Genomic DNA, 72,089 nt, shown 5'->3' with positions numbered 1-72,089 from the left:
ACCTGGTCCATCCAGATCAATCTGGCTTTATCCCGCATCGCAACACTGCTTTGAATCTACGTCGCCTTCACGGCGTGATAGCGAGGGCGGGGCTGTTGACGGAACCGGCCATTTTGGCGTCTTTGGATGCCTCTATGGCCTTCGATACTGTGGAGTGGCCCTATTTATGGGCGACTCTTGAGAAATTCGGATTCGGGTGCGAGTTTATTAGCTGGATTAAATTGTTGTACGCGGAACCTCTGGCGCAAGTTGTGGTGAATGGTAGGGTGTCGGCTCCCTTCTCCTTGGGCAGGGGCACCCGCCAGGGTTGCCCCTTATCTCCGCTGCTGTTTGCACTCGCTCTTGAACCATTGGCGGCCTGGCTTCGGTGGGAACCGTCCCTTAAAGGGATTCATTGGGCCCCGGACTTTGAAGACCGTGTCTCGCTTTATGCGGACGATATCCTCTTGTATCTTACCTCCCCTCGTAAGTCTTTATCCGTTTTATTTGACGTTCTCGCGTCCTTTGGTGCTAACTCGGGCCTTGTAATTAACTGGACCAAGTCCTGTGTATATGTTTTATCTGGTGTCTTGCCTCCGTTGCCGAGTAGACTTCCCATTCAGGTGGCCCAGGATGGCTTCAAATACTTGGGGATTTTTGTTACTTTGGACTCGTCCCTTCGCTTTGATCGTAATCTCCTTCCCCCGTTGCTTAGACTACGTTTGGACGTTGCCCGCTGGCGTAAACTTCCCTTATCTCCTCTGGGTCGGGCGGCCCTGTTTAAAATGATGTCATTGCCGCGATTTCTCTACGCTCTCCAGAACTTTTATGATCCTATCCCTAAGACCTATTTTCGGGAGATTGAGAGTCTTCAGAGACAGCTTATTTGGGATGGGCGTCCGCGCATTGCTCTCGCGAAACTTTCCATCCCGTGGTATGACGGGGGCATGGCGCTCCCCGACATTAAGAGATATTATTGGGCCTCCCACCTGTCTGCTATCAATCACGTTATGTTTTCGCCGGGTCGTAATCCGGCGTTCGAGATGGATAAACTTCAGCTTCCGGGAGGTGATTTCAACAGAGTGCTTTATTCTCGCTCCGCTGGGCGCCATCTTGTGGGACCTACATTGACTGCTTTGACTGTGTGGCGCGCTGCGAATGTGAGCTTGGGCTGGGAAGATCGCTTGACGTTGGCGACACCGCTTTATGCTTCGGAACGTCTGGGCGGTCTCTGGTCTACCAAGGGTTTCGACCGTTGGGATGTGATTGGGATTTGTAAGGTGGGGGATGTGTACTCTAAGGGTTCTGTGCGGTCGTTTCAGGCCCTCCAGGCTGACTATGGCCTGAATGGTCGGGAGTTCTTTCGTTATCTACAGGTCAGACACGCCCTTGCTTCGGTATTTGCTCCTGGTGAGATTCCGCCTGATTCTTCCCCCCTTGAAGACCGTATCCTTGACGGGCATCTTCCTGATAGCACTATCTCCCTGATCTATAAAAAGTTGATTAATAATCGGGCCGACCTACTGGTCCGACTTCGGGAAGCGTGGGTGGGCGATGGGTTGGAACTTGATGATGAGGACTGGCAATCGGCCCTCTCCTCCCCGAAGGAGGTGGCTATTCCGGCTCGTCTCCGTCTGGTTCAACTTAAGATCCTTCATCGGGTGTACGTTACGGGACCGCGTCTGGTGGTGATGGGCTTTTCCTCCGACGGGTTATGCAAGCGTGGCTGTGGTTTGAGTGCAACTTTTTTGCATATTCTTTGGGAGTGCCCGATGGTGGCTGCTTATTGGACGGCTGTGCTTGATGTGATGGCTGTGGTGACAGGTGTGTCCTTGCGTCCGGAACCTCGTCGCTGTCTTTTGAATGTTTGGGAACCCACCGACTATTCGGTGGCCCAGACCAGATGGGCCACCCTGGGTTATATGGTTGCGAAGCGGGATATCGCGCAACTCTGGGGGGCCTCTAGGCCCCCTGACGTCTCGAAATGGGAGGATAATATGGACTGGTCCATGTTGCGTGAGAAGACTGTCTATGTGGCCAGGGGCAGACCCAGGGCGTGGACGAAGGTTTGGGGTCAATGGAATGACTACCGTGGCGACATTTGTACTCCTCCCCTTGTAGGCACTGTTGAGATTACCCTGTCTCCCTAGGCGAGCGTTCCTGGAATCCTTTATATAGGGGTTGTGCTGGTGCTTCCGGTTCTCCCCTCTGATCTCCTCGCCCCTCCCCCCCCCTCACCCCCCGATCTCCTTGGAGCTTGGAGCTCCGTTTATGTTCTCCTGCTGCTATACCCCCTTTACCTCCTTTGGGCTGACTGACAGTACTATACTTTCGCCTTGTTGTGTGCTTGTTCTTTCATATAAAATAAAATCTGTTTTGTCCTGTATTTCGTGGGGAGTATTGCATTGTTGGTCGATTGTTGCCTCTGCGGGCAGGTATCTTGTATTTCGACTCCTCTTTAGCGGCCAGCCCGTGTGGTTGTAGGCCCATCCTTGTATTCTCTTGCTTACTCCAATAAAGGTTTTTTAAAAAAAAAAAGAAAAAAAAAAAAGAAAAGGCTTTGACACTGAATGTAATTTGAAAATGCAGGTTAAATAGGATAGAATTAAACTAAAGTCCAGTCGAGAACAAAGGGACTTAGGTTGCAGTCTAGTTAGCCGTAAGTAAAGTTTAGAACAGTGTTCAGTGGTGAAAAGGAGACGGTTTTGGCATACTTCTTAAGTGACACTTTTTTGGATGATGTCACCCTTCCTGAACTCATCTCCACCCTCCAACCAAGCAAAATGACTCCCATAGACTTTAATGGGATCACTTCCCTTAAAACCTTCTGTTGAAAAGTAGAAGTCAAAGATGACCAGAGGTAGCCAGGAGGTATAACACAATCAACAAGGTTTATTGGTTGGTTCAATAGAAGTATGTTACAAGTTTCATAGACGTCCCACCAGGAGCAGCAAGGTTGCTGCTCAGCCCACTCTCTCCGACTGTCACTCTCTCCACACAAGCAGGCACACAAACATTCCACTCTCTCTCTCTCATCATGCATTCCAACAGTCCATGCAGTCATCACATGCATTCTGACTGAGCAGTTAAGAAGAGGATGCACTTGAGGGAATTAAGGTACAACATATCCCCTTCCCTTGGCAACTATAAACAACAATAATTGCGACATTGCAGAATAAAAATAAGAATGAACATGCATGTAACATCTCGCACAATAAATATGGAGTAAGGATGAAAATACAGTGAGAGAGAAGTAAGAGGTGAGGAAATAGCAAAAAGCAACTGGAAAAAAAATCAACTTGAATGAAGGAAGTGAAAGTTAGCAAAGATTCACATGTGAAAGTTAGCAAAGATTCGAGTTCGAAAAGATACAAGATAGCCCTTCCCATTCCCTTGGGAAAAACAATAGAAAAGGTTAGAACATTGCATGTAAAACAGCGTGTAAAAGCATTCAAGTAAAGTATGATAAAAGTAAAGAGAGAGAAAAAATAGAATATAAGGGGATAATAAGAGAGGGTAGAGAAATCAGAACAATGAAAGTAAGTAAAAGGTGCAAGGCGGCAGCGTAAATGAAAGCTGGGGAAAAGGGAGACCAAAAGGTCTAACACCCCAACTACGTTTCTACACACGCACAATAGAGGAGATAGTGCAGGACTGGGAGAGTGAAGAACTCCGGGAAGATGTAAATACCTATGCACTCATCCTCTTTTGCACGCCTCATATACTAATATACTAATGTACCATTGCGCATAACAAACCGCAGAGTGGATACACTGCTCATTGTGCATTTCAACTTAAAAGTGGGTGCACAGCCCAATTAAAGTATGAGTACACTGCCCATTGCGCATTACCAATAAAGATGGGTACACTGCACATTGCGTATTTTAACTAAAGATGGGTACACCGCCCATTTCATATTTCTACCTACGGACTATTGCGCATTCCAACTAAAGATGGGTACACTGCCCATTCCGCATTTCTAACTAAAGTATGGGTACCCTGCCCACTGCGCATTTTAACTAAATATGGGCACACTGCCCATTGTGCATTTTAACTAAAGATGGGTACACTGCCCATTTCATATTTCTACATAAGGTACCATTGTGCATTCCAAATAAAGATGGGTACACTGTCCATTACGCATTTAAAAGTAAAGTATGGGTATACTGCCCATTGAGCATTTTAACTAAAGATGGGTACACTGCCCATTGCCAAGTAACCACTGCTAGATAACAATCTAAAGGGTAATGCAAGTGTAGCACTACTGCTAGGCACAAAAGATGTGTAGGGTAAAATCAGTGTAAAGGGTGTGCGCATTACCCTCACTGAAGAATGAAAACAAGTGTAAGAAGACCAGCTCCTAAACAACAAATACCCTAAAGAAAGTGCCTGATACCCTGAAAGTATCTAAGTCGGGAAAACCCAATAAGATATACTCCCAATGGCGCAAAAATGAGATTAAAAAAATTGACCCTTAAACACACCAAATAACAATAAGGCGAAGCATAACTCTCTATGAGGTGTCACAGGAAACCATAATGTAAGTATTAAGAAGAGTGAACAGCTCACCGCTGTGAGATGTCACTAACATTGTAGTATAACTAATAAAGCATACATTACAGACAAAGAAAGCATGTAAACATAGGAAGTAACCACAGTGCAAAACACATGTCAAGAAACACTGTCCATTGTAACACAATAAACGGAAACAACTAAAGTTTTATTTTTTAACTTTAGTTTTGGAAGTTTTGGAATAAAACACAGTCGTACAAGTCATCTAGCGCGAGATTGAATTACAGCAATTGGATCAATAACCAGCGGTGTATAATTATTACATAGGTGATGCCCACAAACATACGTAACTTAGTTAGATACACAGCCTGTTATGCAATGTAGACAGGAGGTACACCATCCCTCAACAATACCATAGCCAACATAAGTTCCTTATAGCAGTATGTATCATGTAGGTGTTACCCCGTTTCCGAGGTAGGGCCGTAGCCTCTTAGCAGTACAGTTTTGTCTACCCATGGTATCCCTAGCAGGCAGTATTGCACTCAGTAACCTCTTCCGGCCCTCGGGATTCAGGGGTGTGTACCTCATCTGGCGTTGTCTCCTGTTGTAGCAGGTAGGTCTGCAATGGCCCCCAGATATCTTTGGGTCTAGAGGTCATGGGTTGAGTCTCTGCATGGATCCTACTCTGGTCTTGGCAATATACCATATCCTGAACCCATTCCTTAAATTTAGGGGCGCGGCAACTCCCCCATCTACAGGCAAGACGTCTTTTGGCCAACAATAATGACACATCCACAAATTTCCTGCTGCTTTTCGGTATCTGTGCCGTGTAGCCTAATAACAATATCAGTGGGTCTTTGGGAATACTAGTCTCAAGCATCAGCTCTAGTGCGTCGTGCACCTGTTCCCAGTACTGCCCCACTTGAGGGCATTCCCAAGCCAGGTGCAAGAAGCCGGCCCCGGGTCGCCTACAGCATTCACAACAGTCTGTGTCAGCTAGGTGAAACCTGTATTTACGCGCAGGGGTGTAATATATTCTATGTAGAAATTCATAGTGAATTATTTTGAAACAACAGCTGGATGTTATGTGCCCCGTAACTCCACAGCAATATTCCCATTGCTCATCAGTTATCTCCCTGTCAAGATCTTCATTCCAGTGTCCCCTAGCCGTGCCTGTCACTTCCTGGGTATGGGTGCGAAGACTATCGTATATGCGTGAGACCATGTGTGCGCCATCAATAATACAGCAACGCAGATAGGCTCCTTCGTGTACTCTGGGAGTAGAGTCCTCATACTTTCCCTCAGTTGTATATAATAAAAAACCTTCAGGGGGTTAGGGGCATGTTCGCCAAAGAAACATTCTCAAGAGCGGAATTCACCTCCAATAAATAAGTCTCCCCATGAAGCTATGTTAAGTGTACGGCACATTTTCTGAAATCCTACTTCTTGTAGCAGTTCTACCCGAGGATGATATGTAAGAGGCATTTGTGGCGCATAAAGCTGGGGCACCTGCACTCTACGTGAAATTCTCTGCCAGGCATCCATCGTGCATGATACCGTGGTCAGAGGAGTGTCCAGTGCACTAATGGGCCCATAAACAATGCCATTTAGGGGTTTGGGGTGAGCAATCCAGTCTTCAACAGCAATCTAGGGCATATATCGAGCGGGTTTAAAACAGTGATACAAATAATGGGCCTGCGCACCAAGGTAGTATGCCTCAAAATCTGGTATATCAAAGCCCCCCTTGTTATATGATTGTGCCATTATAGCCCATTTAAGTCTCGGTTGTCGCCGCCCCCATACTAATCTAATCAGTTCTGATTTCAAAGTCTTAAAGAAAAAAGCACCTGGGTAGTAAGGGATGTTAAGAAAGTAATATAGGAAGCATTTTATTAAGGGAAACTCTGCCAGCCATTGATAAAGGAAGAGCAATCCATCGCATGATAGTGTCAGTCAATTTCGTAATGGCCATTCCATAATTTAGCCGCAAAGTCTCTTCCCTGTCTCTGGAAATCTGAATCCCTAAATAGCGCAAATCAGAGTGGCACCACTCCAGGGGGAAGTCCAATGGAAATTCCATCACCGCTGGAGTTAACGGGAAGAACTGCGATTTTCCCCAATTAATGGCAACTCCGGATAATCTACCAAGTACTACAAATTCACGCAATAAAGCATTCAATTTATTTTGAGGGTCCGTGATATAGAGGGTGACATCATCAGGGTACATTGAGATGGATATCTGATGCTGGAAGCATCGGAAAGCGCTGTCCTGATGCAGCTGTCGTACACGACACGCTAATGGTTCAATCGCGATAGCGAATAGTAAGGGGGATAGTGGGCACCCCTGACGGGTGCCCCTAGTGATCGTTAGGGACGCCGATAGGTGTCCATTTGCAAGTACTTTCGCCGTAGGCTCAGTGTACAGCAACAGCACCCATTCCAGAAAAACTGAGGGAAAGCCCATTTTGCATAAAACTGTAGAAAGATAGCGCCACTCCACGGAATCAAACGCCTTAGAGGCATCTAAAAACACTGCGGCGAGCGGGAACTCGGAGGCAACTGTTTGTATGAGTGAAAAGAGAGTTCGTAGATTATGAGATGTCGCTCTTGTCGGAACAAAACCTGATCGATCTGGAAGTATTATTCTAGTCATGAGGAGTGACAGCCGTGTGGCCAATACTTTGGCTAGAATTTTTGCGTCACAGTTTATCAATGACAATGGCCTGTAGGAGTCACATTGCGTAGGGTTTTTGCCCGGCTTCATTAGGGATATGATCACCACTTCGCGCATAGACCAGGGCAGTAGTCCCACCTCCAGGGAGTCTTCAAACACCTCTTTCAGTACTGGCACCATAATGTCAATATAACATTTATAGAATTCAGAGGTAATCCCGTCTAAACCTGGTGCCTTTCCATTTCCCAGAGACATTATGGCTTCCCTAATTTCATCCAGTTCTCACGGGGCACTTAAAATGTTCTGTGCACGTCACTCGGCCAGCACAATGCCACCTCTCCTAAAAAGCCATCTAGATCTATCTCCCCCGTGGATTGTGTAGTATATAGGAGCGCATAGTGTGTTTGAAGGGCATTCAAAATTCGGTCGTTGTCCCTGCAGGCCTCTCCTCCCCGATCGATAATTTCTAATATCTTGTTAGTGCCCCTGGCAGTCCGTACCACCTCAGACAATGCTCGCCCTGGCCGTTCCCCCTCACTATATTTGCGGGCAACCCAGTATTTACTCCTAAATTTCGTTTCGCGAAGCACCTCCTCCTCATATTCTGACAATTTAGTTCGAAACTGTTAATGTGCAATCCCTCCATCCCGTTCCGCCATCTGTCTCTCGAGTGCCTTCAGCTCTCCCTCTAGTTTATGCAGTGTGCGGTGAACATCTCGGAGTACCCCAAAGCTTTTGGCAATACACCACCCCCGGACTGTGACCTTAAAGGCCTCCCCCACCATCTCAACACTGTCTACCGTGCCTTTATTACGAGTAAAAAAGTCCTTTCTGTCTTCCCCCAATTCCTCGCGAAAAACAGCATCCAGGAGGGCAGTTGGTTGAAGCCGCCAGGTGCGCCTAGGACGGTCATATCCGGGTATAGCCATTGTGACCAATACAGGACAATGATCAGACTGAGTTCTGGTCAGATGTCTGGCCTCGGTAACGCCAAGAGCTAGGTCTCTGGATAAAAAGCAGTAATCGAGTCACGCCCATGTACCTGTGTAAGAGGTGAAGTGTGTACCCTCCTGAAGCGTGGGATGCAAGTATCTCCAACTGTCTACTAGGCCGCCCTCCTCCACAATGCCCTGTAATGTCTCTCTCATACTGGGATGATATTGTGCGTGGCCATCCGCTCTGTCTAACGTGGGTGTCACCGGCACATTGAAGTCGCCTCACCAAATGATGTGCCGAGAGCCGACATCCAATACCTTCCCCCATAGTAGTGTGAAAAACTCTGGAGTGTCTGTATTTGGAGCATAACAGTTGACAATGGTGACTGTATCCCCTCTCAATCTCCCCCACAATATCGCATAGCGTCCAGCCTTGTCCACTTGTTGCCCCAGTAGTGTGAAGGGAACCATACGATGTATCAGTATGGCAGTGCCCCTGGCGTATGAAGAATAATTAGAAAAAACTCTGACCCCCGCCCATTTGCCAGCAAAAGAGGGATTAGTCAGAGGGGGCATATGCGTCTCCTGCAAGAACACCATGTTTACCTTATGTCTATCTAAGAAGGCCAATACCTGTCTACACTTTCGAGCGTCCATAAGTCCTCTTATATTCCAGGATAATACCGTATATGTGTTTGTAGGGGGTTCACTCATCAGGATGACACATTATGTGTGCGACATACAACCACAATATCCGGAATGGTACCACCATCCACCAGAATCCACCACTGACCAATAGTTTTCCTCGTGCATCCAAAAACAACAGGTCAACTTGATACAGTACCCTCTGTCCCCCTCCCGCTCTGAGGCTCCCCCAACTTGCCAACAGTTCCCTCCCCCGCCCAATACAACAACATTCCATTTTCCCCTCTGCCGCCCATCCCCCTCCAACTGAAGCAACTCCAATTTGCCATAATATTCTACCCGTCCCCCTCCCATTCCCCCCCCCCCCCCACGAAAACACCATCGCTATCCCGATGATATAGTTCAACCTAGGGTAATACCCACAGGGGAACAGCATTAGACAGTCACACAGCGCTTAGATACCTCTGGGTGATATAGCACTCTACAAACTTATAATAACATAACATAACATAACAGCCACCGTCCCTCCCAAGCCCTGGAACCTGTACGACCACCGGGCTCTATCTGAGGTGGGGCGGTGGGGCCTGGAATACGTTACCTCTGGAACAACTGTAAGCGTCTTTGGCCTGTTAATTATGAAGTGTCCCCAGCCACTCTGCTACCTTGTGTTGCACCAGCGCCATATGTGCTGGCCATGGGTTAGGGTGCCAACAGTTCAAGCATCCTCATCTTCTTCTTGCATGTTGTCACGCTGCGCCGGGTCTCGCCTAGTCACTCCCCATTGCGTCCGCTTCAATTGTCGTAGATAGTCCTCCACTTCCTGCGGGTTTGTAAAAAAATGCTGTTTGCCTCGGTGTGTCACGCGGAGTCTTGTAGGATAAAGTAATGCATAATCGATATGTGCTGCTCGCAGTTTCTTTTTCACATCTAGAAACTTGCGTCGCTCTTCTTGCACTAATGGAGTGAAGTCCGGGAAAATCGAGAATGAAACACCTTCATACAACAAATATTGCTTCGTTCGCGCACAGCGCGCAGGGCCACGTCGCGGTCGCAATCATTTAGCAATCGCGCAATTTTGGGTCTTGATGGCTGTCCAGGTTTCGGTTGTAGGCCTAGAGACCTGTGTGCACGCTCAACGATGAATTGCGTGGAGAAAGCCTCAGCTCCAATGGTGGTCAGGAGAAGTTTTTCGATATAGTCCTCTATACGGCCAGTGTTGGTGTACTCCGGAATGTTGGTCACGCGGATATTATTGCGCCTACTACGGGCTTCTAAATCCTCATTTTTTGCCGCAACATCAGGCATTTAAACAGTGTTCCCGAGCTTTCTGGACCCCCATGCGCCTGTAATAGGGCCTTCCACGCCCTTGGTGTACACGAACAGCAGGGGGTACCATCCACGCCAGCACACTATTGGATTACTGAGTAGCAAAAAGTTGTGGCCACAGCAATAGCCGTCCCCGTCTTCCCGCGGCCTCTGCCCTGATCCTTAATCTGATAGTTACCGCGTCGCGGTGCTTTTTAACCCTCACCTCGCGTCTTGCAGCATAAGCCGCCAGCCAATGCAACACCATGTACGGGGGATAATACGAATAGTCCAGCTTTGCCACTGTTGATTGTCCGCAATACGTCCACAATTCCATCCGGTGTGACCACAGTGATAAAGCCCAGCTCTGTCGTGGACCACTCAGCGCTACGTTCGAGGGCCTCAGCTCACCCCTGCAGCGATCCAATGCTAGGTCTTCCTGACTTATTGGCGCCGCAGTGTTCTCACCGATATGTCCCCACAAATGCGTCTTCGGCACCCGTCGCTTCAGCTGCCAAGTGCTCCAGGTGCTGTCCGCTGCCTTAGGGGCCACAATATCGCACTCCGCTCGGATGTGGAGCTCGCTCGTGTGGTCCGCTGTCAGTGCGTCCCCGTAGGCTGCTCTTGTCTTCGTAGGCCCGCCGGGTTCCGTCACTCCGATGTCCGCCTCCAGCTGGCCGGACCTACCTCCCTCGTGGCAAGCCGCGGGCTCTCCTGCCGCAGAGCGCCGCTCGCTACACTCCCCGCTGCTCCAGCGCTGCACCCGGGGGAAACTACCACTCAGCAGTGTTCAGGCTAGAAGCATCGAATCGGTCCCAAATCACCACCGAGGCTGGGGATCAGGTTCATGAACATGTATGCCTCGTTACGTCCAGATGGCAAACCATTTAAGGAGGATAAGTGAAGGATATATGGTCCAGGCAGCGGGAGCCTCACCAAACGGCGGCCATTCCGCTTGTGCGCCCTCTAGCGCCCCAACTGAAACAACTAAAGTTGTCACCGTAGTTCCATTTTCAAGGATACTTCTCTGCAACTGTTGCAAGTTAGTCCCAAAGGTTTTTTGCTCCAGTGCAACATGTCTGTTTATTACTTGATTTCCACAGAGCATCTGAGCAGGCATGCACTTGAAGAATTAGCAGGATACGATGTCCTGATGTTGTTCGGAAAAACTTTATTGTCCCCCTAAAGAAAAACAAACGTGGTTGGCAGAAGCAGCAGCAAGGAGGGAACACCGGAAGACAGCGTGGCTTAGGTGCATGACTCTGGTGGTGGAAACACAATATGGCGGCCCGCTTCGTGACTGCACGCCGGGTGGCTCACAGTGCTTCTGTGCACACAGGCGTCCAGGTGCAGCTCTGACAGGCATGAAAGCAGAGTCACCTCGCGAGGAAATGCAGGTGTGCAGATGCACTTGAGAGAATTAAGGTACAACAATATTGAAAAGTAGAATTCAAAGATGACCAGAGGTATCCAGGAGGTATAATACAAGTAGAGGGTTTATTGGTTGGTTCAGTAGAAGTATGTTACAAGTTTCATAGAGGTCCCACCAGGAGCAGCAAGATTGCTGCTCAGCCCACTATCTTCAACTGCCACTCTCTCCACACAAGCAGGCACACAAACATTCCACTCTCTCTTTCTTCAGGCATTCCAACATTCCACACAGTCATCACATTCATTTTGGCTGAGCAGCTAAGAAGAGGATGCACTTGAGGGAATTAAGATACAACACCTTCCTCATCCTCCCAAAAGTATTTAATCCTATTGATTTAATGGGCGCACCATCTAGAAACTATGGGGCAGATTGACAAGCCCCTTGCTCCACTTTTGCTTCACTTTTCCCATGTTAAAAGTGACGCAAAAGTGGCGCAAGGGGCTTGTAAATCTACCCCTATCAATCTTACCCTCCATGGAGTCTATAAGATTGAGAGGGGTTGTGCAGGGGTCTTAAATGACTACTTCGGAGAAAACAGACCATAATCCGAGTATTGGGAGAGTCAAATTTATTCTGAACCTTAAGAAGTTCAATACGAGTCTCAAGGAGAAAGCTAAGGAGTTCCAGAGGGACTAATTTTTGTATACAAAGGGTATTTACACCACAGTCTTTTTAGTTTGTATGGGAATACTAACAATAGACATAGGCCAATCGTAGGTTTTCTGAGTGGTGAAATAAATTGACGAGGTTCTAGACATTTTCATGTACTACACAAAAGGTCTTGAATTGTGATGGCTCCTTTAACTGAAGCTTGTCCAGGCACATCAATGCATTCTAGATCTGCCCTCAAACCTTTTTACTTCTAAATGTCTATAATGTAGCTGAAAAAACGTGTCACCTTTGTGTCCAAAGATCAAACTGTTTCATTTGACTAGGTATTCATTTTTGTGTGTTTAAGGGTAGCTTCCATTTCTGCTGCCTTCATATATTTCTTTTGCATACTCGAGGATAGCGTTTGTTTTTGCTTCCTCTGTTCCATCTGTTTTTGTATGAGGGTGGGCTTCAAAGCCAATACTTTGTCAATGTTGTGTATATGAGGGAAGCTTGAACAATTGCTGTCTGCTTGACCCATTATGTGTGTGAAAAGTTTTGATTACTTACAGGGCTGTATCCTTTAGGTGTGAGGGAGTGATATCTAGGATGCTTTTTCCTGACTTATGTGTGAGTGAAATCTGCACAACTCCATAGAGAGAGAGAGAGAGAGAGAGACAGACAGAGAGAGAGAGATAGAGAGTGTGTGTGTGTGTGTGTCTCTCTCTAAAGGAAGTCTGCTTCCAATTCCCATACCTATTTTGAGTGTGAAACAACTTTGCATTACTGTCAAGTGTGCTTTACATGTTGTTTGTTTTGAGAAGTTTCCATTTCTGCTCATCGCGCTGCTGCTATCTGGGTAAAGAAAGCTTGCAGTGCCAGTGCTGTATACGTTTTATGACAGAGTAAAGCTTTCACGGCTCTCCAAGGGAATCTAACATTACTGCTACCCTGTTTCACCTGTTTGCCGTGGGAAGATATTTTCCATACCAATATCGTGTGTGCAGGTCTTTAAAGTGAGGCATGGCAGCATGGGGTGCTGCTACGTATACCGGTCCGCTCGTAGTAACACGCGGACACGTTAGGGTTTGTTTAAAGTTGTATTTATTGAGCGCCGGGAATGCAACTTGCTCTTGGGTGTGCTTCACGCCATCTCCCGGTGGCCGCCGCACATTCCCAGCATTCCCTGGCGCACGCTCTGAGACACTAGAGCGCGTCGCCACATTTCTCCCCCCTTTAACATCACACCCAACAAATGTGCGAACAATATGAATGACGTCATAAAAGTCCAGGGACTACCTTAGTAGTCGATGGAGTAAGTACATTACAGTCTTACTTGATCTCCATGTTATAGTCCTCAAACCTCTTGGGTGCTCTGATCAGTCTTCCCAGCCTGGTGTGTGTCTTCGTCGGGCTGCTCCCAACTCGCTGGTCACTGTCAGATGGGCCGCCACTCACCATCATCTTCCTCCTCTGCCCACCTTCCTTTCCCTTAGCATCTGGGCTGCGAGGCGTGCTTTGATAGGCTGATCTCTCACCCCCACTCTCCGCTGGCACGTACAGCTCTTCTCCGCTCCTCTTTGTGCTAATGGTTTCCTGCATGGTCCCTTCCGACGCTTGTGCCCTTTCATGTTCTGGGCTTCCTTCAGGGGTGGGGGAGCACCAAACTTCCGGGTCTTCCCACTTCTCAACTCTGTTGCACCGTGCCATTCTATCCTGTGACCATACCTTGCCATCGCTTAGCAAGGCCGACCTGGCGTAAGGCTCCACAACTTGTAGTGGAGGGCTGAACTTGCTGTCACCTTTCTTCTTCATCACAGCCTGCTTCACTCTCACACACTCACCCTTCTCCAGGGTCACTTCCTTGACATAACGACGTTTGTTGTAATATTCAGTGTACACCTCCTGTGCCCTGTCCATATTGCGACTTACTACCGCCCGGGACCATTTGCGCTGTACTACCAGTTGCTTCCATGCTAGATTATCTTTCGTGAAGGGGTCTCTCCCTCTGAGTACTTTGAATCTGCTATATCCTGTGTTGGCTGGGATGATGCGATATGCCCATAAAATTCTTTGTGGTTCCTTCTCCCAGTCCTTACCCACACTTACTGCTGCTTGAACGGAGCCCATTATCACTCTGTTGAATCTCTCCGCTAGTCCGTTTCCTGCAGGATGGTACACAGGAGTGTGCTTGACTTCTATTCCGTTGCGGTCCATGAACGCGTTCCATTTTGCAGAAATGAACTGTGGCCCGTTGTCACACGTAATTACCTTGAGAATCCCTTCTCTCAAGAATGTGGCAGTGAGGAAGGTAAGTACTGCATCGGTGTCCGCCTCCTCGTGTACCTATCTACCATGACGATTGCATATTTGGGTATGCCATTGGTGTACAATATGGGGCCCAAAATGTCTACAGAAAGCATTTCCCATGGGCTTGAGGGGCAAACGAACTTCCCCAATAGTGGGCGGAGTAGGAATTGAGCTTTGTCTGCTAAGCTGCAACTTTCGCACATCCTGATGTGTTTTTCTATTTGATTGTCCATTGCTGGCCACCAATAGGCCTGCTTAGCACTGGCCTTAGTCTCTATTATTCCTAGATATCCTTCTTGTAGAATTGCTAATAGGTGATCTATTAACGACTGCGGGGGCACCACTTTGTCCGCTCTGAGCAGGAACGCCGGATTGACTCTAATGGATAACTCTTCTATGACTTCCCAGAATTTCCTCAACTGGCTGTCCAGGTGCTTCTTGTCAGGCCATCCTTGCGTCACGTAGCTCTTCACTGTCTTCAGCATTTCATCACGGGAGTACGCTTCTTACTATTCCTGACTGCTGATCACTCCTTCATGGTCTTGCGTGAGCGCCACCATGTAATCCTCCCACTCTGAGTGCTCTTGTTCTGCAGCAGGTTCCATTGCAGCTGCTCGACTCAAGAAATCGGCTAACTTGTTTCTTGTCCCGGGGATATACTCCACTTCGTAGACCTAATCTAGTAGCCTCAAAGTCATTTTTTCTATTCTCTGCGTCGCGTGTGCATGCCCACTCGAGGTCAGAACTCTCACCTGTGACTTGTGATCTGTGTGGAGTATGAACTTCGAACCCCACAAGAATTGCCTGAACCGTTCAATGGCCCACACTGCCGCCAACATTTCCTTTTCTATAAAGCTAAACTTTTCTTCATTTGGAGCCAAAGATCTGGAGGCAAAGCTGATGGTGGTGACTTCTCCTTCCTGGGAAGCTTGCATCAGCACCGCTCCCAACCCTTTGTCGCTGGAATCGGTGGTCAGTCTGGATAGGGCTGCTTGGTCAAATCCTTTGAGCGGGATGGCTGCACAGATGTCTTGCTTGAGTAGATCAAACTCTGTCTGTTCCTCGCTTGTCCACCTGAAGCTATTCCTTTAGGAGTTGTCTTAAATGGTGCATTTTGGACACAAAGTGGGGAACAAACTTGCTATAAAACTCTGCCGTGCCTAGGAATGAGCAGACATCTTCCTTCCTTTTTGGCGTTGGTGCTACTTTAATGGCATTCACATTGGCACGTTTCGGTACGATCCCCCTTTCGCTGATCTCGTGGCCTAAGTATGTTACTGATCCCACTCCAAATTTGCATTTGCCCCATTCCGTAGTGAGGCCGTTTTGTGCTAGTATGGTCAGGACTGCATGTAATTTGGCATCATGATCATCATTATTTGATTTGCCCATGACGAGGATGTCGTCCTGGAAGTACTGCAGCCTTACACTTATTTAAACAATCTGTGCATCAGCTTTTGGAACACTGCGGCAGCAGATGCAAGCCCGAACGGCATCCATAGGAATTTGTAACATCCGAAAGGTGTAATGAACGATGTAAGGTGATTGCACGAAGGATGCAGGGCGATTTGATGGTACGTGGATGTGAGGTCCACTGTGGAGAACCACTTTACTCCTTTAGTTTTTGCTAACATCTCGTTTATCCGGGGCAGCTGGAACTTGTCCACTATAATGTTCTTATTGAGTTCCCTCAAATCCACACACAGACGTACCTTCCCATTGGGTTTCTGTGCTCCCACCAACGGTGCGAGCCATTCAGCACTTTCTATGGCTTCTATGACTCTGTTTTTTTCCAATCTTTGGAGCTCTTCCTGTACTGCTTCTCTGCTCCTGAAGGGAATATTGCGCACCTTGTGGCTCACTGGTTGCACTCCTGCCTTCAAGCATATTCTATGTGTGAATTTCGTCATCCGGCCGATCGTTCCCTTGAAGACTTCTGGGTACTCTTTTTTCCACGCCTCTTCTTCATATGCCTGTGCTGTGTCTGTCATCATCACTTGGTGGTTCCTCCCGGGTTGAGCTGGATCCCCAGAGCTCCTTGGTGTATCCATCCTAGGACTGAAGGTCCCTTCTCAGCAACATAGAGCTTCCCTTCAGCTGCTCTTCCTCTGAACTCGAACTTGAGGGTGCAGTAACCCACCATTGGTATGGGTTCTCCGGTATACGTGACAGGGTGTATGTCTGTTGGAAGTAAGTTCCTGCGCGTCGGTGGTTCAAAGTCTCTGTCCCACACTGTTCGCTGTACAATGGTATATGGGGAGCCTGAATCTGCCACTATGTTGATCGGCACACCTCCTATTTCCATTTGTAACACCAGTTTTCTTGATCTTGTGTAGTTTACTCTCAGAACTTGGTCATCTACACACGAGACTTCATCCTCTTCCTCTTCTCCTTCCGGTGCCTCTTCCTCTCTGTCTGTCTCTTGGGCTACATACTTGTAGTGTCCCGCTCCTTCGTTGCCAATTTTATACCGGACCGCTTGTAATAACACGCGGACACGTTAGGGTTTGTTTAAAGTTCACGGCATCTCCCGGTGGCCGCCGCACGTTCCCAGCATTCCCTGGCGCACGCTCTGAGACACTAGAGCGCGTCGCCGCACTACGCATGCTACAATACCTGTTAACTTCATCCAGAGAAATGCATTCCCATTCCTGACACAAACATTCCAGAGTTATAGGGCAAGTAGGAAGTCCGTATCCAATATAAATGTACCATGGGAACGTAGGTACGTACACTCAAAATGCTTCCACCATGTCCAATACAAATAAGCATTTGCAATGCAATAGGTCTCGTATTTACGCGAGTTTAAGCGATTGGCATTGTAAATGACAATGCGTTTTATTTATGTTTCAAAAACAAGTAAAAGGAATTGTCATTTACAATGCCAATTGCTCAAACTCCCGTAAATGCGAAGCCGGTTGCATTGCAAATGCTTGTTGTTGTTGTATTAGAACCCCGAGAGTTTTGTCTAGACTCATAGACGTGCAGGGGTGTGTTTCTTGTCTTGACGTCTGTGCTGTGGGCGGGATTAGGGGAAAGGGAGGAACGATTCGCTGGTCGCCGAAAGTGACGTTATCAGAGTGCGCAGGGCACGTGTGTTTACTGGGGCAAACGGAGATGCCGAAGGAAGGCCGTAGCCGGGGTCGAGGAGGCTCGCGGGCCGGCGCCGCCGTGCGCGGCCCAGGCCTAGACCTCGCCCAGCAGATACTGCAGGCCGAGGCTCCGCGTGAACCGCGCGCCGGCCGTTGGGCCCAGCCCTCTGGTCCCGAGGAGAGCTACGTGGATGACAAACTGAGTGGACGCATCCTGCGCCAGGCTAGGGCGCAGCAGAGAGAGCTAGAGGAGGAACATGGCCCGGGAACAGGCACCCCAGCGAGAAGAAGCACAGTGCTGGGTATGTTATTTTAATATGGGAGCTACTTCTTAGGCAGAACAAGTGTCGGGTAAAAAGGAATGAGGAGATAATAGGGCTTATAGAGGTATGGCAGAGCTGAACATGTGTTGCAGATTTAAGTTCTACCTTGAAGCCAGACCAGAGGAGGATCAGGGGCCAGAGGGCTGAATATGTGATAAGGAGATAACTCGTCCACTGTCGTCAATTGAGCGTCCCCATTCTTCAAGGATTCTTACAGTGCATGACATGTTTCATTGTAGGAGTGTAGTTGTGCATTATTGCTGTAGTACGTAAGTTGCTTAGCAAGGGCTTTAATTCGGAAGAGAATGTGGCGTTACCGCCAGAGCTGCCAGCTTTCTGGAGAACGAGGTTCGACTCTCGGAGCCGGGCCAGTACCCTGTGATTCTGGGCAAATCACTTACTTAATCTACAAGCTGAGGAGCGCAAAGTTTAGAAAATATAAAGAAACTTTTTCGAATTCTCAAAGTTTCTATATTATTTATAATGGAACATATGACAGCAAAAACGTCTACAGATTTTTTTCAGATTGTTTTTCCATCGTCTTTATTCACAAAGTCTTCAAGTGTTTAGATAAAACTGGATGCCATACACATGTCTGTCCAAAACAATCAGGCTATTTGTTTTGGGCATGCCATCCTGTTTTATCTAAACACTTGTTCCATTATAAATAATATATCATCTTTGATAGTTAGAAAAAATCTCTTTAGATTTTCTAAACTTTGTGCTCCTCAACTTGTGGAGTTGTATGTATTGATTTTATTTGGTTTTTTTCTTCGGTTGACCTAAAGAGTGAGCCCAACTCAGACATTTGGGACAGACAGTGTACAGGCGAAGTTTAAACCATAACTGTTTTGCTGCTGTGATATAAATCGCCTAATCTCCCTGTGATTAATAAACTAATGTGACCTTGTGTAATATAACTAGTGCTCATGTAACTAGTGCTCATGTAAAGTGCACACGTATCTTAGGTTGAGTTTGTGCTGTGAACTAAGAGAAGAAAGGGTGGGTATCCTAAGAGATGTGGTCAAGAAGCTAGGAATCCTGTTGGAGAGGGCGTCATTTAAATCATGTTAACTAAAGTCCTTTGGCTCGGTCAAGTTGTATCCTGACCACTCTTTGGGCACCTCTCTGAGTTTTGTTATTGCGTTCAAATATATAACCAAAAAAATAACCATGCTTCTAAAAAAAACCAAAAACAATTCTATTGGTTTTGCTAAGGCTTGTTCCTAGCAAATAAATGCATAAACCATGTTTTTTTTTTTAATTAGAAGTGAAAATCTTTCAGTTCGGGAAATATGAAACTGAATTAAAAATGTCTCTGCATTGGACTAGTGAGCTTTGAAGTTCCTCACAACTTCAATCTCTTGCTCTGTTTCACAGCTGTCATCATTGTCTTTTCACTGTAGACTTCTTCATGTTTTTTGTCTCGGCTAGACAGCGTATGCGCTGTCTCAAAGAGACACGTGTTATATATGTAGTCTGCCCATTTCCTACCATTGGTAAACTTCAGTGTCGCTCTTTTATTTGAAGCAATTCTTCATTCAGGCGTCATGTCCTCTTCTTGTGTTTGGCACTCTCATAGTGCATGGACCAAATACATGTCTCCTTACACTATTTTGACAGCACATGTTTTTCTCATTGTTGCTTGCCCATCTCCCCATACTTGCCTGCTTGACCTGTCCTCCCACTACCTCCCTTGTTGCTGTTTTCTTTTGTGGACAATCCAATGGTATTTATCTTTCCTCCCATATTGCCATAGTGCTAACACCAGCCAACGGCATTGGAGAGATTTCAGTGCTCATCAGTTACATTACACTGACATTCGTTTTTGTGGGCGTGGGGAGCACAAGTGATTTCCACAGAATCAAATTGTTCAACCAACCCCGAGATTCGAACCTGGTTCCCTTATCGGTAGCTCTGGCTGTTACGCCAAATCCTCGATTCACTTCAAAGTCCCTCAACTGTTTCTCACCATCACTTCCACATTTGTCCAGCAAGACCCTGTCAACACTGAACAAACAGATCTTGGCAATGCCTGAGTAATTGGCCTTGTTAATGTGAATTTCTTTTAGGCATGTTGTGTGGCAGAATACCTGCTACTCAGCATGGCTGATAGTCACTGAAAAAAGTTTTATGATGCTGCCAGCGCAGGCCATGTCGTAGCGCTTTGTTCTGTTAGAAGGGGCGAGACAATCAACTCAACATGGGGGACGAATGGACTTGGCGTCGGCTCAACATCTTTTGATTATGGGCTTTCAATAACTTTCAGACATGTTGAACAGCAGATGTGCTGCTAGACAACCTGGCTAAAAGACAGTCACATGACCGAGACCTGTTGGCATTCCATTGTTGTATTGTTACCTCCACTTAATTACCCCAGATCTAAAACCTACACATTCACCTGCAAACATTGCATTATCTTTTCCTTCTTCACTGTCCATATTTCAGCAGCAGTGTAGCTCCATACGCTTTCGATTCCTATCACTTGGTGCGCTCTGCAGAGAGGCTACGGATTGGATTTGCATGAAATCGGAACTCTTTTATGACCCACTAGCAAGCACTGTGAGAAACTCACAATGCCTTCATCCTCAACTCGAGTCTGTCCTTGATAAACACCCACCTACTTGAACTCGCCCAGACATCTAGTTGTGGTTCGGTTCACAGTAAGCACTTTACAAGAGTTGCATATTGTATGGAAAAGCCAAAGAGATGCATCTGGAAAAACAAATACTTTTTAGGGAATGCAAGATGAAGTATAACTTGAAATCTAAATGGGGGCTGCATATCTAACCTGGGCAACAAGGTGTTTAGTCACTTTTGAAAAATTGATCAGTATTTTGCGTGTTCAGTTAAGGGTATGAACATAGGGGCCTTTTAAGGGCCAGTTTAAAAAGAATTGGATCTGGTGTTAACCCAGACCTATTTGTTGATTTTACTAAAAGTAGACCTGAGAAGACACACTGCTTTAAAGCCCTCTGTTTAGCTACACCAGAGTTGAGTGGTGTTGCGGCATAAGGATGCATTGTCAAAGCGATTTGTGAGACAATTTGAAAATCTGTTTCAGTAGAATGCTTAACTGTCTCTCAAAGAATTGAATAACTATTATTAAAACTGTTTAGATCCTTTTTTCCAAACTTTGTCCCTCAAGGAAATTTGGTGAGAGTCTGCGCCCTGGAAAAGATATGCAAGCTCTTTTATTGAGATTGAAAGTTGTGGCCTCCAGCAGGCACATTCATTTACAACTCCCCAAGCTGCCCTACATGGATTGTAGAATGTTGCTGGCAGGATAACAGATCTTTCAGGAAGCAACTGTAGCTACCTTACTGTAAAGCGGTCAATGAGTTGCATTTGTATATTTATTAGCTAAGCTCTCTATCTACAGCAGGTACATCAACCGGAGTAGGAATCCTATTGCCATTGTAAAGTGCATCCTGCAAGTTACTAGCTTATTTCTGCTACGAGAGCATTAACCCACCTGGCCATATTATACTAGTGTTAGATATTGTGATCTTCAAATTACACACAGCTTTGGCAGAAGTGCTCAGAACCCTATGTTACCATATTGTGCTGCAGCTTGAAACCTGCAACTTACACAGTTCTGAACAAAAATAATCTTAACTGACAGAGTTCAAATGTATCCTAGGCTTCTTACATACAGCAGTCAGTTGTCTCAGTGCTTGGTCTTCTTCCTTTGCTTGCATTACGTGTTTCTTCCCCTTATCCTTCCTTTACTGAGTCTCCCTCTCACAATCACAACCTACTTTTCCTTTCTCTTCTTATTCCATTGCTTACTTCCTATTTTCCCATTTCTCATCAGTGCACATCCACCCTTCTCTATCCCTTCCCCTCCTCATTCTTCACCCCTGCGAAAGAAGTGAATAGACCGCGCATGAACGGGAGGTGAGACTTGGGATAAGGGAGGGCAGGAGAAAGGAAGATCAGTCTTCCATTCTCCTGCCCTCCCTTATCCCATATCTCACCTCCCTTTCATGCGCTGCCTTTACTTTTCCCTCCATTTACAATGTCCTCGTCGGCTCCCTTGCTTATAGTATACCCTTTTTCTGTCGCTATCAATACTTGCATCAATCCCCTCTACCATTCACACACTTCCTCTTCTGTCCCTTCTTACCTTATTTCTCTCCCGTTCACACCCAGAACTTGCTTTACCCATCCCACTCATAGCCCCATTCCCCTCGTCATGTGTCCTACCCCATCCTCTAATCATCTATCATGTGCCACATTCTTTACCTTTGTGCAGTTGCCAGTGCCCTATCCTTCAATCCACCATTGTAATCTGCAGACCCATGGTGCATGTTACCATCTGTCTCCTACCCAAGCTGTGGCTTGGAAAAGTAGATGTGGAGCAGTGACTGGTGGACTGGGGAAAGGGAAGTAGTTGGTTATTTACCTCGTACATCATGACCAACCTAATTTCAACATTTCATGTCTGAGCTAGACTTCTCTATGGGGTCCCGATGCACAGTTTGCTTTATAATTCCTGGTCTGGAAATGTCTCGTCTTCCTATTTTATTTACATTTTGAGCGACGGGGCCACCCTCTTCTCGCATGCATGTCCTAGACAAATGTAGTGGGTGTTGCTTGAAAAAAGAATCCTGGAATAACAACTGCTGTACTTTTCTGCTGTATGTGCCCCTTTTCCCAGCATCAGCCCTAGGCTCCTTACTGTACATGGACCGGCCTTTGGGCTGACTTTAAGCTGGCTGAAGACTGGCGAGATGAATGCAGAGTTTGTAATCTCAGTGGCTCAAGAACCCCCACCCCCCCTGATATTTAGTGACCACAATGTAGGACCCGCATTAGATATCAATCCAACACCGTCTGCACCTTCCTATAGCACCATGATTTATAATCCCTGACCTTGATATATTAATCCATGGCTCCTGTTTCAGGTACTGGGGCGAAAGAAGATTCTGACTCAGATGATGAGTGGCCTTCGCTGGATAAAGCAGCAAATATGGATCAGGGGGATTACTGCGAGGACCTGCAGGTAAACCCCGAAGATGAGGCTGCCATTGAGATGTTCATGAACAAGAATCCACCTATCAGGTAAAGAGTAAAATATTTATTTTATGTGTGGTTCTCCATATTAAGCTAATACACTTCCAGATTCTGCCCATTGTCTTCTAAAGAGGATCATTGTAAATAAACCTGGGATTTCTGCCTCAGAACCAAATAATTCTTGAATGACCTTCGACACAGTGTTGCCAACAGGACATGGGCGCCTTAACTTCATTAGACCTGTCAGCAGCGTTCAATACTTCTGACAATGCCATCCTGCTCTCCAGATTACAAAAAACACCTGTGCTGTGACTGGTTGTCAGTATGCTGGTTTGAGCCATTTCTGACATGCTGCACACAAACCATTTTCCTTCCACATTTTAAGCTTGAGTCCAAGTCATCATCTTTAAGGTTCCCGCAGGGATCAGTATTGTCTGTTACTTTTTAACATCTATTTGATCCTCTATCTGGTCCATAGACATGAGCCCCTATCATACATATAGACAATTGTGTGGGTCAGCAAAGTCTCACTGGAACTCGGCAGACAACTGTGAGGGTGAGATACTCGGCCATTGTTGGCTGGTGAAAAAATAAAATAGACCATGAGGTGTAAAACAGAAAATGACTAACAAAGAGTTTAAATTAAAATACTAAAGTATGCAAAACGTCTAAAGGAGTTTTTGCTAGTTTTGGAGGAAGGAAAGGGGTTCAGCACATAAGGTGGCAACTGGATGCTTGAATTTCCTTTCATGTTGAAATCATTTTTTACTAAAGAGCACTGTAAACCAGTGGTCGAAGTGGGGGAAAAAAAAGTAGGGGAACTGTGGGTGGAGAATCAGGGGGCGGGAATAACCGAAGATTGAATCAGTGGGCGGAGTCAGGGGTGTGGCTAGAAATAACAAACCATACCAATTTTTAGTACGTTTAACATTTCACTGACCAGTTACAGCTTATAACGTTATTTAATTAAAACAATGGATAAACATGTTTATTTGAGGTTTAATTCAGGAAAAAGCAAACACTCGTAGGGAATACAGGTGTATGTAAAGCATGTGAAATATAAGCAGGAACAACATGTTACCTTAATGCTTTTACTCTCCTTGTTCAGAAATCCATGATTAATTTTTGTCTCAAACATTGAGGTCATGAATACAGGGCTCCTCCTGTACACGTGTGTTAAGCAGGGCTCAGAAGAGAAAGGGACTCTTCAGGAGAATCTAAACTCACGGAAACCCACAAAGGCTCCTTCATATTCATGTCAGCCAGCTAGCTGCTCAATCATAATATAGCAAAAAGAACAAAAGGTGGACAGAATGCAGACCAATATCATATATTCACCCCAGTACAGAGATCAGGGCCTAAATCCATTGTTTCTTTGCTCATCATGCCATTCCAGTTTGGACCCAGCCATATGCAAATCAGTCTTGATCCTGCGCCCAATGGGAACAGTCCAGCCCGAACTGCCAGGCTATATGTATTCAAGTGTCCTTTCATTCGGGAAGTGAACACAAAGCAGTACCCACTGAACTATGCACATAACATATTGCTCGTTGATATGCCTGGTACATGTTCTTTGCAGCAGGCATATTACCCCTCTGCGCTACCTTAGATGAGTAAAAAAGCCACTAGACAAAACATGCTCCCATCTCTCTCCAGCAGGTACATTGATCACCAACGTTATCTTGGCACTTGTATTGTTGACCGAAACCTGCTGAATATACAAAGAACTTTGCAGTGTTTTTAAAACTCCTGCACTTGTACAAAACCGGTCCCCCCCAAACTACACTGGCCCCCTACCCTTCCAGTCGCCCTGGGAAACGCCTCCTCCTGCCCTTTCACTGCTCCTGTTCAGTGAGTACTCCTGCTCATGCTCATGCTCGATCAACTCTCCTGCTTCATCAATTCCCCTGCCCCGTCACTTCTCCTGGCCCGTTCACTGCTCCTGCCCCGTTCACTGCTCCTGCCCCGTTTGCCGCTCCTGCCCGGTTACCACTCCTGCTCATGCCTAATCACCAATCCTGCCCCGTCGCCTCTCCTGCCCCGTCGCCTCTCCTGCCCCGTCGCCTCTCCTGCCCCGTCGCCTCTCCTGCCCATCACATCCCCTGCCTGTCATGTCATCTGCCTGTCATGTCCCCTGCCCTGTCGCCTCTCCTGCCCCATCACTTCTCCTGCCCCGTCACTGCTCTTGCATGCAAATCCTACATTGACAATTCTTGGTAAGTTGCACTACTACTGCTGAAAAGGCCAATGGAGGTACCAAAGGGTGAGGTGGACTGGCCTCAAGGGTCTTGTGACCTCAATGGGACCTCAATGTCATTGTCGCTCTAGGGATTGCTTCTTCGTATACCTGCCCGCAAGACTTGAGGTGAACTTCAGTATGGATCGTGGTGGACAGGCCTTCAAGGTTAAGCATACTTGCCACCGCAAGGGTCCACCTGCTGGTGCTAAGACACTGAGGGTTTCTAAGGTTTATCGGGCCTTCTAAGGTGTATCATGGGAATGTGCTCTTTCAAGAGTGTGGGCTGGTGGACTGGTCATGAAGGCTGAACCTGATTCTCCAGTTCAAAATTCTGCAGCTCTGGTCAGAGTGCCACATCCTCTCCCCTACTGAACACCATACTGCCCCCTGAGAGAAACTAGCACTACCTTCAGCTACAACCTAATTGCTGTGACTCAATTCAAATTATGCACTAGACAAGACTAATATGCTGCCTGAAAAAAAAGTTATGACATCCTGGAAAAAGCAAACACTCATAAGGAATGCAAGGATAAGTAAAGCATGTGAAACGTAAGCAGAAACAACATGGTTACCTGAACGCTTTTAAACTCATTATTCAGTCATCAGTGAGTGTTTGTGCCTGAAAAGTTCAGGACATGACTACAAGACCCGGAAGGGACCTATTTCATTGTCCATTGCTTTTAGTCTTACAAAACTTCAGCAGTTTGCTTTAAAAAGACCACATCCCTGAACACACAGCAGCGGTACACATTTTAAAATATAAAATAATTAAAACAGTTGAAAAAGAGCACATTAAACGATTCCCACTCCACCCATCAACCAGGTATTGCAGCCCCTCTAGGAATAGTGCCCTTACCCACCCTGGGAAAACAATGTTGTTCAAAGAAAGACGAGAAATAGAAAGTAGTCCATCACTGGCAAACTCTGTAAAGTGGCGCTAATGTGCGTGGGTGTAATTAACACCAATGTGGCCTGTCTGTGACGAGTCTTTATTGCTTTAATACGTTATTTCATTATTTTTCGTAGTTTTATACTTTTTTCTCTTCGTTCTGAGATTGTCCTTTGGAGTAGAAAGAGGTCAGAAAATAATGACATTTCTATCCTGTGTTTCGTTCTTTTTTGAACCATTTGACAGGGGAACAAATAAAGGAAAGGATGGCAAGAGGTGGTAAGTGCTGTCTCTTAAAAAAATCACGTGAGGAGTAGCGAGACGGAAAGAGAGGTAGGAATAAAGAGAGAAAGAGGAGGAGGGCAGCTGCCAGAGGCAGAGCAGGGGAAATTGACACTTCTCTGTGCAGGAAGGAAAAGAGACAGTTTTTTTCCTTTTCTGCCTGTCTCAGAAATGGCCTCACTGCAGCATGCATAATAAAGGGCAGAGGGCGAACCTTACTACAGCATATCAAAGGGCAGAGGGCGGGTGGCCTGAGGCCTCTGAGACTGAAGGCAGATCACAGGTAAAGTTCAGGGCCATTAACGTTAATGGTAGCGCTTTCGTGCGCTAATGGCACTGACAATCACAAAAGGGAGAGGGGAAGTTCTTTTGTCCGCTCGTCCCCCCCCTCCCTTGTCCCCCGTGTTCCCCCCCACTGCAAAATCTGAAGGGGATATGTCCCTGCGTCCCCCACACTTCCTACGCCCATGGGAGGGACTGCTTCTGTGCGAGCTCAGGGAGGGGCTGCTGCAGCCTCTGTAGTTCAACAGAGAAGTGCGAGCAGCCCCTGCAAGATGGGGGGGAAAAAAAAGTTCTCGTTTTAATTAGGACTATTCTTGCCGTCCCGGGATGCTTTTTTTAAAGTAAGAAGTAGGGGAACGGACTGAATTAATTTTTAGAAGTAGGGGCACGCCGTGCCCTTCCGTCCCCGCCCACTTCTACCACTGCTGTAAACAGATTCAAATTGAGGAAGAAATCCCCGTCATTCCCCGGTGTTAAAATCAATGACACTGCATCACAAAATATTACGCTAAACGCTGTTAAGCATTTAACTCTATGGTAAGTGGCCATAAGGGGCCCCCATTCTTGATTACTTTTGCAGACCATTCTCGTTGGGCCGTCACACTTGCACCTTTGCTCCCTACCTGGATCTTCAGTTTTCAACAACTTCACAAAGGAAGGATTATGCTGCTGCAAACTGAACAGTCTAAGTGTTTCCCCACCTGCTACCAGGCAGGGAATCGGACTCCATTGTCAAGTTTGCTTTTTATACTGAAACCAGTTTATGCAGAATCTTGTTGAGAGCCACTATCTTTCTCTTATGGCCCTCCATATTATTTCTGGTGGAAGACTCGAATACCTCCGACTCACTTAAGTATCGCCTACTAAACATTGTATGCGCTGTCTGTTGCATGACATATTGTTACCTTACAGTGGGCTTAGACCCTACTATGGATTACCATTGGTTGTCATTAGTTACTCGTTTATATGCTTCTTATTCGTCAGTTTCTTTGGGTTTTGCTTCGTCTTTTGTTTGCAACTCCCCTGGAGTATGAACACATTACTTGGCCTTCCACTGCTTGCTTTTCATGAACTACTTTTTTCTTTTTGTTTATGCTGTCCATGAGACTACAAGTTTTCCAGCTGTTCCCTGTGTACTTCTCCCCTGCCCCACTCCATGTTTCTCTCACCTCTGTGCTTCTCCCTCCAGCTCCGCTCTGCTCTGTTCCCTCCGTGTTTGCCTCTGCCTCCACCTGTGTCAAATCTGCCACCCCTTCGTGTTGCTTCAGCCCCTTCATACCTTGTTGCTTTCTAACATCTTAAAAAAAAACGAAACTGTCCCCCCCCCCCCCAATTTTAGGTCTTGCCTAGGCAGCGCTTGCACTGTCTCTTTGAGACATGCTATATTCAGGGTATGGGCATAAAGCTCCGCCCACTTTCCGCTCATCTTTTTAATTAGCTCTTTTCCCTGTCCTTTTAAATGGTGGCTTTTTGTTGGACAATAGGCTTAGTAGTCCCTCCTTAGTACCGCCTTGTCTCTTCTTGTATCCTCCTGTGAGGACACCCCGTTACATGTGTTACTCCCTAGATTTTAATTACAGTCTCAGAGCACTATTTTCTTAAAGGGCTTCAGGCAGGACACACACTTGGTCCTATGCAAGTCGTTACTTTACTCACTAGCAGATCTCGCATTTATATAAGACCTATGAATTTCCCATCATCAACTCCACACCTAATCCGGAATTAATATAATATTTTTGTCACATTTCAAAGCTACTAATTGTATATATGGACATAGCTATTAGAATTACTCGTAGTACAGTCTTGCATGCAATGCATTATGGGTAGGGTGGATTTACTATATCTTCTCCAGGGTGCAGTACCATATGTGGCCAAAAGAAATCCCAGGACCTCTTTTGGCCACATAAGGTACTGCGCCGTTTAAACAAAATGATTCCTGCTGTACAGATGCAAACAAAAAGCGTTGATTAAGGAATCGGACAAGATTCTTCGAGGTTTGATCTAGCTCCTTCTGGAGATCCATGTACTCTGGCACAACTGACAGTTACTGTATATAGTAGGAACTGCACCCATCCCAGAAGAGGACATCGAGACGGCCCTAAGAAATTGGAGGGTCTCGGAAATGATGAATTCAATCATTCACTGACTTGGTAACCCGATCAAACCTCTGATAATTCATATGTCCTGATGAGAACCGCTAAAAAGTCTTTCACTTCTTTACCACCTCTGTATGTACAATACGTTATGAATATTTAATGACACTTTTGTATTATATTTGTAAGTGACTACCTTGCTTAAGTGATGGCACATCACTAAGCTATTGTATGGCATTTTGTAAACCAATGCTTAATGTTCTTACAAAGAGTAAAATTAAAAGACATGTCAGTTAGGCACCACTGTTATCATGGTTGCTAGTTCCTTGAAGAAACTCAGTTGAAAAAAAGCTGTTATCCCAGAGTCTCTACACATTAGGGGCAGCAAAAACAAAGGTTGCTCTATTTATGTCAAAGAGAAGTTTCTCTACTTACCTAGGGAATAAAACCAGACTCCTCTTATACTGTGATCAATGCTACAGGACCAGACAGGAAGGCATAATTATAATTCGTAGATTTATATAGCGCGGCTTATCTCTTTTCTACTACAGGCGGACGCTGGCTGATATCATCATGGAGAAGATAACAGAAAAGCAAACTGAGGTAGAAACGGTCATGTCAGAGGTGTCCGGTCGGCCAATGCCACAGCTGGACCCCAGGATACTAGAGGTGTACAAATGTGTAAAGGAGGTAATAAACTCGAATACTGGGAGAGAGTGGCTCTTGGTCAAGAGTTTTTCAGTTGACTGTGTGACATTTGATACAGGCGGCTAGTAGCATTGTAGTGGTTGAGGCCCAAGTCCTCTTAACCTCTCTTGGGCCACCCTCTTGTCCAGCTATGCCTTTAAGCCATCTGCACCTGACTTTTCCCTTGGTGGCTGTCATAGAAGATCTGCTCATGGAAGAACATGTGATCTTTTGGTTTCATAAATAGAAAGCCATGTTTTGTTTTCTATAGGAACATAGTGTGTTATGAAGATTCGTAGAGCGCAGTTTCACCTGGCAGGGTATCCTGGCGACGAGTAGGTGAGAATGTAAGCACACCTACGGCTTAGTGGGACTACTCGAAAAAATAGGTCTTCAGCTTCTTGCAGAATTCAAGAAGTGAAGAGGCTGTTATGTGTAGCTGCAGGTTGTTTCACTCTTTAGGAGCGATGGAGGAGAAGGCTCAAGGAACATAGTGTGGGTGCTTTGTAATTCAAAGTTTGAGAGCAAGGTCTCATATAAGAGATGGGGTGTGCCAAAATGTGGTGGGGAGCAGTACTAATGCAAGTACAAAAAAACAACCTGAAGAAAGTTGGAGCTTGAACAATGAAAGAAAATTACAACGGTAGAGTGTAAATTGAGGCAAGCAGAAGCTGCAACTTAGTCTTTGACCTGTTTTCTTCAACTGCATTGTTACTAGGGACTCTTAGCAATAGGTAGTGTGGTTTAAATGTTTTTATATACATGCTGTTACAGTCCATCTTATTCTAGAATTGGACTTCTTGGGCAATGTTTTCCCAATTGCATTTGGCTGGATACTCTCGCATTACTAGCCATTGCTTCTAGGTCAGTTTCTAGTCATAAGTGTCTTGTGATTGTTTGCATTTTTTCTATCGCGATACTGTGGGGGTTCTGGTTCCAGATTTTTTTTCCCCCACTTGTAGCCACGTCATACTGGGGACCAGGTTGGTGGGGAAACACCTTTTCATACTGGTTGGGATGTGCCGCTATCTTCTTGCTGAAAATGTATTCCTTTCCCCTTCGGTAATGGAAAGTGCCTCTTCTGCAAATGCCAGATCATATTTTGCTTTCACCTTCGGTAATGTAAGGCCTTTTTCTGCAGGTGCTTTCAAAGTACAGGAGTGGGAAACTCCCCAAAGCCTTCAAGATAGTGCCTGCTCTATCCAACTGGGAACAAATTTTGTACATCATGGAGCCAGAAACATGGACGGCTTCAGCGATGTATCAGGCCACTAGGTGAGTATAAAGGTGTGTTACAGTATGTCTTTTTATAGTTGCTTATTTGGGTACTGGAAGTAGAGAGGCGAACATATTGCTGCTAGTATCAGTATTTAATGTTGAATTTTAAGGAGTTTTCCACTCTAATAATGCCATCTACCCCGGTATGAAAGCATGTATAATTTATGCATACTCTGATATCTGACCCACAAGTTTACCCTAAGCTAGCTCTTAATAGTTGAGGCAAAACCTAAGCCAATTGACATGTAGGTGTAACAACCTCCAACCCCCACCTATTTCTCCTCTAAACATAGAAGTGGTGATTCTTGGCATACCTTCCGTGACACTTTTTCCCCTAAAGTCCTTTCCTGGTCCTCCTAATACTTGCACATTTTTACATTTCGTTTGTTTCTCCAACACAGAAATGAACCGGGAGCTTCCTTTCGAAGTATAGTTTAGTAACCTGTATAATACTCAAACAAAAGTCTAGAAATCCTCTTTTATAATGTACACAATATTATCTTTGCTGCTTTCTTTTAGGATTTTCTCTTCAAACCTGAAGGAGAAGATGGCCCAGCGATTTTATAATTTGGTCCTGCTCCCCCGAGTGCGGGATGACATTGCAGAGTACAAACGCCTCAACTTCCACCTATATATGGCCCTCAAGAAGGCACTTTTCAAGCCTGGTGCTTGGTTCAAAGGTTTGTTCATGTGAAACCCTGCTTCTGAAGTAGTACTGTTGAACATAGTACCCAGTGACTGGTTTTCACACATCTAGCACACTTCATTAGTGGCCCTTTTACATGTCCTAGTATTGTTGTTTGAAAGAAACATGAAATGAATCTATAGTGCAAATTGATTAAAATCTAAACTTCTGAGCTGAAACTAATGTTGTATGGACAGAAGACCTGCTGCTGCAGTTTTGGTGTTGAACATCCATACCAATTATATTAAATAGTGCACAGACACTCTCTTGTTTTTTCTTAAAAAAAAAAATCTTTATTCGCATCTTATTGTTCTAAAAGTCTTTTCTTCCTGTCCAACGCATTTTGGCCCTTAACAGAGACTTCTTCAGGGCTTAGTATAATGTTGGTATGCGTATCAGCTGAAGAGACAGAGATCCTCGCCTCTTGCCAGATACGGGCTCAGATGCCTGCATATGCTTGGACACGACTTGCTGCCGACAGTTCTGAAGAGGGAACAGTGGAATTTTGACATTTAAATATAAGATATTCCTATATTATTAGGCCTAGACACAGATCGCACAAGAGGACATGGTCATTTTGAAAGTTCAAAGAATGCTACAAATCTTGCTAACTCACTGAGTCTCTTTGGCTGATACATATGCCAACATTATACTAAGCCCTGAAGAAGTTTCAGTTAAGGTACGAAACACGTTGGCTACAGGGAAGAAAAGATTTTAAAAGAAAACTAGAAGATGTGAATAAAGATGTTTTTATTTAATTTATTTTGTAATGTCCATATATTTAACTAGATGAATTGTGGGTGCTGACCATCTTTGTAGTTTACTTTATGGAGCTGTGTTCCTGTGTGGAAGATTTGGAGGTAGATCTTCCAGATCGATGCACCACTAGCTTTAACTAAAAACCTTACTCCAAGTGTTAAGTGTGCATTGATTGCTTCAGCCTTATTTTTGTAAATCACTCCTTTACAATTATGTTTCTGTTCGGGAAAATCGGAGAATGTAGTTTAGCCATGATTGTTCCATTAGTTAGTGACTGGTTTTATGGTTATGCTGTATGTTTTGTTTTTTTCTTCATTGTGTGTAGATGGACTGGTGGGGTGTACTGTTCTTTTGTAGATATTGTGGTAACATGAAACTTGAACCTAGTGGCTAAACTGCCAGGAAACAGTAGGGATAGATTATACTATGTTTAGTCGGTTAGACTGCAATGAATTTTACCAGTTCTTCTACGGTTTGTACACTCTGAAACTTCCAGTAGAGCTAACTGAGTTACTCTTTTCTTTTCCAGGTATTTTGATCCCCTTATGTGAGTCTGGCACCTGTTCCCTGAGAGAGGCTGTGATCGTGGGCAGCATCCTTACCAAGTGCTCTATCCCAGTCCTGCACTCTAGGTAATTACCATGGTTCTAGATATGTTATTGTCTCCTCCCCTTGAATGCCACTTATAAGTGACTGAATCTTCCTTCTACTCTTTTCACCCTTATTAATGGAATTGGCACCTTGGCCACCTTCAAAAATATCTCCCCTCCGAGAAACCGTACTCCTAATATACAATTGCATACAGGGTATGAAAGTACACACATGCAGTGGTAAGAACAGCATAGGCAGTATGTTGTATTTTTAGAGAGACTTGGTACAGGTGTAAAGCTACTTTGTTTGTGAACTGGCGTACAGACGTTTACTAGATACTGGTCTGGAGAGCTACTAAAATTATGTAATGAATCTTTCTCTTACATGTGCATATGTATTGAAGTTTCAGCAGTAGTTATGAAATTAGAGCAATTATTATTGAAAATGCCTTAAACATATATAGCTTATATCCAGGTTTGGTGGGCGTCTCTCACTTGTTGTTGTTTTGTAAATGTGGACATGGTTGGGTAGACAATCAAGAGCCAAGTTTATTTCGGTGTACATTGGTCCCCCAAACTGGTAGCAGGAATGATGGGGTCTGTATGCTAGTCGTAATGGCTATTTTCTCTCTCTCCACCCCCCCCCTCCTCAGTGCTGCCATGCTGAAGATTGCAGAGATGGAGTACAGTGGCGCCAACAGCATCTTCCTGCGGCTCCTCATAGATAAGAAGTATGCACTGCCCTTCCGTGTGGTTGATGCTTTGGTTTTCCACTTCGTGGCTTTCCGTTCAGACCAGCGGACGCTGCCTGTTCTTTGGCACCAGTGTCTCCTGACTTTTGTGCAGCGCTATAAGGAGGACTTGTCATCTGAGCAAAAGGAGGCGCTACTTGAACTACTACGAACACACACTCACCCAACGATCTCTTCTGAAGTGCGTCGTGAGCTGGTGAACTCTGCCTCGAGAGATACAGAAGGTGCCCAGCCCATGATGTTTGAGTGACCAAAGAACTATGTGCCTATCAGACTGCAAACTGATACATTATCTTCATGCTCTTTGGCGACTCAAGCCCTTGTTTGTGGTGGATTTGCTGACCCGACTGACCTTGATCTGACTACTACAGAGCTTTGACCTATACTCCTGTTGATATTTTGAGATAATAGCCGTTCTTGGGTTACAAAGTTGTGCCCCATCTGTGCGTGAGGTCATGCTAATGATTGTACCAGCAGAAGAGAGAGTCGTGGAATCTGTCTCATCTCATTGTACCAGTTTTGGTTTTGCACATTCGATGTATTCAGTTTTGCAAAACAACTTGTAAGATCTGTGGAAATGCGATGAGGCAATAAATGTTTGGACTGTTGGTGAGAATGGTGTTAAGCAGGACTGAATTCTTGAATTGTGTGAAAAAAACAGGTTGCGTGATGGGGGGCAGGAGGTTACGCTGGACAGGGATCCGTTTCTCACCTCCTCTTATATAGCCCTGCCTGATTTCTCTGGTATACCCTTGTGCAGCATACTCCTTTTTAGGTTTCGTCCTGATGTTGCAACTGCGTAGCAGTTGCAACGCTAGGACGAAATCTAATGTTATCTCAATAGTAGGGACTTGGAACCGCCCCTTCTTCCATTGGCTAGCTCCATAAATGGAGGCTAGCCATTGGAAGACACGGTTGTCCATCACTCTTTCCCGGTCAGAACGCGAATCGTGGGCGTTTCTGACTCTTTTTTTAAGTTCCGCCCTCTCCTCTTCCCATTGGCTGGAATTTTACCTTCCAGCCAATGGGAAGGGGAGAGCACGAAAAACACGCCCCCAGCTCTTCGACCGCCGCCTCGGGTGAGTGCTTGTTTAATCGGCTCATCACCTGGGTGGGTTAGCAAAACTCTCCATGTTTATAATTATCCCGAGTTTCTGAGTTAGGATGATGGATGTGCATTCCTTGCCTCGAGGCTGTGGTAATAGAGTGGCTCAAACTCAGATGAGTGATCGAGCTGCGCTTTGCTTGAGTAGCCGAGGGCGCTCCGTAGTGCTGGTGACCAGAGTACGCCTCGCATTGCCCATAAAGCGTTAAATCAACTGAGCGCTTTTAGAATTTTACTCCACATACTGGGCGTTCTGTTTCCTCCCACCTGCAGATTAATTGTAAGGTCCGCTGCGTACTCACCTGAACTGTACGCTTCACATTGGGTGGACTGTGCGCCTTGCAAGATACGCTGCGTACCCCTCTGAACAGTACGCTTCGTTCCTTCAGTACGTCGCGTACCCGTACTCACGCGTGATGCGTTAGAGTTGGTAGGGCCGTAGGTACGCGACTCACGCGAGATGCGTGAGATTTGGTAGGGTGCCGCGATTTCTCCCGTTTAGAGCGCACAGAAGCGCCATGAAGCACCCAGAAGGCCTAAGACTGGCCTGAAGTCCTAGAAACCGCCCCAGAAGTATTTTTAGTGGACTTCCAACCTTGCCAACAAAGAACTGGGGCATTATCCTGTCTTTTTAAAGTAACTGGAACTGAGGGAACTGTGTAGGAAATAACACGCAAAGAACTATTTACTGAAGTAAAGTAAACAAACTATTTTTGAACTGCAACTAAGAAGAAAAGTGCCTATTTACAACCTGTGGTGCTACAGAAACGTTATTTGGTCTTGTGATAAGTCTGTTGATATATATGTCACATTCTTCACTGTCTGTGATCAAAAGTTAAATGAAAATGCCAGGGCTCAGCCGACTGAAGCCCATCTCCAAACTCCTGTCGGCCCCCAGGGAAGAGGCAACGGGCACTTGGCGGCCGTCTACTTGAATACTGTGAAGTAACACCCCCCTGTGTCATTTGCTGCAATCCAGCGCGAGCCTGAGCACTGCCCACGTCTGGCGCAGGGCGGCCATTCATTTGTCTCCATCTGCCTTCTGTGAAGTTGTCCAGGTCTGCCTGGGAGCTGAGGGCGGCAGAAAAAGGATCCACTGGGCTTGTGTGCGCTGCATGTTGCACTATTGTATTTTCTCACTATCTGTTTTATTCGGCTCCTCACCTGGGTCGGTGGCTCTGTGTGTGTGTGTGTGTGGTAGTAGTAATTGCTGTCTGCTGAGCTCGTCCAGTAGGGTACAATAGGTCTCACATTTGCGAGAGATTAAGCTATTGGAAATGTAAATGACAATGCATTTATTTATCTGTTTTCAAAACCAACACATAAATAAAAAATTTGTCATTTACAATGCCAATAGCTCTAACTTTTGCAAAGGCGAAACAGTTGCATTGTAAATGCTTGTTTTTTTTCTTCTAAAAGGCAGAGGCAGCATCGCTCTGTTCTGTAGCTCGGTTTTCTCTTTCACCACCCCCAAGTTACCCTGTTCCATTAATTGGAAATCTCTAACAAATCACTGTAGCTCTGTTTTCTACAAAGGAGTCCCTGCAAAATAGGAGCTGTAACTGTTTCGTCTATGCACATAAATAGCTTAAACTGTAGGCTAGGGTGCTCGGCTAACTCCACACATCTAAAAATGCTTATAATTTGACATAAACACTGTCTTGGGGCCAGATGTATTAAACAGTTTTACCCATTCTGTCTATGGGAAAATGTGTTCATACACCTGGCCCTTGTTCCTAGAATGCAGACAAATTCAGGTGAAGCGTATATAGCCTCAGCCTTCCTTTATTCGTCACATGTGGACAGACTTGTAATTGGTTAGTGTGAAATTTGTTTGTTAATTAAACTGGGGTGGAAACGAAAGCTGGGGCCATTTTATTGAAAATGGTATCACAAATGTCTGTGTTGGTACAGTAGGACCCTGTAAGCATTGCTTGTGATTACAGATCAATCAGTGACTAGTTTGAATAATTAGACTGATTTATATGTGAATCTAATCAATTGATGTGAAAAACAGTTTGTTACAAGGGATGGGAGTTCAGAAAAAAACATCAGCATTTAGGGTTATGCTTTGGATGAGTGTTAGGGTGAGAAATGTAGTTTTTAACTCTTGCATTTAAAATGTGTCAATTCTGTTAAGAACACCGGTGAGAATGCCTTCTTTTCCTTTATTAGGTTTTGCTTGGCAATGCGTACGAAGTACGCATGCGCTAGCAAAATCTTATGTTTTGCAGTGGGGAAACGGTGTTGGATCTAGCCCTGATCTCTTGACTGGGTGAGAGTATTCTGCTTAATTCAGAGACTCTGTCCCTCACCACCCCTTGTTGTAAATATTTTTGTCCACCCTAAGCGTGGAAGGGTATACTCAGACACGAGTCCCTTGCTCATTGCACCATCAGGATTCAAGCAAGCCGGGCCGAAGACGGCTGTAATGCCAGAAACCGGTCCCCGGAAGCTTGTTTCCTTCCCAGTGTAAGAATTGGCTTTTGTAGTTTGGTTTGCCCTGTTCCCATCATGCACTGGGACAGGAACAGACTAATTTGCATACAGCCAGGTTCTGAAACTGGGATGGTGCAGTGAGCTAAAAAACGGTGTTGGATCTAGCCCTGATCTCTTGACTGGGTGAGAGTATTCTGCTTAATTCAGAGACTCTGTCCCTCACCACCCCTTGTTGTAAATATATATGGGAGCTGAGGGCGGCAGAAAAAGGATCCACTGGGCTTGTGTGCGCTGCATGTTGCACTATTGTATTTTCTCACTATCTGTTTTATTCGGCTCCTCACCTGGGTCGGTGGCTCTGTGTGTGTGTGTGTGTGTGTGTGTGTGTGTGGTAGTAATTGCTGTCTGCTGAGCTCGTCCAGTAGGGTACAATAGGTCTCACATTTGCGAGAGATTAAGCTATTGGAAATGTAAATGACAATGCATTTATTTATCTGTTTTCAAAACCAACACATAAATAAAAAATTTGTCATTTACAATGCCAATAGCTCTAACTTTTGCAAAGGCGAAACCGTTGCATTGTAAATGCTTGTTTTTTTTCTTCTAAAAGGCAGTGTATGCAGAGGCAGCATCGCTCTGTTCTGTAGCTCGGTTTTCTCTTTCACCACCCCCAAGTTACCCTGTTCCATTAATTGGAAATCTCTAACAAATCACTGTAGCTCTGTTTTCTACAAAGGAGTCCCTGCAAAATAGGAGCTGTAACTGTTTCGTCTATGCACATAAATAGCTTAAACTGTAGGCTAGGGTGCTCGGCTAACTCCACACATCTAAAAATGCTTATAATTTGACATAAACACTGTCTTGGGGCCAGATGTATTAAACAGTTTTACCCATTCTGTCTATGGGAAAATGTGTTCATACACCTGGCCCTTGTTCCTAGAATGCAGACAAATTCAGGTGAAGCGTATATAGCCTCAGCCTTCCTTTATTCGTCACATGTGGACAGACTTGTAATTGGTTAGTGTGAAATTTGTTTGTTAATTAAACTGGGGTGGAAACGAAAGCTGGGGCCATTTTATTGAAAATGGTATCACAAATGTCTGTGTTGGTACAGTAGGACCCTGTAAGCATTGCTTGTGATTACAGATCAATCAGTGACTAGTTTGAATAATTAGACTGATTTATATGTGAATCTAACCAATTGATGTGAAAAACAGTTTGTTACAAGGGATGGGAGTTCAGAAAAAAACATCAGCATTTAGGGTTATGCTTTGGATGAGTGTTAGGGTGAGAAATGTAGTTTTTAACTCTTGCATTTAAAATGTGTCAATTCTGTTAAGAACACCGGTGAGAATGCCTTCTTTTCCTTTATTAGGTTTTGCTTGGCAATGCGTACGAAGTACGCATGCGCTAGCAAAATCTTATGTTTTGCAGTGGGGAACAGGGACTCGCCCCCTCCTCCCATTGGCTAGCTCCATAAATGGAGGCTAGCCATTGGGAGAAGGCTCTGTCCGTCAATCTCGGACCAGATTCGGGGGCGTTCCCGAGAATTTTTCCCTTTTGGTGACGTCAGCCGAAAGCCTGTTCTCGGGAACGCCCCCGAGTCTGGTCCGGCATTGCCGGCACCCGCCTTCCTGCTCGGGGTTGTGGGCAGATGTGTACATTTGGCCTCCGTGCATGGTTCCTTTGCTGTCATGGAGCCTTTCTTTGTGTTCCCTACTCCCTATCACTTCCAGAATACCTGCGAGTATTCCTTGCCCAGACAGTGTTTGCAAGTGAGCCGCAGCGCTGACAAGAAACTCACCACAACTTCCACACGTGCAGGAGTGACGGGCACACCCCTCTCTCAACCGCTGGCAGGAGCCGCCCTCCCGCCGTTAGACATGCTACCTCTCCCCCTCCACTAGCAGCACCCTCTGCTGAGAGAGAAGCACGCTCCCTGAACTGGAATGTGCACTCCCCACTCTGTCACTACAAATACCCGCTCCTTCCCAAGAGGTGCCGACCCTCTCGTTCCAGCAGCACACTTCTCTCTTCTCCACCCAGAAGCAACTCTCCCCCCTCCCTCCCTAAGCTCCCCTCTCCTCAATAAGCAAAGCATTTAATTCCCTTACAGGAGGGGCATTTTTCTGTCACCCACCAGCAGCGTGCGTCTCTCTCCTCGACGGAAAGTGCACCCTCCTCTGTCCGGCACGAGAAGGACTCTTCCCTCTCCACTACTAGATGTAAACTCTCCATTACAAATGTACAAAAGAAAGCACCTCAGGCTCTCCAACTCTCTCTCGCAACTCTACTGAAATTCCCTCCTCCTCCCTATGAGAGGCTTACTACTCTCCACAACGGAAGCAGGCAGAAATGAGGCATAATGAAAAAACACACTCTATTGCAGGGCTAGAGGGATGTTTAAAGACCAAGCCTAAGTAATATCCCCCATTAGAAATAACTAAACAACAACAAACTTAGGGGTCTAAATTAGGAATCCAAGAGTGATCCTACAATCATAGTAGCTTTGTCAATAATACAAGGGTACAATGATAGTGAAACTAACAAACCAGATCACATGATGTGAAGAACCAGTAACGTAAGTCACCCCTGGTTGAGGATTCCCATCAAAGGTCTTGTATGGATCAATATTATCATTTGGTAATCCTTATCGGGTATTGTGTCTCTAGATCATTGAGACCAGCATACCCAGATAGCCAGTTCGGGGTAGCGACCCACAATCACTCGGTACTACCACATGATGTTGAAGTGATGGGAAGTGCAGTGCAAATTAAGATAAGTGGTGATCTAAAAAAGGATAGGGAGCTCAACCAGAAATAATTTTAATAATTGTTGGCCCCTTCCCTATTAAAAACAAGAACAGTATAGTATCGTCATCGCAGTACACACAAATAGCTGCGAGGAGACCAACATGTTTCAGCCACCATAGGTTAACTCCTCAGGCTTTCGTCAGGGTCTCTGTTCTGTGAATATACTACTGCTTATGAGTGAATAAAGTGTGAAAAAATTATACAAAAAAACACACAAGTGAAAACCAGTAAAGGATATAGTGTTCCTTCAACTGTAACAACTCCTCTCTTCGGCACCCAGAGTGTCCGGGGAGTGGACCTCACCTCTTCCTGGACCTGGCTCAGGATATGTGAGACCCCGCTCTGTCCGTCGTTGTCTCAAGCAGTGACTGAGTAAGGGGGAGGCCTTTTCACACTTTATTCACTCATAAGCAGTAGTATATTCACAGAACGGAGACCCTGACGAAAGCCTGAGGAGTTAACCTATGGTGGCTGAAACATGTTGGTCTCCTCGCAGCTATTTGTGTGTACTGCGATGACGATACTATACTGTTCTTGTTTTTAATAGGGAAGGGGCCAACAATTATTAAAATTATTTCTGGTTGAGCTCCCTATCCTTTTTTAGATCACCACTTATCTTAATTTGCACTGCACTTCCCATCACTTCAACATCATGTGGTAGTACCGAGTGATTGTGGGTCGCTACCCCGAACTGGCTTTCTGGGTATGCTGGTCTCAATGATCTAGAGACCCAATACCCGATAAGGATTACCAAATGATAATATTGATCCATACAAGACCTTTGATGGGAATCCTCAACCAGGGGTGACTTACGTTACTGGTTCTTCACATCATGTGATCTGGTTTTAGTTTCACTATCATTGTACCCTTGTATTATTGACAAAGCTACTATGATTGTAGGATCACTCTTGGATTCCTAATTTAGACCCCTAAGTTTGTTGTTGTTTAGAAATGAGGCATAACCTCAGGAACAATAATGCGTTATTTTTGGACAGGTGAACGCTGAGACTGACAGTTTCTGGAGAGGCAGCATGTTCTGTGTGCCCGCTGCTCTAGAAAATGAGGATGTGGCACAACGGCTAGAGCGGCCGACCGCGAAGCTGAGGAAACAGGTTCGAGTATGGCGGGAGGCTCAAGCACCATCACCGACTCTTCTCGTGCCTAAACTGAATCTGTCTACCCCAATGACTGTAACTGGTGCTCAAGTAATGTGCACTGATGCCTTTCAATGAAAACTATGCTGCACTGGCCTATCTATAAAGCTGCAGTGTGTTGTTTAAGGGAATGGCGGGGTGTAAAAGCAGAAAACGCATTATTTTAGTGATTTCATTTTGAGCCGTGCTATGGTGCAAAGTACTCACTCACTCACACACACTCTCACTCACTCATTCACTCGCATACTCACACACACTCACACACACACACACACACACACACTCAGTCAGTCAGTCACTCAATCAATCACTCACTCACTCACTCAATCACTCACTCCTGCCAGCCCTCCAATCATAAGGGAATAAGGCGCCAGGGTGCTTGGAGTAGTCCAACAGTGTTAATGGGATCAGGGGAAGTGACAATTCCCCCAAAGAGTGGGTCACTTTGGGGAGTGGGCTCAGGAGAGACCCCCATGCCTGGGTGGTATGGGGTGAACTGGGGTTAACACTGCCCCTCTCATGCCAGGGCAGTCACTCCTCGCCTTCAGGCATTACTGTGACTTCCCCCATCCCCTTCTCTTAGCTCCGTCATTCCCCCCCCCCGTGGCTAATAACTATCTCTCTTCGTGCTTCCTTCCACTGCAGCACCTCTCTCACCTCTCCTCCCTCCCGTCTCTTCTTCCTCTGCCCAGCCGTCTGCACCCCACCCCCCTTTCTGCTGCCCCCCCTCGATCCAATCACCCTTTTTTTAATGCTTTCTTCTAACCCCCCCCCCCCCCCCCGTGGTTGATGGCTCGGCGAAGTCATGCGTGTACCGACTGCGGGAATCTGTGTTAGACCCCATGGCCACAGGCTGAAATCCGTGCGGGGCCGCTCGGCTTATCAGCCGCCCAATGTCGATACATCCTCTATAATTCATCAGACACTGCACCGCCCTCACTGCTCAACACACACATCACTGAACTCAAATCCCGTGTGTTCGTATAAGACCATGTATTGGAAACGTGCTTTTTATGTCTTAAATCAACTCATGGTCGACTTGCACCTGGTGTTTTTTTCATACCTGCCTATATAAAGCGCTTCGAATACCCGCAGTGATGTCAGTGGTATAGTAAATACAAATACATTCTTACAATGAGCGCCGTTGAGTGGGATTAGAATAAGCATCTGTTAGGCAGCGCCAAGATACCCAGGGGTGAACATGTGCTTTACAAATGTTACCTTTACTCCTCCCTGCCCCTACAATATTACTCACACTCACCCCTTTGATACGCTTCTTTTCTATCCCCAGCATTCAATCAGTCAACTTATGAAGCACACTTTACACCCACCTCTTACACCCTCATTGTGTTTATATCTTCTGTACTCTCCTAACCCAATGTCTGACCTCGACCCATCCCCTCCAAGCTCACACCCATTTACCCCTCCTTGAACCGTCTCCTCTGACTCGTTCCTTTACTCTGTCTGCTAGATCCACTCTTTCTTTTTATTTTCCCTTACTACTCCCTCTGCTCCTATGTCTTCTGCTTTTAGTTCCTCCCAACGCTCCTTAGCCCCCCCTTTCTGCTTTCTCATTTTTTCGCCTTTCTTTCCATAATTCCTAAATTGTTTTCTTAATCCTTCCTTACCCCGGCCAGCCCCCCTTCACCACCTACTTCCGCCTTCTTTACCCACTGTAGTAATTTTCTCTTCACCATGTTTTCTTTACTTTTTTGAGTCCCTGCTCCCCCCCCCCTTCTTTACACACACCTCCCCTTGCCCCTCCTTCTGTGCCCTCCCGCTCCACGCGGTGCACTCTACCTGCCCGCCCCTCCATCCTCGGCAGGGGTGCCCTCGGGGGAGGGGTCCCTGCCAGGCTGTGGTGATCCGGGGGTGCCCAGTCCCGCTGGTGATGCTTCATTGAGCTGTAATGAACGTGGCACTGCGCCCCACCCGGGCCTGCACGCACCAGGGCACCAGGTTGGGCGTGGCCTCACTTCCCAGGTGTATTGTTGTGGTGACAATGCACGGAAGTGGCTCCTGTGGGAGTGGAGAATGGTAAACTGTGCGTGTAGGGATGGGGGCGTAGTGATCAGCCCCCTGTGATCACCCAGACATCCCGGGCATGTGTGGTGTAAACTTGGCGGGGGGGGTGGGGGGAGATGTAGAGGTACCTCCCCGCCCCCTCTGATAACCCAGGCAGCCTGGCATGTTTATTTTTTTTCAAACCGGGGTTGGGTGGGGAGGGGGTTGATGTAGTGACCCCTCCCCGCCCTCTGATAGCTCTGCAGGTCTGGCCTGGTGTTTGTTTGCCTGCCAGGTGTGTGGCTCACATTACAGCCGCAGTGACTTGTCTCCCGCGGGCAGGCTGGGAGCCTGTCTCACACCCAAGGCCTATTCTGGGGGGAGGGGTGGGGTGGACGCTAATGCCGACTGCCACAGGTCCCTACCTATGCAGCACCAAGCCACCCCCATTCCGTCCCGGCTGCCGCCACTCCCAGTCCTACTGCACCACCCCCACTACCTTGTTTCCCCTGTCCCAATCTTATCTTACTGCCCACCCCCAGTCCTTCCCCCTTACTGCCCTGTCCTCTCCCAGCCTGCCCTCTCCCAGCCTGCCCTCTCCCAGCCTGCCCTCTCGCAGCCTGTCCTCTCGCATCCTGTCCTCTCGCATCCTGTCCTCTCCTAGCCTGCCCACTCCCAGCCTGCCCACTCCCAGCCTGCCCTCTCCCAGCCTGCCCTCTCCCAGCCTGCCCTCTCCCAGCCTGTCCTCTCCCTGACTGTTGTCGTGTCCCGGCGGCACCAGGCAAGAGCGTGCACTGCGTCCCCGAAGTAACAGCCCTAAAGCAAGCAAGAAGTACGCCCCCCTCCCACCAATCCCTGTTAGGTAGTGGAAACTGTCCAAACTGAGGTGCAGACAGCCCCTCTCACCTTTCGGCCTGGTACCACTGCACCAGCCGCACTACTTCCCTACTGACCGTTCTCCACTTCAGCCCCGTCTAAATTACAATTCCTGCTTGTGACCCTTTTGCCTGCTTGTGCTTGTTTTCGTGACCCTGTTGCCTGCTTGTGCCTCCGTGTGCCCCTGTTGCCTGCTTGTGCCTCCGTGTGCCCCTGTTGCCTGCTTGTGCCTCCGTTTTCGTGCCCCTGTTGCCTGCTTGTGCCTCCGTTTTCGTGCCCCTGTCGCCTGCTTGTGCCTCCGTGTGCCCCTGTCGCCTGCTTGTGCCTCCGTGTGCCCCTGTCGCCTGCTTGTGCCTCCGTGTGCCCCTGTTGCCTGCTTGTGCCTCCGTTTCCGTGCCCCTGTTGCCTGCTTGTGCCTCCGTGTGCCCCTGTTGCCTGCTTGTGCCTCCGTGTGCCCCTGTTGCCTGCTTGTGCCTCCGTGTGCCCCTGTTGCCTGCTTGTGCCTCCGTGTGCCCCTGTTGCCTGCTTGTGCCTCCGTGTGCCCCTGTTGCCTGCTTGTGCTGTGTGGGTGTGTGTGGAAGGCTCTGTGTGGGTGTGTGGAGGGCTCTGTGTGGCTGTGTGTGGGGGGGGCTTTGTGTGGCTGTGTGTGTGGGGGGCTTTGTGTGGCTGTGTGTGTGGTGGGCTCTGTGTGGGGGGGCTCTGTGTGTGTCATTTGCGAGAGATAAAGCTAGTGGCATTGTAAATGACAATGCCATTTATTTATGTTAAAAGAAAAACATAAATAAAAATGTCAAGAGCAATGCCAATAGCTCTAACTTTAACAAAGGCAAAACCATTGCATTGTAAATGCTTGTCTTAAAATGCAGCAGCCTGTTAAAAACATCAACACACACGTAAGGATTGTGTCTTTAATAAAAAATCATAACATGACCTCAATTCAGCAGCCAGTTTAGAAGTCCCCTCACTGTCAACCATTTGTTCTCTTTTTGCTGGTAAATAGTCACATGTTGAACTTTTCACCGCGCAGTCACTCTTGCTTGTTTTTAATGCCTTTTAAAAAGATATATCACATTTCAATGTCTGAACCATATACGACAACCATTTTTAAGAGACTGTCCAGCACACAACAAAATTAGTTTTCAATTCAACGCAATATCTTAAACTTACTAGAACTGAAAAATGTCAGATGTGAAAGGTAGGCAATCTTATATTTCAGGTCTGGGTGCTAAAATTTATCACAATAAATAAGTTATTTGCGGTAATAAAAATAGATTACAACAATTGATTACTAATAAATATTACCCAGGTTAGACACATTCTTGAAGTAAAATTGCTTAAATGCTGATTTCGAAGACCAGTCCGAACATTTCATAAAATCTTTTAAGTGGATACCAGCTAGAATGGACTTAAAAGCCATAGCGCCTCTCATTGAATGTGCAGCATAGATTGCAATATAATTGCTGGCTTCTGACATAATCCACCTTACCCACCTGGCCACAGTGGATCCCAAATCCAGGGTGAAAGCGCTTTGAAAAAAAATAAGCAACTGTTTCCCATTGCTAGTTTTGTACTTACCTCAGCATGATTCACGCGGTGAAGAATTGTTCTAGGCATACGTTCTGGAAAACTCTAGTATGAGATGGATCTAGTGAATTTTTTTTCTGCTAGTAATATCGAAGATTAACCCCTAGGGAGAGAAGTCTACATTTTAATATCCCAAGCCCTAAGCTCAAACACTCAACAATATGAGCTTGAAGACTGGCAATTTTGCTGAAATTAGCTTCCTGTGTAAGTTTGCAATGACTGGCCAATAATATAAGAAACGTAATACTATATACGCGTGCCACAATCTATTGTATCTTGGTTCACGAGGCATGTGAGACGTTTACCAACTATGGATGTTGCCCAACAGGAACATAAGACCTGTAATTATTTAACGTTCTGTATTCTATTCCGGCTTATGCCAGTTCTGAAAGAACATTTAACTTGATTGATGGTGACTTTAATTCAATCGAAATCCTGTCCCAGACACTAGCTTTGCCAATGTCTCTAAGCTGAGCTGTAGCATTAGCAGGTACCATCTGCCCAAACTCATTAGAGGTAAGAGACCTTTTTTTCTGAAATTCCAGACATTTGCCAACTACTCCAGGTAACCAGTCGAATATGCTCTTCTAGAATTAACAAGTATTTCACAGAAAGAGGACTGGGCAGTTACATGAGAGCTTCAGAAGTATCTGGTACCACACCTGGGACCTCCACAGAGGGACCACCAAGACTACTTCTGTTAACTGGCTGTGAACCTGAGCTGTACCGCTTAAGGAAGAGTATGTCTGGTAATACTTGTTCTGGTCTGTGTTTCGACCCCTACTCCGCTCAGGGCACTTCGCATTGCTCTCACTGCGGCCTTACTTTCCAGTACCTTTCTCTGCCCTCTAATTTACCTACCGCTTTCTCCGCTCCTCCCAATGGGGAACCAAGATTTTTAATGTCATGTGTGCCTATCAGTTAGAGGTTGTTAGTTAAGAATGCCTTTGCCTTCCGTAAGTTTTTAGAATCTGGTAAAATTGATTTTGCTTTTATAACGGAAACCTGGGCAGATGTTTCCTCTGACCCTGATCTAGTTCTGGCCATAGCAGCAGGTTTTAAAATTCACAAAGAAGGTAGAAAAGGTGGAGGCGGCAGCATTGCTCTTATTCTCAAATCAAGTTTTAAATCTTGAATTAAAGCGCTGCTGGAGTACCGAAATTGTGAAGCACTGTAGTTTAAAATTAATTTAGATGGACAACACTCCTTTAGCAGCATTTTACTCTTATCGTCCACCTAGTCCTAAGGCCTCTTATATTGATACTCTGTCTCCTAGCTTGCAAAGCTGTGCATCCCAATTTCTCTGTGTTAGGTGACTTTAATTTTCACTAGGATAATGTCACCGACTCGGACACTGAAGTGCTTATCGATCAGATGGCCAGTATGGGATTATGCCAACTTTTAAAGCGTTCAACTGTTTTGATGGGATCCTCCACGATGATCCTCATCTAACATGGATTAGATCCATGCCTATGATTTGCTCCAATCCTAAGGCAATTCTCATTGCCGCATAAGAAATGCCCTAATGTCCTCGGTGAATCCTTTGTCAATTGTTCGTGGAATAAACTAGAGGCTAAACAGCTAAACCCCCTTCTTTTAGAAACCTTACCATCTAAGGCCAATGACCCTAATCAAGCGGTAGCTAACTACCACCCCTGGCTTGACTCAGCTATGATGCAGTAATCACTCCCCCCTCCCGACCCCCCCCCACCCTTCTACCCCCCCTCCTAAACAAATAGCTGACCTTCAAGGTGCTCACCTTCTGAACCCTGGTATAAGGACACTCGTACAGCTCAGAAACAGCTATGTTGTAAATTGGAAAATCACACCTTCATAGGTGTAAAAACCTTATCCTCAGGGTAAAGGCTTCCTATTTTACTTCGAAAATAAAAGCGGCTAATAGATGGCCTAAAGTTCTGTTTACCACGGTAAAGCACCTGTCCAAACTTCCAGCTGTGCAAGACACTGAGGCCAGTCAGAAGTTCTGTAACTCCCTAGCTGAATACTTTCAGCACAAGGTTAAGTCAGTTTTTGACATCTTTGTTCTCCAGAACAATTGTTTGGCCCAATTGATACAATCCGCAGTAGAATCGGATATTCCAGTTCTCTCATCCTTCACTGCCTCCACAACTAAAATCATTGGCTCAATCAAATCGGGTTCTCCCTCTGATCCCTGCCACCCAACATTATGCACTTGTCTCCTTAAATCATAGCCATTCACTTCACGGCTATTTTTGACACCATGTTTACATCCGGGTGGTTTCCAACAGAGTGGAAGAAAGCTTCCATAATTGCTTTACTAAAAATGTTGATTGTAAAGGAGACTCTTTATTACAGACTGATATCAAGACTTTTCTTTCCCGCAAAAGTGATTAAAAAAGCAATTAAAATTGAATTGTCCTCCTTTAATGATGTTGTTCTGGACCCTTCCCAATTATGATTTAATGCTTACCATAGCACAGAGCTGGCTCTTATCACAGCCACTAAGAAGATCAGGCTGACTTTGGATGGTGTGGGGAGCACTGCCCTGATCCTTCTGAACCTGTCAGCAGCTTTTGATACGGTTAATCATTCATGAGCTGCTGTTGGTCCGTCTAACTTCGATTGGGATCAGGGAATGAGGTGCTCTCCCTACTGGGCTCTTTTCTGTCAGAGCGATCTCGGTTGGTTGGGAAATTATGCTTCACCCTCCTTTATGCTGCTGTGTGGGGATCCACAGGGATCTTCCCTGAGTCCAACTGTCACTCCCCTGGCCAAATTCATAAAAAGCTATGGCTTTGCCCTTGTATCGTATGCAGATGATACTCTGATTATTGTGTCGATGAGCAGCTCTTCCAGCCCCACAGCTATCGGCCTTCATGACTGTATGAGCCATATATCCAATTGGATGTCAGACAACTGTCTGAAGTTAAACTCATCCAAGACAGAGGTTCTGGTATTTGGTAACAATCCTTTATTTTGGACAGATAGCTGGTGGCTGGTCCAACTTGGTCCTGTACCTACACCAGTGCCTAAAGCAGCTAAAAACTTAGGAGTCATCTTTGACACAAAGCTGTCCTTTGAAGCGCAAATCAACTTAATCACCTCTGTCTGCTTTTTTATCTTTAAAATGTTGAGGAAGATACTTCCCTCAATACCTATGGATTTAAGGAAAATGGTGGTTTCAGTACTGATAGCAGCTAGATTATATTATTGTAATGTTCTTTTCACCAGCGCCTCTAAACTTAGCATCCAAAAGCTGCAAACCGCTCAGAATTCGGCAGCAAGAGTTCTGCTATGTATCTCCCCCATCAATTCGGCTTCCTTCGCTTTATCTCATCTGCACTGGTTGCCGGTAGCTAAACTAATTCAGTTTAAATCACTTTGCATTGTCTTTACATGGCTGAACAATTTGGGGCAAACGCATCTGGCAAACCATCTTAAGCCTTCTATTCCAGCAAAGGCCCCTCATGTCAGCTGAGCTTGGAAATCTTGCCGTTCCTAGATAAAAAATAAAAAAGTTAAATACATGGTTTTTAATTTACGGCTGTGCTTGATATTCAATGAAATTGGGGATATCAAGCTATTCATTTTACTGCATTTTTGATTTTAAGAGTCAGGTGGGGTTGCAGGAGCTTCACTTCTGTAACAGCTAAACTGTGGAACTCCTGACAACCTTGCTTAAAAAGGAGACTAACCTGTTAAAATGTAGAAAGCGCTTAAAACGTGGCTTTTCAAGGCATCATTTTCTAACCTTAGTCCAGTTATATCTGCACGTTTATGGCAGCCCCTAGCCACCCAAGGATATTTGTCACACTTTATATATTCTTCATAATCATAAAGACCCAATGAAGAGCAGTTAACTGGTTTTGGAGAAAAACATCATTGCAATCGCCTTTGGATTCAGCCTCCAGACGAAGAATTGGAGCAGTTGCATTTTCCTGTGTGAGGTGAACCAGTCCATGGTAGGGAACCCTGTGGTTCATTAGCCCCAAGAAGAATTCTTGTTACAGTATCCAGCCGCTGTTGTCTTATCAATATTTTGGAATTCACGTTGGAGATCCCTGGTAAGTGTTACACCAGATAGACCTCATTTAAATAGTTTAACCATCCAGTTGTCTAGTCGAAGGTTGTCCCTTCTAATTTGAAATGTTACTTCAGTCAAGAATTGAACTCCCTAAGATGTACAACTACCCTGTGGCCTTCACCATTCTTGTCACCTACAAAGATATCTTAGCGTCAAGGGTGGGAGTAGCATACCTTATTTGTGAGTTTTATTTAGCTCAAACCTCAGCCAAAGGCATGGGAACGCTTTACAGGGTAAGCACACAATAATAACATGCGGTACATAAAGGGTAAATAGTAATGGGGGAAAAATGCATACAGTATACAATGAGCTATAGAAAAGATAGCACATACCAAGGTTACATAAAGTTCCACTCGAAATAAATTGCAACAATTGTATAAAGGAGGAGTCCGAGGGACAGTAGGATACAAGGCACTGAAAATCCTGAGGTAGATATGAAATGGAGCTGCCGTGGAAGGGAGAGTAGATGCATAGATTTGTCTGAGGTAGTGAAGGTACAAGGCATCTTAGGGCTTGTATTCAGGGCAACTAGTGCTATACAAAGTAGGGATATCAGTAGTACAAGGTACTTGGTGAGGAAAAAATAGTACACTAGGAATAGTAGTGGGACGTATGAGCAGAATAGCAGCGGTACCCGAGCGATGTAAAAGTGTAAACAGCCACGCAGCTAGTAAAAACAAGAGTATGATCAACGGTGTGCATAAAAGTACTGAGATAGTTAAGGAGGGAGGAATCCAGGTGAGTGGACTAGTGGCACAGTTATCACGGAGGCATTGATGCGTAGAATAACTGGGTGGGGCCAGTGAAGCAAAGGTCCACAAATCGGGCAAGTTATGGCAGCGAACTGAATGGGGGAGCGAGGGGCGTGGCCAAGTCTTCAGAGGACAAGTCTTCAGAGAGAGGAATTTGTTGGATGGGAATTTTTTTTACTACTTTCTTGAAGAGGGCTGAGGATAGGTTGAATCTGATCTGAGTAGGGCGAGAATTCCAGATATTAGAGGCCATTCCGGTGATAGTAGTTTTCTGCTTGAAGTTTTGTGGTGTAGGCAGTAAGGAGCTCGTACTTCTGGAGGATTTGTTCCTGCCAGACGGAGTCAGTTTCTGGGACCGGTACGATGGGGTAATGTGGTACAATGCTTTGAGTCAGGCATGCAATTTTGATGTGCATCCTGGTCTCAAGTGGCAGCCAATTCAGAGCACGTAGGTCAGGGGTGATGTGATTTATTTATTTTATTTATTTATTTTAGAGGTTTTATATAGCGCTGACTGGACCCGGGGGTATCAGAGCGCTTTACATTTTAGAGACAAGAAAGGTCAATAAGACAGGGGACATACATAGCATCAATGTATATAAACAACATATAAGTCTCCGCCTGACAGATTTCAAAATGATAAATATGGGAAATAAGCACAACAAAATGAGAAAGATGTGATAAATCAAAAATATCAAAAGGCACAAATTGAAAAAAAAGCCGAAAAATTGCAGATTCTGGATAGGGAGGTTAATGGTCTGTTAGGTTGGTAAGGAAGAGAAGCGGGAGGGGCAGAAGTGGGGGGGGGGGGTTGGAGGGGATGCGGGCTGAGGGTGGACAAGGGAAGGGGGGGAGCAAGGAGGAGTGACGGTGGTAAACCGGGAGGGGGAAGTGACGAGGAGGAAGGGCGAGGAGGGCTAAAAAAGGGAGGGCGAATGCATCTAGGGTAGGACAGATGTAACCAGTGGAAGAGAACAGATATGGATTAGGGTCCCCAGTATTTATTGAGGAGATGTAGTTTGAGTTCTTTTTTGAAACTAGAGTAGGAAGGGTTGCAGCGAAGGTCAGTTGGAAGGGCATTCCAAATGCAAGGAGCGTTGCTGGAAAAGGATCGAGACTGGGTGTTTTTCTTTTTTAGAAGGGGGGGGGATAAGAAGGAGGGTGTTAGTACTTCTCAAGGAACGGGAGCAACCGGCTTTAGTGAGTTTGCTAGCGAGGTAGGTCGGTGTATTCTGATGGAGAATTTTGTGTGTAATGCAGGCTGTTTTGTAAGTGGATCTACCTTCAATGGGGAGCCATTTAAGGGTTTTAAGGGCAGGGGATACGTGGTCGAATCGCTTGCAGTCTGAGGTAAGCCTAGCTGCAAGGTTAAGCACAGATTTAAGAGGTGCTAGGTGGATCTTGGGAATTCCGGTGAGAATGGCATTGCCATAGTCGATGCGTGAAAGAACAAGGGATTGGACTGCTAGTTTGAAATCATCGATAGGGATGAAGGGCTTGATTTTTCTAAAGGTGGCGGAGAGTGAGGAGGGCTCCTTTGGCAGAATTATTGATTTGTACCTTGAGGGTTAGGAGGTTGTCAAGGGAGATCCCTAGTGATTTGACTGAGGAGGACAAAGATAAGGAGCAGTTGAGGGCGTTAAGGTCAGAGATCCAATTCTGAATGGGGAGCTGGTTATTTTTAGGGGAAAAAAGAATAATTTCAGTTTTTTTAGGGTTTAGTTTGAGGTGGTTACTGTGGAACCAGTTTGAATCTTGATGAGAGTGTTGTTGAGGTTAAGGATGTCAGCATGAGTTTTAATCTTATAATAGAGTTGGGTGTCGTCAGCATAGAGATGGTAGTTGATCCCGGCTTGTTTAAGAATGAGTGTGAGGGGTTCCATGAAAAGGTTAAAGAGAGTGGGAGAGAGGATGGATCCTTGCGGGACTACTAAGGAGATGGAGGTAGAGTTAGGTAGGCAATTTCGGATTTTGATTTGTTGAGAACGGTGTTGTAGGTATGAGACAAACCATTTGTGTGTCATACCATTCAGGCCGAATCGATCTCTAAGAACATTTAGTAGAGCAGAGTGGTCAACCGTATCAAACGCTGCAGAGAGATCAAGGAGGATCAGCAGGCTAGATTCACCATTGTCAAGTGAGTCGTGGATGGCGTCAACAATGTTTAGCATGGCGGTTTCAGTGCTGCATCCTTTCCTAAAGCCAGATTGGAAGGGGTCTAGTAAGTTAAAGTGTTCAATGTGTCTATCTAGTTGGAGAAGGACACATTTTTCCAGGGCTTTAGAAAGAAGGGGAAGGTTGGAGATGGGACAAAGGTTATTGAGGTCGTTTGGGTCTGCCAAAGGGTTTTTGATAATGGGGTTGATTTGGCCTAGTTGCAATGAAGTGGGGACACAGCCGGTGGCAAGGGAGCTGTTGATAATAGAGGTTAAGGAAGGGGTGATGATGTGTTTGAGGTTTTGGACAAGTTTGGAGGGGAGAGGGTCTTGGGTGTGGGAGCAAGGCTTGAGTTTGGAAATGATGTTAAAGACGTCTCTTTCAGTGACTGGCTGGAAGTTAAGCCACGTGGCATTATTTTTAGTAAGAGAGTTAGGATGATTGGAGTCCAGGAAATTGGAGGGCAAGGGGGGGTGAGGGAGATCAGAGTTTTGATGGGCGGTAGTGGGTGTAGGGGGAGTTATGGTGGAGGGTGGGATATTAAGAGAGATGTTCGGATTGGTGGGAGGGATCACAGTAGAGAGGAAGGTTTGCTCAATTAGTTTAATTTTGTCTGAAAAAAAGAGAGCCATTTCTTCACATCTAGTCGTCGAGGCCAGTGGGACAAGGGGAACGGAAGCAGTTTGATTGCGCACAATGTTGAATAGTTCTCTTGGCCTATTCTGAGCTCGATCTAGTTGTGACCTGAAGAAGGAAGTTTTTTGTCTAAAGATGTGTTTTTTGTAGGACGATCTAGCAAGTCTGAGGCGGGTCAGGTTAGAAGGAGAGGGGTGCTGTCTCCATAATCTTTCAGTCAGTCTGAGTCTACGTCTTTCATTATTTAGGTCTGTGTTAAACCATGATTTGGAGGGGATAATTCTTTGTTTTTTGAGTTTGAGAGGGGCAAGAAGGTCAAGGGTAGCAGTGACAGCTTTGTTACTTTGTTCGGTTAGTTCATTCGTGTTAAGGGAGGGAGGGATAGTGAGAAGCTGGGCATGAAGTCGGGAGGGATAAGACTGAGATTTCTGATCAGTTTCATGGGTTTAATAGTTTTGGAAGGAGGGGGGAGGCAGAGGTGGTTATGGAGAACAGGATAAGGTGATGGTCGGACCAGTCAATGGGAATGATGTTAGATAGGAGGGCTAGATCTTTGCTGGTTATGATAGCGTCAAGGGTGGCTCCTTTGGAATGGGTTGGTGACTGACAGATTTGTTTGAGGTCATTAATTTCGAGAAGGTCAGAGAGGATGAAGATTGAGGGATCTTTAGTATCCTTCCAATGGAGGTTAAAGTCTCCCAGGAAGATGTTTTTAGATTTGGAAATTGAGGATTGGGTAAGAAGGTTAGATAGCTCATCAATGAATGGGTAGTGATTTCCAGGCGGATTATATATATTGTGAAGGCGGATGGGGGGGACCCCTGTATTTTGAGTTCGGCTACGAGGTATTCAAAGGAGGCATATTCAGCGTTATTGATAAGGGAGAGCTGTAGTTCGTCTTTAAAGATGATAGCTACACCACCGCCTTTTCGGATGGGTCTATCTTTCCTAATGATGGAGTAGCCCGGGGGTGAGAGTATGTCAAGAATGCTTGTAGAGTGGTCATTAAGCCAGGATTCTGTAAGGAACGCAATGTCGATGGATTCGCTAAGGATGGTTTCAGAGATTTCTATGGCATGTCGGGCAGCGGAGCGGCAGTTAACAAGCATGCAGGTGAGGGGTTTGGGAGTGGGTTTGGGAGATGGGAGGGCATGGATGGAGGTGAGATGAGGAGGGGGTCTAGGTGAGACCGGTGAAAGGGGAATACGACTAGTCCCCAATATGACGGGGATGTTTGAGAAGGGGGAGGCGTGTTCATGGTTGATGAGTATGGAGGGTAGGAATTTTGAAGGTCGGAGATCTCCCGGTGAGAGAGGGTGCAAGTGGTGCGGAGTGGTCTTAGAGCCCGGCAAAGCAAGGGAGTTGTTTTCCACGGTTTGGAGGTGGTGTGGTTTATTAGACCAGGGCTAGCGGTGTTACTTCGGGGAGGGGGATCGCTGGATTTGAGGTTGAGGAAATGGTTCCTAAGACGAGAGAGATCTCTGGTAAGAGTGGAGATGTTAAGTTCGATGTTGCGAAGGGAATTTGAGATAAGAGTGAGGGGGTAAATAGAGGGTGAGGGGGGGAAAAGGACAAATGGGGTTCGGAGTTAGCTGCAGAGGGGGGTCTGCTCTGAGGAGGCAGTGAGCAGATGCAGGCAGGAGGCCTGTTCTGAGGAGGGGATGAGCCGAGGCAGGCAGGGAGGGCTGTAGTTGAAAGGGAGAAGGAGTGGCATGTCTGGGTAGAGGGGAGATGAGACCTCTGTGGAAGAGAAGTTTGGAGATAGCAAGGAGGTACAGATGCGGAATGGTGTAGGAGTGAGGGGGTGATAATGGGAAGAGTGTAATTCAGGGAGGGAGAGGATGAGTTGGGAGAAGAAGGGTATGGGGTAGTGTGATTCAGAGGGTGTGAGGCTGAATTCGGAGGGGAGGAATGAGGGGGTGGAGGAGGAAAGGAAGGGGAATCTGGGAGAGGAGTATTGTGATTTGGCGGGTGTGAGGATGAGTTGGGAGAGGAGGAGTGAGTGGGGATGGAGGAGGAAAGGAAGGGGAATCTGGGTGAGGAGTATTGTGATTCGGCGTGAGTGAGGATGGTGGAGTAATAGGGAGGGGAATGGGAGGGCTGGTTGGGAGCAAGGGGATTGGGAGTGAGGGGGTGAGGAGAGGATCAAGGGGAGAGGGGAGGTCATAGTGAGGAAAGAGGGGATAGGTGACAACGTATGCCTAGTGTCATTGGATGTTGAAAGGTCAGGGGCGGGAGAGGTGGGCTGGTGGGGCGGGGTCGGTGGGGAGAGAGGAGGTGGAGGGTATGGGAGGCTGTTGGTGGAATTGGAAAGTTGGATGGCCAAGGATCTGAAATGGAGTTCGAAGGTGTTGAGATGGGGTACGGCCACTTGGATGAGGATGTTACCAGTTTTAAATATGGAGATGTTGATTTCCCCACAAAAGGTTGGAGAGGGAGTGGTGGAAAGTTTGTCGCCATGGGGTATTTTGGAGGTTTTAGTGACTGGGAGATGTGTGAAAATTCTTTTCCATTTAGAGGGGTGTTTGGAGTAGAAGCTGTAATTCGTTTTAATGGGGGCGTAGAGCTGTAATAGTTGTCAACAATAAGTGTTTCAGGATTTTGAATGAGGAGGTTGTGTTTGAGTTTTTTTCTAGCGTGTTTAGAAAGATTGGGGGGGGTACGGAATGGACCAGGAGTTGGGACCATGTTTAGATATAGAAAGATCCTGGGAAGGGATATTGAGAGGAGGCATAATGGGCAAATGAAAATTTAGGGGAGAGGAGAGTCAGATAGTCACGTGCGTAGTGAAGGGAGAGGCAATGGGTTGAGGCTGTGGGGGGAGAGACTTAGGAAGGAGGAGTTGGTAAAGGGTAAGGGGAGAATTCGGCAGAGGAAAAGAACAAAGAAAGGAAAAGTGAGATGATATGCGAGAAAGGGGCCGGAGTCAAGAGAATATGAGTTAAGTAAAGTACGAAGGAAGTGAGCAGAATAAAGTGCAGCGAAAACAAACAAATCACATCACCGCTACATATGGGGGAGCAAAATTAAAGCAATGTAGAAAATATCCCCAAATATCCTAGTGAGGATCGCTAGGCTCAGGAACAAAAGTACCGGGTCATCAAACTGCACATATTCTCAAGTAGGATGCATTGTTAAAAACAGTCCAGAAAATCAAATAATCATAGCACAAATACACAAGGTCATGGGCCATAGTGTAAAAAAGGGGATCAGATGAGGAAACCTAGAGGGCTAGGAAGGGAAAGGAATAGGAGGTTGTATCGAGGTTGACACAAAAATCACTACAAGATTGGCAGTGAAAGATAACTAAAGGGGTAAAAAGCATATAAGACATATTATAGCTGACGCTAGTTAGAAACATCAAAAGTAAAACCATAAAAAGCATATGAGGGGCAGATCGAAAAGTTAACAGGACATGTAGGATAAAATAAACATAGGGGGAAGAAGTTCTGGATTAGGCCACAAGGTGGAGCTCCAGGCTAAAGGAAGGGAGCAGTTTAAAATTCAAAGGAAAAATAGATCAGGCGTGTTACTGTTGAAAAAGTGGCGTTGTTATTCTAATGGAAACACGTCCATCTTGAGGGGCCTCGAAGTCGTCAGAATCTAGGCTTTGGCACCATTTTGTACGGCTAGATTGGATCACGCAATTTCGGTGCAGCTGTTACTAGTCCATTCAAGTCAGCGTTGTTTCGCTCCTGGAATTCCACCCTGCCCTCCCACTATAAATATTAAACCCCCAATTTAAAATGTAAAATTATCACTTTATTTGGATCCCGTACTGAGCCAGAATAAGGGTGGCCTTAAGTGGAGCACGTGGGGTTTTCGGGAGGCCCACCAGGGTAGCACTACTATAGTGCTATTTCGAAAGCACAAGTGCCCGAGTCAAATCAAATCAAATATAGCTTTATTCGATTTTTTGATAAAATCATAAAAGCAAACAAATACATTTTCACATCAAATTTTTAAAAATTTATCCCCAACGAATTTATAGGACTCAATAAAGCAATTTTACAAGTAATAAAAGTCAATGGTGAAATTACAATAATAGACCTCATGTAAAAACGTATGGAAAAGTTAAAAACATGTAAGGGTTACGTCATAGAACTTCTATGTTTCATCACTGACATTAAAAAACGGGAAACAACAAAAGTGACATATACCTCATCTAACAGTAGGAGTTTTTCATAGGCGTTTTTACATGTTCTTATGCCCCAATGTTTTAAAAGTGGTAATAAGTACAATTTTCTTGGGGCAGAGTAAAAGGCACAAAAGAACATAATATGGATATTGCTTTGTGATGAGTGGTCATCACATGGGCAAATTAGGTTCGGAACAGTCCATTCATTTTGTTTTGGGAAAGTAACCATGCGAAAAAAGGTGCCGAGACGCAGCCTGGTAAGAAGCATGCGACAATAAGGTGACGTTTCGGTCCTGAGATACCATTGCAGACCTTCAGTGGGAGTAATTCTTTGATAACTCAAGGTGGTATTTTTGAGTTTCTCTGCATCCCATCTAACGCCCTCCAGGTGGGTAATTAGAAGTTTTTTGAGGGACGACCTAGACAGGTTTTCTAAAGACTCTGGGTCATCATAATATTCAGGACGGCCAATCTTGGCAAACATCCATCGTACATGACACAACCATTTTATTTTTGATACAGCGTCCAAGTTCATGCAGTCCGTGATAAGTTCTCTGTTAAGTTGGCATTCCCTGGTGGTCCAAATTTTATGCCAAAGTAAACACGGTGACAGCTTTATGGAATCACTGAGGTATTTGAGGCCAGTCTCAATGTGAGTAATAAAGGTTGAAGTAGATTTACTCACCCCCAATAAATAACGAATAAAAAGATTCTCACAAATCTGGAGTGAGGTCACATCTTCAAAGCCCCATAAGCCTGCTCCATAGGTAACTGTCGCTACACACTTTGCTTGATAAATCTGTATCATTTCAGCGGTCGGTTTGCCCCCAATTTTCGTTGCAAAAGATCTCAGGGCACCAATAGCACGAGTGAAAGCAAGCCTCCTAGCTGAAACTGCATTTTTCCAGGCTCCTTTTCTGTCAAAGACAACCCCCAGATAACAAAAGGTGTCTGTGGTCTCAATTCTTTGTCCGTCAAGGTATATCGAGCATTGTGGCCTTTTGCTCTTTCTGGTACACGGCATAGAGAAAGTTTTTGAGATGTTTACTTTCAAGTGTCTTTGCCCCATATAGGACGTAAATTCTCTTACCGCTCTCTGCAACCCTAGCCTAGTCCTCGACATAATAGCCGCATCATCGGCGTATAATAGGATGGGTACAGGCCTACCATTGACGGCTGGATAGTCAATCTGGAGCTTTATCAAATGGTCTACCACAGAATTTATATAGAAACTGAATAGAAGGGGCGCAAGTATACAGCCTTGTCTGACCCCTCTATTTATAGAAAATTTCTGTGTACATTGCCCCTGGGTCCCGAACCTCACCCTAGCACCAGCATCTCTATAAAGTTCCTTGATAAATGTCACAATAGTGGGATCCACCCCAATATGCTCCAAAGTTGACCAAAGCTGCAAATGATCCACACAATCAAATGCTGAGCTGAGGTCAACGAATGTAACATACAAGTCCCCTTTTTTAGCCTCAATGTATTTTGACATTAATAAGGACAGGTTTAGACATTGCTCCTGGGTTCCCAATCCCTTTCGGAATCCATATTGGAAATCCGAAATAACCTTGTTTTCCGTCTCCCAGTGCTGTATCCTTTTTAGTACGATCCTTCCTGCAATTTTCATAAGACCGTCCAATAAGGATATGGGACGGTAGCAAGCCGGATCGTCCCTGTTTCCCTTTTTAAAAATGGGGACTACAATGGCATCTGACCAGGTGTTAATTAGGCCACATTTGTTTCCCATATTCAGGACGTTCGTTAAAAGGGGTACCCAGAATTCCAAATTTGTTTTATAGGCATCCACTGGTGTATAATCAGGACCAGGAGCTTTCCCTGAAGGACTTTCCCTGATTGCATGTTCAACTTCTAGGGTGGTAAAGACCAGATCAATTGGATACGGCAAGGCTGGGGGATCACTTGGCTGCTTTTCTCGGGTGGGATTATTTGGGAGTAAAAGTGCCTTTTGTTGGTTCATATTGTTTCCCTGTAGGTTACTATAAAGTTTCCCGTAGTGTTCCACCCAAAGGTCTGCTGTAATAGCCACATCTATACAGTTATCAGTGTGTTTATCATTATATACTGATCTGATCACTTTCCAGAAAAGGTTAGTGTCCTTATTCCTGGCAGCTTCTCCCAGTGCTTCCCAGGCTTCTTTTTTCATCATTAATTTCCTACGGTTAATTTGTCTCTTGTACTCTCGTCTAGCCTCAGAGATCTGGGCCCTATTTTTCGGCATGGCGTTTGAGACTTTCTTCAGTTTCTTTAAGGCAGCTGTGCACCCAGAGTCAAACCACCCCGAAGCACATTTCCCCTTCTTTTTGTGGACCTTAGTTAGAGCACTTTTTATGTACTCCTGTATTTTAGTGAAAGCTGCCATAATCACCTTAGGTTCCACATCTTCTTCCAAGCAGACAAAAATATCTGCAAAACAGGATGATATTAAATTATGGAAGAAGATTGTGGGGTTCAACTTCTCCCACTTAAGGACGTAACCATTTATCTTTGTTAAGGTCACCTCCAATGGATACAGTCGGCCACTAAATTCCTTTGATTTCTCCAGTTGAAGTCTAACCCCAAAAATAATCGGGTAGTGGTCGCTCATTGGATCATCCCCTATCTCCCAAGAAGTTATAAAATTGGGCGAAATGGGGGATATCAGTGCAAAATCTATTGTAGTTTCGCAACCTCTTCCATTGTATGTTGGGGCAAAGGGAACAGGTGGAGAACATGCCTGATTAACAAAAGTGAGGTCCAAAGTGAACATAATACTGTTAAGGAGAGACCCCAGCTTAGTGTGTGAGAAATGAAAAGGACAGTCCTCATCACGATCTGCAAGGCCGCACAAACCTAACTCAGAAAGTGGGCAGACCGCACAATTAAAGTCTCCCACCCATATAACTGTATGGTCTCCTATATTTCGATCCCTCACTTTATGGATACAGTTTAACATTTTATTTAGAGTAGATTCCATTTCATGTAATGGCATGTTATTATAAAAGTTCACCAGTATGACCTTTTGTGTGGAGCCCCATTTAAAAGACAGAATTTGAAAATATTGGTCAGAGTGGAAATTAAGCACTTTTGTATCCCCCACATTTGACATGTATATACACAGACCCCCTTTGTTGCGGCCATGGGTAGAGGGAGCAGCAGGTGTATGAAATGTTTGATACCCCATGATATGCTTTTCTTCTACAAGCCAGGTTTCTTGTAGACAGAGTATACCGTGCTTCTGGACAGTCTCCAGCCAAGGTATATGGTTGATCTTGTTGCCCAGACCTGCTACATTCCATGATAGTAATGAATGTTTCTCTTCATTTTCTACCTGCTGTGTATGGCCCTCACTCTCCATTACCTCTACCTGATCTTGCAAAGCAACCATGTCTAGGTGTTGTGTGACTCGCACAGGGGGCGGGTGCTGGTAAGAGGGTGGTGAAACCGCCATCAAGTGGGGCAAGTTGTTAACGATGGGTAGGGATGTGTTACTATTACTATCAATCTTTGCATGGTTTTGATCACTTGGTCGGAGTGTTTGATCGACTGTTCCCAGTCAATCCACCTGGTCTAAGCATCCAAACCTATTCATGGTGGGTGCACCCTCCCACCAATTATTAGGAGGTTGCCATCGCTGCCCCTGTCCCCTCCAGTTATGGCTGTGGACTATGGTCCAAGCCCCAGGACACTCTGCTAGCTGTTTTGGAGGGTAGAAAAAGGTTAGGGGTTTAGTGACGATAGTTTGTTCAACGTTCATGTGTTGGTCCCATGTGGTAATAAGATGGGCCGTATGAGGGTCCGCAAAAGACACCACGATGCAATCTCCTGGTATCGATTTGTAGGTACGGCCCACCCAGGGGACTCTCCTGACCATTAATACCCTGCTCTTGTTGGTATGAGGAATCTGCCTATTGGTGTTTAGCCAGTGGATCACTTTGTTTTTTAAGGACCACTGGGTTTCCACAATCTCAGGGGCAAGCGGAGGTGCCCCTGCCAAAATAGCCACATAGGGCCCAACCTCAGGGGGAAGATCAATGTAACCTCCTCGAAAATTCTGATGGTTCGGGTATAATTTTGGGGTATGTTCTAATAGAGGGGTAATGGGATTATTGACCTTCTGCTCAACTCTAGAGGGGGGTTTGGGCTGGAAATATTTTTTAGGTGGTTTTTCCTCTATTTTTGGGGGATTGTCAGCAACGTTGACAAGTGTCCTAGGTTTAGGGATCGGAGTGGGTTTGGATGTAGTGGGGGGTAAAATTGCAGTCGAGATCAACGGGGCAGGATGGACCTCCTTAAATGCTGTCGCTGTTTTGGTGCCAATGTTAGAGGCTAAAGGAGATTGGATAACATCATTTCTAGCCAGTGATGGACTCTCATTAATATGAGGATGTGTTACTTCTAGCTGTTTTAAGCTGAGCGTGGCTAGAGATACTAATGTTTTGTCCATTTCCATTAGGTGGTTCTCGATGCGTGACAGTCTGAGTTCGAAAGGTGTCAATAATTGTTTTAAGGTGACCCAGACTGTCTGAAGAAAGTCTTCATCGTTGCCCAGTTTATCCTTATCCCTCCCTGCTTCATTTGGCCCTCCCAGTGTAAGGTTATCTTCGGGGATGATAAGATTCTCTCCCATGGGGACAGTAATGAGGTTACTATCACCACCTATTTGATGGATAACTGGGGGTGATATTCGTTTAGGGTCCCCTTCGTTGTATAAAAATCTTCTACGGTTGAAAAACTGCTGCCTAGGAACTTTGGCTTTTTTTCGAGCAAAAGCGGATTTTATTTTGTTTTTCTTCTTCAAGGCTTGACTACCTGGGTTTGTACTTTTTGTTACCGAGAAGGAGGGGACACTTTTAAGCGACAAGATGGTGGGATTTCCCTGTTCGTTAGGTGGATCACCCTCACTAGGTTGGGCGGTCATAGGGGAAAAAATAAATGAGGAGTCTATTAGTGGTGGAGAAGGGAGAGTGGGAGAATGATGAACATCAACTTGGATCAACAGAGGTGGCGGACGTTCCACCAGTTGGGGAGATGCAGCGAACGCAATATTTCCCAGGGAGGATTTTTTTGAGTTTGCAAATGTTTGGGAAAGCCTGCGTGCAGCATCTAACTCCATTGAAACCCTATTCTGCATTTTAGTGATCTCGGCGTCTATTGCCAAATTTGTCTTAACGAGAAAATCGTCCAGAGTGCCTTTTGGCTTAGTTAACCCCATCGCAGTCTTACTACGACTCCCCCGAGTACACATAATGCGTGACAGTTACAGTTTCTGTGTGGTGCTCACTACAGTTACAGTCTGAGGGCAGACAACCCTATGCGGAACCAAGGGGGGTGGCCCAGTCCAGTCTCTTCCAGCCTCTAACGGCCTAAAACGGCCCAGTCTTTGTCCTGTCTTCGTCCGGGCTGCGTCCCGCGCTGCGGGAGTAGTATGGCGTTATGTAGTTGGTGATTGGGGCGGGGTGCGGGCCGGCGGGGAGAGCGGACCGGAAGCTCTTCCTTGGTCTCGCAGGGACTTCTGGGAAACGAAGTCCCTGCACGCTCGCAGCCCCGCCGGTGCCTCGCGCCCCTTACCGCCTTGCCGCCTTGCCTGTCCTCCCGCGCTGCTGCAGACGCACAATCCCTCCGACGAAGCGGCACCCGCGAAGCGGGTGCGGCGAGGAGTTCTTGCAGCTGGAGCAGGGAGCCTCGTGGGCTAGTCCAAAAAGTGCAAAGGAACGCTGGTGCAGAGGAGTCTTTGATGCCTGGAAGCCTCCGTTAACGAAGTGAGTGAGACACAAAGTGGGGGTTGCAGGGAGATTTTTAAAAACCTTTGGTGGGCGGGGGGCGGGCCGGCGGGGAGAGCGGACCGGAAGCTCTTCCTTGGTCTCGCAGGGACTTCTGGGAAACGAAGTCCCTGCACGCTCACAGCCCCGCCGGTGCCTCGCGCCCCTTACCGCCTTGCCGCCTTGCCTGTCCTCCCGCGCTGCTGCAGACGCACAATCCCTCCGACGAAGCGGCACCCGCGAAGCGGGTGCGGCGAGGAGTTCTTGCAGCTGGAGCAGGGAGCCTCGTGGGCTAGTCCAAAAAGTGCAAAGGAACGCTGGTGCAGAGGAGTCTTTGATGCCTGGAAGCCTCCGTTAACGAAGTGAGTGAGACACAAAGTGGGGGTTGCAGGGAGATTTTTAAAAACCTTTGGTGGGCGGGGGGCGGGCCGGCGGGGAGAGCGGACCGGAAGCTCTTCCTTGGTCTCGCAGGGACTTCTGGGAAACGAAGTCCCTGCACGCTCACAGCCCCGCCGGTGCCTCGCGCCCCTTACCGCCTTGCCGCCTTGCCTGTCCTCCCGCGCTGCTGCAGACGCACAATCCCTCCGACGAAGCGGCACCCGCGAAGCGGGTGCGGCGAGGAGTTCTTGCAGCTGGAGCAGGGAGCCTCGTGGGCTAGTCCAAAAAGTGCAAAGGAACGCTGGTGCAGAGGAGTCTTTGATGCCTGGAAGCCTCCGTTTATGAGGTCATCCCTGGGAAGTGAAGGTTTTAGTTTTCCAAGGATATGTAACTTATGGTTGGTTCCTCTGGTGATGGCGCTGATGTGTTTATGCATTGAGAGGTCTTTGTCCAGGGTGATACCTAGTATTTTGACAGTCAATGAGTGGGGTGCAATTAAGGGCAGAGAGAAGTGACTTATATTCTTAGACGTTGGAGGTGGCTGGAGCGATCAGTAGGAATTCAGTTTTAAGGACATTGAATTTGAGATGATTGCGCGTCAGCCATTGTTGAGTTCATTTCAGGTTGTTAGTAAGGGTGTCGATGTCTTTAACGGAGGTTATTCTCATGTAGAGATGGGTGTCGTCGACATACATGTGGTAGGAGATGTGGGAGCATTCGAGGATATTGGTTAAGGGGGTTCTATGAAGAGGTCGAACCGGTTCGGTGAAAGCATAGAGCCTTGGGGGATGCATAGCGATGGTGGGGACTGCTCAGATAAGGCGTGATTAACAAGGAAGCACTGCGACCTGTTGTGAAGAAAGGAGGAGAACCAGTTTAGCAAAGTGCTGGAGATAGACCCATCCTATGTTGTAGAATGTCGAGCTGGGTTGCATGATTGATGGTGTCAAAAGCTGCTGACAGATCCAGTTGGATCAGGAGGCACGAGTCATTGCATTCAAGCGAGTGTAGGGCATCCTTGATGATATGGACCATGGCAGTGTCCTTGCTATGACCCGATCGGAAGCCAGATTGGTACTGGTCAATAAATTGTGCACACATTTTTCTAGGCGTTTGGCCCCGAGTAGGTATGTTTGAGATGGGGCGGTAGTTGTTAGGATCGACCTGGCCGGAGTTAGTTTTTAAAAAATTAGGTATGGGGTAACCTGACAAAATTTTGAGGCAGTCTGGTAGGAAGCCCAAGGAGAGAGAGGCATTGCTAACCTTAGTCCACAGAGGGAATAGGAGGTGAATGGATTAATTTCGGAGTTTAGTTGGGAGGGGATCATTGAAGTGGTTAGAACATTTCAAGGAGGTCAGAAGATTGAGTGCCAATCTCGTCAACGGTTGTGAAGCCGGACTAGGAGGCATTGTTTATAGGTGGCTATGCGTGAGAGCTTCCTGGTTCTTGGTGGGAGGGAGTCATAGGGGTTGGGGCGGTAGAAGACTGTGGTCTGGATGTCATTGGTGATTAACAACGTTTTCTTAGCAAAAAAGGAGGCAAAAGTTTCACAGGTAGGGGGATGCTTTGGTAGAGGAAGTAGGATCGCTTTTGCTGGTGGATTTTCTGATTATTCTGCAATTAGTATCCATGTAGAGTTAATTTTGGAAGAACGCTGCTTTGGAGTACCTAATGTGCCTATTGTAGGTCTGGCATTGATGCAGGAGTGTGAGGTTGGATGAGGAGGGAGTGCGTCTCTATGCTCTTTCAGCAAACCTAAGGAGACGCCATTCTTCATTAAGATCACTGACCAGATGTTGGATGGTATTCTTTTTAGTTGTTATGGGTCAATAGTATCCATCATAGAGTTGAAATAGTGATCAGTGAGGTCTTGGACTTCTGTCATGGTGGGCGGTGAAACCAGGGTTTTACTGTGCGCAGTAAAGAATTCATGTGACTGGTGTAACTGGTTCATTGTCTGGCTTTCTTTGGTTGGCCCTTGGAGGTGACTGCTTTTTTTTTTAGGGAGGTAATGCAGTGATGGTTGGTCCAATCACAAGGGAGAATAGTCAACAAGTAAGGTGTTCTTGTTAGCTGTGATTAGGTCACGGGTTGCTCCTTTCTCATTGAACAGACCATTGCTGACTTGGATGAGGTTGCGGTCCTGGAGGAAGGATTTGAGGCCATTCACGAGCGGGTCATTGATATTGTTCCAATGGATGTTGAAGTCACCAAGGAAGATCTGGTTGGTGTGATCGTCGTTGGAGGTGGTAACCTCTATGATCTGTTCGATAAAAGAGCAACTATCACAAGGGGGGGGGGGTGATAGAACATAAGGAGGTAGCATTTGGAATAGATGGTGGTGAAGAGGTCAACCTTAAGATACTCACAAGAGGGCAGAGAAGAAGTGGGAGATTGTTTTACAGAGAGCAAGGCTCTGTAAATACAGGCTAGGCGACCCCCCAGTGTGTTTTGGGCGGTCTAGCCTAATGATTCCATACTTGGGATGGACCAAGATATCCAAGGAGTGGTTGGAGGAGTCATTTAACCAGATTTATATGAGGATGTCGAGGTCTTGGTTGAGGATAAAGGCAGCTATGTCGGCTGTGTGTTTCACAGCAAAACAGTTAAGTAGTGCACGTTTCAGGGATGGTTTAGAAAAAAGCCATGTGAGAGAGAGTGAGCACTGAAGGGCTGTCCATTTGTAAGCAGTGTCTCAATTGGCGAGCGTTGTAGCCACCGCCACCATTATTTGCTCACATCAGGGCCTGCCGGGGTCCTCCAGTATACCAAGTAGGCCAACTCATGGGGTTAGGTCTACCATCTGCCTACATCTTGGAATAACATTTGATCAATGCCCTCCCAAAACCCCCCCTGCCAAAAACCCGCCATCAGGGGCCATACAATGTGGAAAAATATCAGACTTGTCGTGAGAACACTGGAAACCGGTGGGTAAGGGGAGTTTCCAATTTTCCATAAGCGTTTAGTAAAATAAGTGGTGTGGAGGTAGTGCAGTTGGATCAGTCTCATCCTGGAAGAGATGGCTGTTTTGCAGGGAGCCATCCATGCATCCCGCCAGTCCAAGTCCTCCAGGAGGTCCATTCATCCTTCCCATTTCTGTTTGCGTGACAGGAACACCTCTGGCGCATTGTTCACCAATGTATGGTATATATGAGACACAGCACCTTTACTGAGGCGTTTGGCCTCTAGGTGATTGTGATGAGGCAGTCCAGTAGGGACCTGGATGTGATCTGATGGAGCTGTAAATACTTATGAAACTGCAGGTTAGATGGGGAGAATTGTTGCTGAAGCTCTGGGAAGGATTGTAGGTAATCCCCCTTTCCACACATCACACAAAGTGGTAATCCCAATCCTGCTACTGGGAATGTCAAAGGGGAAATGTTGGAGAGTATACATAAATCTGTGCAGGAGCATCATATTAAATATACAGGGCTCGAAAAATCATAAAATGTTTACTAGACCTGCAGGTCTAGTAACTTAAATAATCTACTCGACCTAACTGTAATGTACTTAACCCGTGAACTGGTCTCAAATTGTGTGATCCTAGGCAAATATTTTGTCTTATGGAGCTGCCTTTTTCTTTATTATCACATTAGAGAGCACCTTCAAATATGCAGGTTCAGTATTTCTGCTGTACAAAAAAACTATAGACTAAATGTTTGCTGCATGTATACCTAGAATCGAGCCCATATATAGGGTACACCTGATTCCTGGCTTGCCTTTTAGTTCACTAATAGCATTTTCATCTGGGCAGGAGCAGTAATAATTCCCAGTTCATGTTTAAAAACTCACTTTTCATAATATATTACCAAAGCATGATGTGGTAGTGCATTTACAGACAGCATATTTTCCATTGAAATGGCCACAACATTTTCCCACTAACGTAGTTTTCTTGATGATAATGCATAAACAATATTTGGAAATTGGGTTTCAGCAAACAATTTTAAAATGTGCACATCACCAAGTGTTCGAAGTTGTCTTGATCCTGTAAAAAGTTTTTTCACCACAGAATTACAAAAATGTCTTTATAACTAGTGAAATATATTTGAAATGTTTGAACAGTTAACTATGTATCTATTTCAGTGTTAGAAAAAAGCCTCACATCTTACAGCCTTTTATTTAACATGCTTTGCACAGTTCAGTTGTCACACAGTTCACATTACAAAATCCTCTAACTTAAGTCACAGAAAGAAAAATAAATGCAATAAGGTCAGCTAACTTTTGACCTCTCTCTCTGAAAGCCAGCAAATGTGACAAGATAACAAGATTTAATGGCATTTTTGTATTGCTTTTTCACTTGGTGAGCAATAAAGATGCCTTTAAATCTTATCCGTTCCAATTTGCTCTGCTTTCAGAGACAGAAGTCATAAGTCAGTTTGTCTTCCTGGAAGTTAGAGGATTTTCAACTCGCCAAAAAGGGCGAGTAGTCTCTAAAAATAGCTCGTCTTGAATAAATCTCGCTAAACAATGCGAGTGGGTGAGTGGATTTTTCGAGCCCTGATATAGCCATCTTGCCGGACAGATTAATTGGGAGTTTGTGTCATCTCTGGAACTCCTGTTTCATGTTAGAAATATGGGTCGTACGGTTAAGACTTCAGGCAAGAGGTTTGTAGAGATATAAACACCCACATATTGAAAGCTAAGCTTCTGAATAGGAATCGACTGGTGCCAGGTGACTACACCTTGATCGCCATAGATGGCAACTAAGAGTGATTTGGGTCAACTCCCTTGGAGGCACAAAGCTGCTTCAGGGTAAGTATCTCTAGGGAGCGGGGCCCCAAGACATGAGGATTGGCTAGAAAAAGGGTGTCATCCACATCCCATCTTTCATATGTTCCCGCCACTTCCACCCGTGCATCACAACGGAAGAGCTGACCCAAGGGTTCAATGGTTTGTGAAAAGCAGCCCAGAGACAGTGGGCATCTCTGGTACATTGGGAAGGTGTCCGACATTGTTCCGTTCACCTGCACTTGAGCAGTGGGGGCATTGTATAGCTGCAAAATTTGGGGCCAACCCCCATCCTCTTCAGAACCATAAACAGATAACACCAGTCGAGTGAATCAAAGGTCTTTTCAAAATGTATTAAAAAGAGGGCACAAGGACCTGTAGAGTTGACATTTAGGCCAGAGCTACTAGCATGTTTTGTATGCAGACCTTGTACTTCGGGCGGGCATGAAGCCACATTGGTCCGGGTGAGCTTGCTGGAGCCTGTTGCCAATATCTTAGCATATATTTGTATCTCTGTATTAATCAGGGAAATTAGATGAAAAGAGGAGCAGTGTTCAGGTGGCTCTGCTGCCTTAAGGAGGATCACTATTGTAGAAACATAAAGTTCAGGAGGAAACCTACCTATGTCTATTGCATCCCTATAAAGGGCCAAGAGGTGGGGAGCGACCTGGTCTTGAAATTTATGGTAACACTCTTATGGAAACCCATCAGGTCCCATGTTTTCCCAGGACGGTGATCGCCTCAACAAGCTGCTCTAGTGTGAGAGGCTCCTCAGTCTGAACATAGAGCCAACGGGAGTATAGGCAGCAGAATAATGTTTAGTGTTATAATTACATTTATATTGCGCTTAATATTCCTAATGAGGTGTCAAAGTGCAGTTCAGAGAGTAGCACGCTACTACAGAATCCAAAAAGGAGTAGTGGTGAAGTACAATAGGGAAAGATTATTTAATTTGATCGTTGGACATGTAAGTGTTAGTTGGATGGGGGCGCTAGAGGGCACCAAGCAAGATGGCCGCACTGCTGTGAGGCTCTTGCGGCTCGGGGGACGATCCAACTGTTATCCTAGCCATCCGGTGCTTGGTTGTGCTGGTAAATCAAGCTTTGTGCAGCAGAAGTGTACAGAAGACTATTTAAGCACGGAAATTGCTGGAACCTGCCTGTGCGCGGAGGATGGCTGCTGCTGACTGCTGCGGGGATCGGACTTAATATGGCGGACTGAGGAGGCTTAGTAGCTGCGGAGATTGCTGGACCTGGCTGGCGGTGCCTGGAGGTGCTGCCGATTCCGATCGTCTGCGGAGTCACTGATGGTGGGGCTACTGTGAAGAACTGCCCCCGACTGGCGCTGGCGATTTGCTCAAGTTGCGGAGATGCCACGAGTCTGCGGCCTGGGAAGCTGTGGAACTGTGGGGGCGGCCTGGTACTAGGACCGGAGCGCTGGGGGTGCTTGCTTACGGCCCCCCGACAAAGACTTGCCCTGGAGTGCAACGATGTAGACATAACATTTCTACTTATTATGCCGCCTCTATTAGGCCATGAAGTGCAAAAACCAAACACTGAAAAGGGTCAGTACGGCATTTTAATCATTGAATCATTTTTCATTCATAGTTTTTGCTTTTTTCTTATCGACTGACAACTTTGAATATGCAATAAAATTTACAAAAAACGGCGCAACAATTCAGTTTGGTGAGCAAAGTGACATAATGTGAGATAAATGTGACACAGTGACATCAAGTGATCTATATACATGTGCGTGAAAAAGGTCTATAGAAGGGGAAGAATGAATTAGAGAGGCCAATTCTCATTAAGCTGATACTCAAGACCAACAAATTATATTCAGTGGATGTATTATGTTGGACATGGTTGACTGGTCCTTTTTGTGAGTATGTCGACGTTTCTACCCTGGGACACCTTATTTATGGGTCTCTAGCGGGTCTTCTTCAGGACGGGGGCAGATAGGAGTGGTTGCGCCAGTTCTTCAAGAGTTAGACATCCTGATGTTCAATTCCATCAGTCGGTCTTCTTATATATTTGCTGAATATCTATTTAGGAAGGCATTAGTCCTTGTATAATCCTATTCACTGGCAATTTGTTATTAATTGTTAGGATCCATTTGTGTTAGTTTCCAATATCCAATAATAGCTCTGGTGATGTCTCCGTTATAATAGTTTAAGCCACGATATGTTGTAAATTCCTACGTGACTGCTCGTGTATCATCCGGTGATTTATTTAATCATCACGAAGGATTTAAACAGTGCAGAACGGGTTTCCAACGCGCGTCTGCTCTACTGGGCGGCTTCTGTCTCTGAAAAAACGCGTGTTGGAAACCCGTTCTGCACTGTTTAAATCCTTCGTGATGATTAAATAAAGGACTAATGCCTTCCTAAATAGATATTCAGCAAATATATAAGAAGACCGACTGATGGAATTGAACATCAGGATGTCTAACTCTTGAAGAACTGGCGCAACCACTCCTATCTGCCCCCGTCCTGAAGAAGAACAATAGTTACTTACCTGTAATCTGTGGTTCTCCAGTATTGGTGTCTTTCATAGATTCACATGCCTGAATCATTCCCCGTCGTCGGAGTAGGAGTCCCACGGTATATAAAAAAGCAGTAATAAGCCATTTGTACATAGCAAATAACAGTTACAATAAACCAGGAAGTGAAGTAGCCTCAGCTACCAATGAAAAACTTCCACATTAGTGACCATCCAAGTCATTATGTTAGACCAAACTGCAGCCAATCAGGCCACAGCTCCCACCTAGGTATTCTCCCCAGAGACCCAGGCTGTCAGATTTTTGTAGCACTGGAGTGTACCAGAGTATATACAGCTATATCATAACAGTCTGGGTGAGACTCTGAGGGGAGGTGGGTGGGTGCATGTGAATCTATGAAAGACACCAATACTGGAGAACCACAGATTACAGGTAAGTAACTATTGTTCTTCTCCAGTATTTGGGGTGTCTTTCATAGATTCACATGCCTGAATCCGAGTAGTTAGCAGTAATACAATATCTCGCTCTTATACGCCAAAACATAGTTATCATGCATAAACAGAAAGCAATGCAACATCATAAGAAAGCGTAAAGAGTGGAAAAGGAGGTGGGAGAGAACACCAGAGGCTCACCTTACTGAAACAGATTTCGCAGGACTGCTCTCCCCACCGAGGCATCGGTGTCGCTTGAAGAATCCAGACAGTAATGCCTCGTGAATGTGTGCCTGCTGGACCATGTTGCTGCTCTGCAAATATGCGGGAGAGGCACACCAGCAAATAACGCAGTTGAAGAGGAGACTGCTCTTGTAGAATGGGCTCTAGGTAAGGTCTGTAAGGGTTTACCTGCTTGTTGATGGCATAACCCTATTGTGGATGAGACCCACCTGGCGATAGTCTGTTTGGAAACAGCACAACCTTGTCTTGGTCTGCCATATGCCACAAATAGCTGATCCGTCTTCCTGATGGCAGCTGTTCTTGAAAGATAAAATTTAAGGCATCTCTTAATGTCTAATGTGTGTAAAGTCCGCTCAGCTGGTGACTGCGGATTGGGAAAAAATGTCTTAAGTATCACAGGCTCATTGAGATGAAAATCTGATGGTACTTTGGGCATGTACTTCGGGTTGGTGCGTAGTATCACAGAGTCAGGTGTGAATTGTAAGAATGGTGGCTTAATGGTGAATGCTTGCATGTCACTCACTCGTCTGGCTGATGTTAGTGCCAACAGTAATGCAACCTTCCCAGTGATGAACTTGAGATCGACCTTATGAATAGGCTCAAAGGGATGGCGAAGAAGCTGTGCCAGGACTATATTTAAATGCCAAGATGGAGGTGGCCGGCGTACAGGTGGAAACATACGAAATAAGCCTTTAAAGAATTGTTGTATTATCCTTGAGGAGTAGAGAGAAGTCTTACCGTCCTGACGGTATCGTGATATGGCGGCTAAGAACACTTTAAGTGTTGAGTGCGCCAAACCTGATTTAGCGAGCTGCAAAAAGAAGGGCAATATCGTTTCTGGGTTCGCAGTCATTGGATGCAAATTCATAGTTTGGCACCAAACACAGAAACGTTTCCACTTTAATTTGTAAGTCTTGTTTGTGGAAGGCGCCCTAGCGTTGGCCAGGACTTCCTGACAGTCTTGTGGAAT

The 72,089-nt window shown here is 45.8% G+C and overlaps 1 protein-coding gene across 1 annotated transcript; it reads left to right on the top strand.

Moving 5' to 3' along the window:
• The first annotated feature begins 17,440 nt into the window (after positions 1–17,440).
• BYSL (bystin like) lies at positions 17,441–33,969 on the top strand. Its single transcript, XM_078644720.1, has 7 exons — positions 17,441–17,777; positions 22,709–22,865; positions 29,154–29,292; positions 30,431–30,564; positions 31,087–31,247; positions 32,541–32,643; positions 33,255–33,969. The coding sequence occupies exons 1-7, from the start codon at positions 17,501–17,503 to the stop codon at positions 33,601–33,603; spliced, it is 1,320 nt and encodes a 439-aa protein (XP_078500846.1). The 5' UTR covers positions 17,441–17,500; the 3' UTR covers positions 33,604–33,969.
• The last annotated feature ends 38,120 nt before the right edge of the window (positions 33,970–72,089 follow it).

The sequence above is a fragment of the Lissotriton helveticus genome, chromosome 5_1 (assembly GCF_964261635.1).
Source record: "Lissotriton helveticus chromosome 5_1, aLisHel1.1, whole genome shotgun sequence".
In the NCBI taxonomy this organism is placed as follows: Eukaryota; Metazoa; Chordata; class Amphibia; order Caudata; family Salamandridae; genus Lissotriton; species Lissotriton helveticus.
The sequence above is the reverse complement of the archived record's forward strand: the minus strand, read 5'-3'. Positions and strand labels throughout refer to the sequence as shown.

What these genes read in the sequence shown, in the direction of transcription:
- BYSL (XM_078644720.1), top strand. Translation starts at nt 17,501, where the DNA reads ATGCCGAAGGAAGGCCGTAGCCGGGGTCGAGGAGGCTCGCGGGCCGGC. An exon ending in GAGAAGAAGCACAGTGCTGG is followed by an intron (nt 17,778 to 22,708) that starts GTATGTTATTTT and finishes CTCCTGTTTCAG; the next exon opens with GTACTGGGGCGAAAGAAGAT. An exon ending in TGTACAAATGTGTAAAGGAG is followed by an intron (nt 29,293 to 30,430) that starts GTAATAAACTCG and finishes CTTTTTCTGCAG; the next exon opens with GTGCTTTCAAAGTACAGGAG.